This window comes from Capra hircus, chromosome 1, assembly GCF_001704415.2.
Source record: "Capra hircus breed San Clemente chromosome 1, ASM170441v1, whole genome shotgun sequence".
Taxonomy (NCBI): Eukaryota; Metazoa; Chordata; class Mammalia; order Artiodactyla; family Bovidae; genus Capra; species Capra hircus.
In genome coordinates this window covers 56,978,080-57,044,681 of record NC_030808.1, presented here as the reverse complement: position 1 = coordinate 57,044,681, position 66,602 = coordinate 56,978,080, and the positions used below count along the sequence as shown (strand labels likewise).

Sequence of the window (66,602 nt, the reverse complement as noted above, 5' to 3'; positions counted from 1 at the left end):
CATAAATGGATTTATTATTTTGGAATACCTTCTATCCCAACATAATTTGTTGAGAGTTTTTACCATGTACTTAATTTGTTGAGAGTTTTTACCATGAAAGGATGCTAAATTCTGTCAGATGTTTTTCTGCATATATTGAGATGGTCATGTGATTTTTATCCTTCATTTTGTTAATGCAATGTAGCATATTTATTGATTTGTATATGTTGAGCCATCGTTGCATCCTCGGAATAAATCCCACTTGATCATGGCATCTGGTCCCATCACTTCATGGGAAATAGATGAGGAAACAGTGGAAACAGTGTCAGACTTTATTTTGGGGGGCTCCAAAATCACTGCAGATGGTGATTGCAGCCATGAAATTAAAAGACACTTACTCCTTGGAAGAAAAGTTATGACCAACCTAGACAGCATATTCAAAAGCAGAGACATTACTTTGCCAACTAAGGTCTGTCTAGTCAAGGCTATGGTTTTTCCAGTGGTCATGTATGGATGTGAGAGTTGGGCTGTGAAGAAGGCTGAGCGCCGAAGAATTGATGCTTTTGAACTGTGGTGTTGGGGAAGACTCTTGAGAGTCCCTTGGACTGCAAGGAGATCCAACCAGTCCATTCTGAAGGAGATCAGCCCTGGGATTTCTTTGGAAGGAATGATGCTAAAGCTGAAACTCCAGTACTTTGGCCACCTCATGTGAAGAGTTGACTCAATGGAAAAGACTCTGATGCTGGGAGGGATTGGGGGCAGGAGGAGAAGGGGATGACAGAGGATGAGATGGCTGGATGGCATCACTGACTCGATGGATGTGAGTCTGAGTGAACTCCAGGAGTTGGTGATGGACAGGGAGGCCTGGCGTGCTGCGATTCATGGGGTCGCAAAGAGTCGGACATGACTGAGCTACTGAACTGACTGACTGATCATGGTGTATGATTCCTTTATTGTACTGTTGAAATTGGTTTGCTGGTATTTTGTTGAGGATTTTTGCATCTTGCACTAAGAATTCTTGTCATGTTCTCTTCTGGTTCTGATATTAGGATATTGCTGGCCTTGTAAGTTTGAAAATGTTTGTTCTTCAAATTTTTGTAAGATTTTGACAAGGATTAGTATTAATTTTTCTTTAAATGTTTGGTAGAATTCACTAATGAAACTATCATCGTGGATTTGTCTTTGTTGGAAGATTTTGATTACTGATTCCATTTTCTTATCATTCTGTTCAGAATTTCTCTTCATGATTCAATGTTGGTAGTTTGTGTGTTTCTAGTAATTCATCTGTTTCTTCTAGTGTCTCTATTTGTTGGCATATATTATTCATAGTAGTTTTCTATGATCCTTAGTGTTCCTGTGTTATCAGTTGTAATGTCTATTTCTGATTTTGTGTCTTCTCAAGTTTCTCTGGTCTTTGCTATTGTCTTTCTAGTCTCTGTTTCTCCTGCTCTGATGTTTGTTATTTCCTTCCTTTTGCTAAATTTGAACTTAGTTCTTCTTTTTCTAGTTCCTTCAGGTATAAAATTAGGTTGTTTATTTGTATTCTTTCTTTTTTTTATGTAGCCATTTATCACTAAAAAATTTCTTCTTCATGTTGCCTTTCCTGCATCCATAGTTTTTAGCATGCTATGTTTTCATTTTTGTTTGTCTGAAGATACTTTTAAACTTTTCTTCTTGTTTTCTCTTTAACCCAATCACCATTCAAGAGAGTGTTGTTTAGTTTTCACTTATTTGTGAATTTTCCAGATGCCTTGCCTGTTGTTGATCTAGTTTTATCCCAAGTGATTATAAAAATTACTTGGAATTGTTTGAGTTTTATTCAATTTGTTGACTTTGTTTTGTGACCCAACAAGATCTCTCTTGGGCAGTGTGTTCCATACACTCATTGAGAAGGATGTGTATTCTTCTGCTGTTGTATAGAAGGTCCTGTATATGAACTTTCATTGATCTAGAGTGTTCACGTCAGCTGTTTCTTTATTGATTTTCTGGATAGATGTTCTACTCACAGGTGTAAGCAGGATGCTAAAGTCCCCTACTGTTGTTATACTGCTGTCAGATGCAAGGGTTTATTTCTGGGCTTTCTATCTTGTCCCATTGGTCTGTGTCTCTGTTCTTCTGCCAGTACCATATTGTCTTGATGACTATAGCTTTGTGGTATAATCTGAAGTCAGGAAGGTTGATTCCTCCAGCTCCGTTCTTCTTTCTCAGGACTGCTTTGGCTATTCAGGGTCTTTTGTGTTGCCATATGAATTGTGAAATTTTTTATTCTAATGCTGTGAAAAACGCCATTGGTAATTTGATAGGGATCACAAAGAAGCTGTAGATTGCATTTGGTAGTATAGTCATTTTCACAATATTGATTCTTCCTATCCAGGAACATGGAATATCGCTCCATCTGTTTATGTCCTCTTTGATTTCTTTCATTAGTGTCTTATAATTTTCTGTGTACAGTTCTTTTGTCTCCTTAGGTAATTTTACTCCTAGATGTTACACTGGAGTGGGTTGCCATTTCCTTCTCCAATGCATGAAAGTGAAAGTGAAGACGCTTAGTCATGTCCTACTCTTAGCGACCCCATGGACCACAGCCTACCAGGCTCATCCATCCATGGGATTCTCCCAGCAAGAGAACTGGAGTGGGTTGCCATTACCTTCTCCATTTATTGCCATATCATTGTTCATAATAGTCTCTTATAATCCTTTGCATTTCTGCATTGTCTGCTGTAACCTCTCCTTTTTCATTTCTAATTTTGTTGATTTGATTCTTCTCTCTTTTGTTCTTGATGAGTCTGGCTAAAGGTTTGTCAGTTTTGTTTATCTTCTCAAAGAATCAGCTTTTAGTTTTATTAATCTTTACTCTTGTTTCTTTCATTGTCTTTTATTTCTGCTGGAATCTTTATGATTTCTTCTACTAATTGGGGTTTTTTTTGTTCTGTTTTCAGTTGTTTTAGGTGTAAAGTTAGGTTATCTATTTTATTTTTTTCTTGTTTCTTGAGGTAGAATTGTATTGCTATAAACTTCCCTTTTAGAACTGCTTTTGCTGCATCCCCTAGGTTTTGAGTTGTCGTGTTTTCATTGTCATTTGTTTTCTAAAATTTCTTATGATTTCCCTTTTGATTTCTTCAGGAATCTGTAGATTATTTAGAAACATGTTGTTTAAACTCCATGTGTTTGTGTTTCTTACTTTTTTTTTTTCATGTAATCAATATCCTGGAGAATGTTCCATGTGCACTTGAGAAGAAGGTGTACTCTTCTGCTTTTGGATGGGATGTCCTGAAGATATCAATGAGATCCATCTCACCTAATGTATCATTTAAGACTTGTGTTTCCTTATTAATTTTGTTTTGATGATCTGTCCATTGATGTGAGTGGGGTGTTAAATTCTCTTACTATTATTGTGTAACTGTCAGTTTCTCCTTTTATGTCTGTTAGTGTTTGTCTTACATGTTGATGTGCTGCTATGCTGGGTGCATAGATTTTTAGAATTGTTATGTCTTCCCCTTGGATTGACCCCTTGATCATTATGTAGTGTCCTTCCTTATCGCTTTATTTTAAGGTTTATTTTGTCTGATATGAGGATTGCTACTCCAGCTTTCTTTTACTTCCCATTTGCATGGAATATATTTTTCCATTCTCTCACTTTTAGTCTATATGTGTCCTTAGGTCTGAGGTGGGTTTCTTGTAGACATACCTGGCATGGTATATGGGTCTTGTTTTTGTATCTATTCCGCCAGTCTGTGTCTTTTGGAGCATTTAATCCATTTACATTTGAAGTAATTATTGATATATATGTTCCTATTGTTATTTTCTTAATTGTTTGGGGTTGATCTTGTAGACCTTTTTTCTTCTCTTCTCTTGTGTTCCTTGACTATATAAATCCATTTAACATTTGTTGTAAAGCTGGTTGTTGGTACTGAATTCTCTTAACTTTTGCTTGTCTGAAAAGCTTTTTATTTATCCATCAATTGTGAATGAGATCCTTGCCAGGTACAGTAATCTTGATTATAGATTTTCCCCTCTCATTACTTTAAATATATCCTGCCATTCCTTCTGGCCTGCAGAGTTTCTGCTGAAAGATCAGCTGTTAAACATATGGGGTTTCCTTTGTATATTACTGGTTGCTTCTCCTTTGCTGCTTTTAATACTCTTTCTTTGTGTTTAGTCTTTGTTAGTTTGATTAGTATGTGTCTTGGCATGTTTCTCCTTGGGTTTACCCTGTATGAGATTCTTTATGCCTCCTGGACTTGATTGACTATTTCCTTTTCCATATTGGGGAAATTTTCAACTATAATTTCTACAAAAATTTTCTCATACCCTTTCTTTTTCTCTTCTTCTGGGACCCCTATAATTCGAATGTTGGTACATTTGATGTGGTCCCAGAAGTCTCTGAGACTGTCCTCAGTTCTTTTCATTCTTTTTACTTTATTCTGCCCTTCAGAAGTAATTTCTACCATTTTATCTTCCAGCTCACTGATTCGTCCTTCTACTTCAGGTGCTATTGATTCCTTCTAGAGTGTTTTCAACTTCAGTAATTGTGCTGTCTCTGTATGTTTCTTCTTTAATTCTTCTAGGTCTTTGTTAATTGATTCTTGCAGTTTCTCCATTTTGTTTTCAGGGGTTTTGATCATCTTTACTATCATTATTCTGAATTCTTTTCCGAGTAGTTTGCCTATTTCTTCTTCATTTATTTGGACTTTTGTGTTTCTAGTTTGTACTTCATTTGTGTAGTATTTCTCTGTCTTTTCACTATTATTTTTTTTTGAACTTATTGTGTTTGAGGTCTCCTTTTCCCAGGCTTCAAGGAAAGTTGAATTCTTTCCTTGAAGAAGGTTGAATTCCTTCTTCCTTTTGGTTTCTGCCCTCCTAAGGTTGGTCCAGTGGTTTGTGTGAGCTTGTGATGAGATTTGTGCAAAATTTTTGTTTGTTTGTTTGTTATTCCTCTGATGGGTAAGGCTGAGTGAGGCAATAATCCTGTCTGCTGATGATTGGGTTTGTATTTTTGTTTTGTTTGTTGTTTAGATGAGGCGTCCTGCACAGGGTGCTACTGGTGGTTGGGTGTTGCTGGGTCCTATATTCAAGTGGTTTCCTTTGTGTGAGTTATCACTATTTGATACTCCCTAGTTCTCTGGAAGTCTAGGGTCTTGGAGTCAGTGCTCCCACTCCAAAGCTCAGGGCTCGATCTCTGGTCAGGAATGAAGATTGCACAAGTGGTGTGTTATGGCATTAAGTGAGATTAAAACAAATATCCAAAATGAGAAACCAAAGATGAACTTCAGACAAATGGTAGTTACAAAATCAGGCAAATAATACTTAAAATAATGGAATATACACATATACGTATACAGCCATGAGCAAAGTCAAAACAGTCCAACAAAAATAAAAGTACAATAGATTAACCTGGCAAAAAAAGGAAGCCAAAAATTATATCTACCAGTTAAGAACAAAACTAACTAAAGCACAAACTGGAAAACAAAACTAAATCAAGGTGCCAATTGGGGAATAAAGCAGTGAAAATAAAAGTAATAATTATGTTGAGAGGAAAGGAAAGAAAGAATAGATATGCAAAATTAAATAGAAGTAAAGAAGATTTATATGCATTAAAGATTAACTACAAGGGGGAAAGAACAGTAGGAAAAGCAAACAAAGGAATAAATGTAGAAAAAATAATCGGTTTAAAAAACTTAAAAAAGAGAAAAGAAAAAAAAAATGGAAAACTCCACAGAACTGCAAAAGCCCAACACAGAGGCAGAGGTTTGTAGCAATTAAAAAAGTGATAACAAAAAGCTTAATTGGATTTCATAGTGCCAATAAAATCAACAACTACAACAGAGGGTGAAGAAAAAGGGGGGGAAAATTCAAAAGAATCTACAGAACAAGTCAAAAAATAAGAATAATAAATGTTTTTTGAGTCACTGCTATCAGAGTCCTTTCCCTCGCTGAGAGTCACAGTCCACCTTACCTCCCTTGGATACCCTCAAACACTTTGCTGATCTCTGGACCTGCTTTGGGGGCAACTCAGATTATAACCTGAGTCCTACTCCTATGTGTTCTTGCCTTCAATGTCCACAGCTCTCAGAGCTAGTGGATTTTCCTTTGTGGGAGCTCTCGATGACCTTTTATATATTCCATAGACCAAGAGTCTGCCTAGTTGATCATATGGATTTAATCTGCAGCTTGTACAGATGTTTGGAAGGTTTTGGGTCTTCTTCCTTAGCCACACTGCCCTTGGGTTTCAATTATGGTTTTATTTCCACCACTACATGTGCGTTGTCCACTGGGGTTTGCTCCTGAGGCTACCCTGCAGGACTTGGGTCTGCTTCTGTGAGGGCCAGGTGTGGAGGTGGAGCAGCTGGTTGGGTTTCAGGGGTTCTGGCAGCCCTGGGTACTCAGGAGTTGGTGGCTAGGGCAGCAGGAAATATAATGCTCTAGAAGGGTATGGCAACCAGTATTGGCCAGTACGCTCTGGTATAGCCTGGAGAACCCCCTCCCTAACAGAGAAGCCTGGCAGGCCACTGTCTACAGAGTAACAAAAGTCAGACACTCCTGAAGTGACCCTGTATGCACAGGTGCAAGACTTTTTTTTGCCTGTGGCAGCTCTGCCCCAGTGAGAGTTGAGAGCGTGAAGGTGGCCCAGCTGCTTGGCTTGTGGGTACCCTGGTGGCACCAAGTGTGCAGGAACACAGACTGCCTCTGCCACAGAAGTTATGACCCTATCAGAGTCTTTTTGAGCCTCTTGTGTAGCTGGTGGTCAGGAGGCCTCTTTGGCCAGTCTTTCTCCATAGCTCTGCTGGTTCAGGCACTTAGAGTGCTCCCTTGCCTGGGATCCTTCTCTGTTGTTTGGTGTGTCAGGCACTTAAAGGGGCACCCTGGGTGGGGTCCTACTCTGTAATTCAGTGCATCAGGCACTTGATGGGCCAGCCTCTGTTGTTCAGCTGCGGATGCTGGCTGTGTGGAGAGAGAGAGGCTATGGTGATGGCTCCATCCCCTTCACATGACTCAGCAGTATTGCCTTGCTTCCATGGCTGCCTGACTTTTCTCCAGTGGCATTTCCCACCACAATCTCCTCCTTCACATCCTTTCAATCCGTTTCTCCACAGTCAACAGTGACCCTTGCCCTGGGATTGCTCAATAATCCCTAAACTCCGGCTCCCAGCTGCTGTGCCTTCCAGGGGACCAGCATTCCTGTCTAGGATATGTATGGCTACTGCAAGGTCTGTCTGAGTCTCATTCCATTTAGGCTGCCACAGATCTGCTGTTTCACTCTCAGCCTTAAATGTTTCTCCTCTGACTCAGACAATTGCCCTGATGTGGGGATCGGACTCCTGCTTCGGTTCCCCCACCCGCTGAAGACACGTCCAGTCCTACTAACACTCCTGTTTTTCTCCCTAGTTCCTTCATCCTACCAAGTTTTGTCTAGTTCTATGTATTCTTTTCCTCTGGTCAGGTACTCCTGTCTGCTCTCAGCTGGTATTCTGCATGCACTTCTGTGTCTGAAGGTGTATTCCTGATGTATCCTTGGAGAGAGATGTACTGCACATCCACCTACTCCTCCGCCAACTTGTTCTTTCCCAGGAATTGACATCTTAATAAGATTAAATCTTCTACTCCATGAATATGGGTCGCTCAGTCATGTCCGACTCTTTGTGACCATATGGACTGCAGCTCACCAGGGTCTTCTGTCCGTGGAGTTTTCCAGGCAAGAATACTGGAGTTCGGTTGCTGTTTCCTCCAGGAGATCGTCCTGACCCAGGGATTGAGCCTTGTCTCTTGCATTGGCAGGTGGATTCTTTATCACTGAGCCACCTGGGAAGTTCATGAATGTGGTATAGCTCATTTATTTAGGTCTTCTTTTATTTATTTCAGCAGTATTTTGTAACTTCCAGTGTAATATTTTGAATACTTGAAACTTACTAATGAATATTTTGGGTTTTACACTATTCTGAAGGGTATTCTGTTATTTGATTCCTGCTAGTATAATAAAAATATATTTTTTCATATTAATGATTATGTAACCTTATTATCATTTAAGTAAATGTTTTACAAAAAAAAAAAAGGTTGTTTTGTAAGTTCCTTAGGATTTTCCATGTGAACAGTTATGTCATTTGCATATACAGATAGTTCTGCTTTTTAAACTAAATTTATGCTTTTCTTCTTTTGTTTTATTACAATGATTAGGACCTTCAGTACAATGCTGGATTGAAGTGACATAACTGTGCATCTTTTCCTTTCTCCTGATCTTGTGGCAAAAGCATTTGATACTTATCATTGGTTGTGTTAGCTATAGGGTATATGTCACCTTTGGGGAGACAGTTCTCCATGAGTGTCCTGTGGGTACACATCTTGCAGGCAGATGTACTAAGCACTCTTTTGTTCTGGACTACTTTTTCAAGGATATTTGTATAGCAAAAAAGGTTTGGATATATAGTGTCTCCCTCCAGATCAGATGTTTACTGTCCAGTATGATAATGTCTCCCTCTGGGGCAAATGCTGGGCACAGTTGCTTACAACGCATTGCAAGAGATTTGGGTTCACTAAACAGTGCGAAGAGTTGACTCACTGGAAAAGACTCTGATGCTGGGAGGGATTGGGGGCAGAAGGAGAAGGGGATGACAGAGGATGAGATGGCTGGATGGCATCACTGACTCGATGGACATGAGTCTGAGTGATCTCCAGGAGTTGATGATGGACAGGGAGGCCTGGCGTGCTGCGATTCATGGGGTCGCAAAAAGTCGGACACGGACACGACTGAGCCACTGAACTGAACTGAACTGAAACAGTGTTTCTCTTCTGCAACGCAAGCCACTGTGTGTGCAGGTGGTTTCTAGCCCTTTTGTGTCACCCTGTGAAACTGGGGTTTGAGAAAGTAGCACAAGAAAATGATAATATGGCAGGTACTACTGTTGTTAATGAGAAATGAACTATCCTTTACAGTGGAGCTAGATTCGTGTCTGCTGCTAGCATCCATGACAGGCTGACTTGGTTAACTTGTAAGTAGAGTGGAATCTTAACTGTTTATAATTCTTGGCAATGACCTTAATCAAATTGTGGAAAGTCCCTTCTATTCATGACTTTAATGAGGTTTTTTTTTTTTTTTTTTTAAAGATCTGATTCTCAGGACTTCCCTGGTGGTTCAGTGGTTAAGACTCTGCTTCCACTGCATGGGGTTTGGGTTTGATCCCTGGTTGGGGAACTAAGATTCAACATGCCATCCTGTGGTGCAGCCAAAAAAAAACAAGTAAAAATCTAATTATCAGGACTCTCAAGTTGCAAATCCTTAAATATAATAAATTTAGAACTTGTGGCATGAGTGGCTGCCATGCCTGTTGCCATTCTGAATGATGATTATCAGTGTACCACCAGTACACTAACTTTAAAAAATTCAAATAACTTACTCTTTGTGACATTGAAGGAACTCTGAAAATAAAAAATTGTATATATGTACTCCAAGTAAGGCTTGCCTTCTCCTTAAAAAAACTCAGACTTTTAAAATCATGAATGAGTGTTGAATTTTATTAAATGCTTTATTTTTACCCATTGAAATTATTGAATACTTGCCCCTCCCTCTTTTTTGTGAATTACATTGATTTTTGAATGTTAAACTAACCTTAATACACACTATTTGGTTATAATGTATTATCCATTTTATATGTAGCTGAATTTGATTTGCTAATATTTTGTGGATATTTTACACCTATGTTCATGAGATATATTGGTCTGTAATCTTTCCCTTTCCCTTCTCTCCTTCCTTTCATTCAGTCTCTCTGTGTGTCTGTCTTTCTTCTTTCTCTATATTTTGTAATATTTTTGTGAGGTTTTGATATTTTGGACACACTGACCTCACAAAACTAGTTGGGAAAACTTCATCTATAAACTGACCAGATTTATGTAAGATTATGATAAAATTTATGTAAGACTTTGGGATTCCCAGGTGGTAATAGTGGTGAAGAACCCACTTGCCAATGCAGGAGACTTAAGAGACATGGGTTCAATCCCTGGGTCAGGAAGATCCCCTGGAGGAGGGAATGGCAATCCACTCCAGCATTCTTGCCTGGATCGTGAAGTGTTGAATGTGACTGCAGCAGTTTAACAGCAGCAGCATCTAAGATTCTATATTCCTTAAATATATGATAGACTACGCTAGTGCAGTCACCTGGATCTATAGTCTTTCTGAGAAAATTTTGATAATAGATATAATTTCTTTAATGGATGTAGGGAGGCCTATTAAAATGTCTGTCTTTTTGTGTTTGTTGGTGTTATTTTTCAAAGAATTTGTCCATTCATCTAAGATGTCAAATTTGTATAAAGTTATCCATTATATTTTTATTGTCTTTTTAATGTTTGTGAGGTCTGTGGAAATACTTTATTTCTTACACTGAAAATTCTTTCTAGCTAGAACTTTATCAATTTTGTTGATCTTTTCAAAGAACTTACTTTTGAGTTTGATAACTTTCCTTGTTGCTTGCTTGTTTTATTTCAAGGTATTTATACCTTCTCTCTATTATTTATTTTGCTTTTCTTTTGTTAGTTCTTTGAGCTCTAAACTTAACCCATTATTTCTGACTTTTCTTCTTTGCTGAAATCAGCATTCAGAACTATAAATTTTTGTCTAAGCACTGAGTTAGCTTCATTTACATACTTTAATATTCACTATCATTCTATTCAAAATAGTTTCTAGTTTTTCTTATTTGTTTCTTCTTTGACCCATAGGCTATTGAGAAGTCTGTTGTTTAATTTCTAAATTAGAGAATTTTTCTAAATATCTTACTATTGATTTATAATTTAATTCAGTTGTCAAAGCAGACTCTATGATTTCAGTCATTTTAAATTGATTGAAACTTGTTTTTCTAGCATTGGTCTACTTTAAAGAACAAACCATGTGCACTTGACTTGAAAGAATACCTATTCTATGGTTGCAAGATATGTTTTGTATAAAAATCAATTAGATCAAAGTGATTGATAGTGTTATTCAGATCTGTCTTTACTAACAATTGCAAGTATATAGCAAATATGTTAGTCACTTCAGGCTATGTAGCATGTATGAATAAGAAGGAAGGAGGAGAAAAGCACCTTTTATCTATGAGTTTGATATTTTAGAACTTGACTTTATTGTAATTTTATATTAAAGCTTTCTCTGTATAGTTACTAATTATAGGAGCTACTGGTTGGGATAATTATGGTTAATTACCCATATGTGCTAATAGAAAAAATGAAAGGTCCATGTTAAGGACCAGTGGGAGGAAAAATAGCTAAAAGTAGGAAGGATTAGATTTATGATAGTTTGAGACATGGTAGGGGCTCCCCTGACAGCTCAGCTGGTAAAGAATCTGCCTGCAATGCAGGCGGATTGAACCACAGATCAGTTCCTGGGTTGGGAAGATCCCCTGGAGAAAGGCATAGGCTACCTACTCCAGTATTCTTGTGCTTCCCTTGTGGCTCAGCTGGTAAAGAATCCTCCTGCAATGCTGGAGACCTGGGTTTGAATATTCATTGGAAGGACTGATATTGAAGCTGAAACTCCAATACTTTGGCCACCTGATGCGAAGAACTGACTCATGGAAAAGACCCTGATGCTGGGAAAGATTGAAGGCAGGAGGAGAAGGGAACGACAGAGATGAGATGGTTGGATGGCATCACCGACTCAATGGACATGAGTTTGAGTAAACTCCAGGAGTTGGTGATGGATAGGGAGGCCTGGTATGCTGCAGTCCATGGGGTTGCAAAGAGTCAGACATAGCTGAGCGACTGAACTGAACTGAACTGAACTGAGACATGGTATGTTGTATTATGGCAAGTTTGCTATGCAGTCCCTTTCTATTGAAGAAAAGGAATCCACCATCACTGAGTTTACTCTACTTGCAAAACATTGTGCAATAAACTTAACACATGTATGAGGTAGATATAATCATCACTATTTTCCAAGTAACATAACTAAGAAAGATTAATTGTCAGGTTTATGAGGTTAGCACAGCAGAAGACAATGCTTTGTGTCCATCAATATTTATAATGTTTTCCTGCCTAAACTTGAAAAGTTTGCTTCCCATCTCCCTTGTAATTAAGTGGAGCTGAGTAATAGTTATTATCAATGAGCTATAGCAGTAAAAAGTCCCTCAAAATTCTTCAGTGTTTCCCCTCCCCTGGTACTGAGAGATTAAACTATGAATGGAGAATGCCTGAACTGTTGAGTCACCACTGAAAATATGGTACCCTGTAGTTGCACCAAGCAGATATTTGAGAAGTTAGAAGAAAATTTTGTTAAACACTGAGAACTGGAAGTTGTTAGTGTATAAAAAATCTATCCTGAATAAAGTAGAGGGAGCTGGAGTTTGAATACAGGTTTATTAAATTGAAAGCCATGTTTTTTTTTTTAAATACCTCTGCTATTTCCCCAAAGGTCCAGAAATCAGGGTAGATATAGAAAGAGTGAGGGTTGCACTGTAAAGAAAGCTGAGTGGTGCAGAATTGACGCTTTTTAACTGTGGTGTTGGAGAAGACTCTTGAGAGTCCCTTGAACTGCAAGGAGATCCAACCAGTCCATCCTAAAGGAAATCAGTCCTGAATATTCACTGGAAGGACTGATGCTGAAGCTGAAACTCCAATACTTTGGCCACCTGATGCAAGAAACTGACTCATTGGAAAAGACCCTGATGCTGGGAAAGATTGAAGGCAGGAGGAGAAGGGGATGACAGAGGATAAGATAGTTGGATGGCATCACTGACTCAATGCACATGAGTGTGAGTAGACTCCAGGAGTTGGTGATGGGCAGGGAGACCTGGCGTGCTGCAGTCCACGGGGTCGCAAAGACTCGGACACAACTGAGTGACTGAACTGAACTGATAGACATCTTTCATTAGCCAGAGGGGTTGGGATGGATGTGTATATTAAGAACCTAGTAAGCACTAGTTAACTATTTTTTGGAAACAGAAGTTGGGCTTTGGGGGGCTTCCTTGTTGGCTTAAACAGTAAAGAATCCACCTGCAATGTGAGAGACCTGGGTTTGATCCCTGGGTTGGGAAGATCCCCTGCAGAAGGGCATGGCAACCCACTCCCGTATTCTTGCCTGGGAAATCTCCATGGACAGAGGAGTCTGGTGGGCTACAGTCAATAGGGTCACAAAGAGTCGGACGCAACTGAGCCGCTAAGCACACATACTGGTGGTCCAGTGGTTAAGAATCCACCTTGAAATGCAGGGTACACAGATTCAATGCCTTGTCAGGGAACTAAGATCCCACATGCCGTAGAGCAACTAAGCCCAGTGCCACAACTTGAGACACTGCACATTGCAACAACGGAGGCCCATGTGCCACAACTGCTGTGCTCATGCGGCATGGCCAGAGAGTCACACATCACAGTGAAAGATCCTGTATGATACAATCAAGATCCCAGATGCTGCAACTAAGATGCAGCCAAATACATATTAAGAAAAAAGAAATTGGATTTCTTAATCTGCTCTATGTACTTCTAATTACTGACCACACATCAACTGTACACTGAAAAAAAATTCATTCTTGCATAGGTTTTTGTTTTCAATACAAGTCACCTGACCTGAGTAGATAAAACTGTTGTTAATGGCTGTTATTGGATCCCTGAACAGTGGTTTGCAACATTTTGATTGTAAATATATATGTGCACTTTTAAAAGTCTATACACTAAAGAGCTGTGGTATACAATATGGTAGCCACTAGCCACAGGGGACTATTTAATTTTAAGTGAATTAAAATTAAACAAATTAGATATTCAGTTCATTAGTTTGCACTAACCACATTTCAAAAGCTTGATAGTTCATTTCTGGCCAGGTAGGCCAGAAGGACAATGCCAATATGGGGCATTTTCATCATCCTAGAAAGTTCAGGAGGACAATGATACTGTAGAACTTTTGTCAGTTATCAAAGGAGTCTGTGATTGCAAAAAGGGTAAAAACGATTGAGTTAGTACAGGCAGTTGCCTCATGTATAAAAATAGCTTTGTCCTTGAGAGATGGGCTGTGTTAATGATGATTCTAAGGTATGAACTATAAACTCCAGAAACATAATCTCCTGACCCCTTCAGGTTGTGGTAAAGGAAATTAGAAGCCTTCTATGTGAGGGGATCTCAGTCACCTTTTTCTGATGTTTGCATGGGAGAAATCAAGTAAGGGTATTATATTAGTGTGCTTGGGCTGCCAAAACAAAATACCACAGACTGTGTGTCTTAACAGAAATTTAGTTTCTCACAGTCCACGATTGAGATGCTGGAAAATCTGTTTGTAGTGAGGACTCTCTTCTTGCTTGCAGGTGGCCGCCTTCTCACTGTGTCCACACAAGGCCTGTCCTCTCTGGGGTGCAGAGACTGGTGGGGAGAGAAGGAAATCTTTTCCTCTTCTTATCAGGCCACCAGCCTTATCTCCTTATGGTTTCTCTGAAACTTTATTGCCTTCATATAGGTTCTATCTCCAAACATAGTCACATTGGGATTAGGGCTTTCACATGAATTTGGAAGGCAGGGGAATAGCAGGGGGAGGTGAAGGCAGACAGAGTTTAGCCCAAATAGGCATTTTCTATTGTGAAATGAATCACAATGCCTGTAGTAAATGGCAAGAAACAGGCTTGGGTTTTTTTTTTTTTTTTTAATTTATTTGGCTGCATCAGATCTTAGTTGTGGCATGTGGGATCTAGTTCTCCTTCCCTTGCATGGGGAGCCCAGAGCTTTGCCACTGGACTACCAGGGAAGTCCCAGAAAACGGGTAATTTCTTCACAGAATAAGTGCTAGGGGGACAGTGAATAAAGAAAAGTTTAGTAGTGTTAGCCTGAGGTATGGAGGGCTTTTGAAGGAAATGAGTCTTTCTCGTTCATTTATTTATTTGAGAAAGAGTTATTGGACATCTCCACTATGCCTCATGTTATGTTAGCATTTGATAAACATATATGATAAGCATACATGAACACATATGATGACCATAGATGATGAACAGGAATATGGTAAATGTCATTGACCATCTCAAGTCAGCTGGCGGATGTGGGAATGAGCACAGTCAGATGTGTGCAGGATGCCAGTAGCCTGGAATCCTGAGCTAGTGAGTCATGGATCCTGTTGTGTAAGCTGGGACCTTTGTTTCAGGGTTAATATCTTTGTTTTAAATTTCCTGTGTTTTCTGTGTGCCACAATTAGAGATGATTCGAGATTAGCTCAGAAGAGTTTTGCAGAAAATGAGGCCCCCTGGAGACTTGCTTTTTTTCTGATTAGCCCTCCAGCCTCAACACACAGCAATACACCTCAAAATATTAGAGTCCGTGGTGAGGGGAGGCTCCCAGGAAAAGAAGGCCTTTCTCAGTTGGGCAAGGAAGAGAGTCTGGGCAAAAATGATAATTTAGTCAGGGCCTTTCAGTGTGAACTAATACTTAAGGACCACACATTCTAGACTTTAGGGCAAATTTAATTCCCTTGTTGGTGAGGGACAGGGAAGCCTGGTGTGCTGCAGTCCATGGGGTCATGACTTGGCAACTGAATAACAACTTTACAAACAAGGGAATGTAAGCCCAGTGAAATTAAAAAAGCTTGCCTACACAGAGTGCTATTGACAGAGCCCAGAATAGCATCCTGGCTCAGTTCCTCTTAGTGCTACTCAGGTGGGCTGGTGTTTATTTTATTTTCACAATGTGTAAGTACAGAAATTTTAAGTAAAGAAATTGAAAGCCCACAGAAAGTTCCACAGCAATTTGGCATTGCCACAACGTCCAAGCACTGGATCATTTTTCTATTAATTAACTTTTATTGATTTTACAAAAGATGGCAACACATTGGAAAGAAGAAAATTGGTCTTTCACCACAATTAGTGTGCCAACTCTCAGACAGTACCTGGTAGAGTGGTTAGGTTGATTTAATCCATGTCTGGGGGCAGCCTAAGCACTGGGAGACCCTGGCATATCCAAGAGAACAGCTCTGGGTCCCTGCTCTGCTCCATCCTGCTCTCCATCCATTTCCTCCTGCCACAACAAATGTCAGTCTCTCCCCAGGGCTCGTTGCTGATTCCCTTCTCTTCTTTCTTTCCACTCCCTTGAGCCCTCATTTCCTCTCTCTGGGTTGTATTTATAGACCTGTCTCCTAAAACTCTACTTCCTGCCTCAGGCCCTCTCTGTGACTCCAGTCTCTCATTTTCATTGTCCTGTTTCTCTTCATCAACTTACTTCAAGTTTATAAAGCACAAAATTCTCTTCTCCCTAGCTCAAACACTCAGTCTCAGACCCTCAGTTATCCTTTCTCCCTTCCACTTTCTCAGCCCCCTATCTAATCATTCATCATCGTTCATCAAAAACATATTTTAATTTTTCCTTCAAAATAATTTTGGCACCTCCCTCTTCTTTCACCCCTTCCGCCACCATGGCAGTTCAGTTCTTTAATGGCTGAGATCTCCTTGCTGGTCTCTCTGCTTCCACGTGCCCTTCTTTTGAACATATTCTTCAGGCACTCCTAAAATGCTCTTTTAGTTGGTAGAACTTTTCCCGTTTAAAAACCTTCAATGACCAACTGTAAGATAAATTCCAAACCTTTACTCAATGATAAAGGCCACGTCTAATTTCCTGGTCCCAATCCATGTTTCCAGTCTTGCTTCTCACTCCTCCATCACATACCATCTGCTGCCAGACAAGTGGAATTTCCTAAAGGGTTTTAAGACATTCACTTCGTTTTATCTGTTGCATTTCTGTTCAAGTTATTTCTTCAGGTTACCATGTTCTCCCTCTAATTTCTGCCCACTAAATACTACTCATCCTTTAAAACCCAGCTCAGATCTTACTCTTCTCAGCATTGTCAGAACTGATATTTCTGCCTATTGAACTAAAGAATTTTGGTTGTGCCTCCATTGTGGCACTTATTTCATATTATTTTGCATTATAGTTATTTGTGCACATGTAAAATCTTTCCTAGATTATCTGCTCCATGGGAATGGAGTTCACATATTTTATACATGTAGCTGGTAGGTTCAGAGAAGGCAATGGCACCCCACTCGAGTACTCTTGCCTGGAAAATCCCATGGACGGAGGAGCCTGGTAGGCTGCAGTCCATGGGGTCGCTAAGAGTCAGACATGACTGAGCGACTTCACTTTCACTTTTCACTTTCATGCATCGGAGAAGGAAATGGCAACCCACTCCAGTGTTCTTGCCTGGAGAATCCCAGAGATGGGGGAGCCTGGTGGGCTGCAGTCTCTGGGGTCGCACAGAGTCGGACACGACTAAAGTGACTTAGCAGCAGCAGCAGCAGCTGGTGTGTTGAATAACATTGACACATGGATTATAATCAAAATATAACTTTATTTTTATCTTTCACCATTCCTTCAAACTTTATTAAGTAGCAGCAATCTACCCCTTACTTTGAGTAGAGTTCCAGCTGACCCATAGCTGTTCTGCTCTTTCTTAAGTAATAGACTGTCCTAGAATCATTTTTGCAGTCAGTCATAATTCAATAATCACTATGCTCAATCTCACATGGAAGGAAAAACCTTTGAAGTGACACTAAGCTTCCTCTCTTGGCTTTGCTAGGATAGACATGCTCTTTTTTCTCTTCCTGTCTACTTCATTGATCACATTCGATTGATTTTAACATATTGCAGTTACCCATTTATTTGCTTATGTATCTTATCTTTGGCCAATTGGAGGCTCTTCAAGTTGGCTCTGAATCCAAGGCCTTGTCCTAGCTTTGAAGAGGGAGAAAGGAGACACCAGCCAGGGAATGTCAGTGGCCTCCAGAAGCTAAAAAGTCAAGGAAATGGATTCTCTTCAAGAGCTTTCAGCTGCAGCCTGCTGTCACCTTGATTTTAGCCCCATATGACACATTTTGGAATTTTGACCTCCAGAACTGTAAGATACTGTGTTATTTTAAGCCACTGTGTTTGTGGGAGTTTGTTACAGGAGCAGTACGAAACTAATGTTATATGCACCAGCTTCCTCAGTCCGTATGTTTTGTGTTTGCTCTCAGAGTTTCTGGAGGTGGGGATTAAGTGCCTTATCTACAGCGGTAATTGTCTTGAAAACAAACCATATATTTGCTTCCTTCCCATTCCTGTCTAATTTTTTCACTCTCATATTGTGTTGGAAACACTTCTGAAAAAACTGCTTACACTCAAGTCCTTGAACTGAGATTTGCTTCTGGGAAAACAATCTAAAACAGAAGTTGAGATGGTTTTGGTGAGAGACTGATACAGTACTTGTTTAAATTCTTCAGTTTGGACTGAAGAAGAGAGTTCTGTATTTATGAGAAATTTTTATGAAAAAAAAATTCTTATGAGAAATTTATCATAAAATTTGCTTATGAGAAGTTTCCAAGGTGCAGGAATGGAGGAGCCTTGGGAAGTGAGTGGAAGCCTTAGACTCAGGTGACAAAACATAGTCACTGCCTTTTCCCCCTCTTCTTTGTATGCCTTCATTGTGTATTTCTGCAGTACTTGAAGTTAGACAGACACCAGGGACTATAAATCTGAGTTGGAATTTTAAGGCAGATACAGTAGATTGGTTCACTGTACACCAGAGTTTCTCAACAGTGGTACCATTGATATACTGAGCTGGATAGTTCCTTTTTTTTTTTTTGGCTGCGCTGGGTCTTTGTTGTTGTTCATGCTTTTCTCTAGTTGTGGTAAGCGGGGGTTATTCCAGTCAAAGTGTACAGTGGCTTCTCTTGTTGCAGAGCACATGTTCTAGGCATGCGGGCTCAGTAGTTGTGGCACAAAGGCTTAGTCACCTCATGGCACATGGAATCTTCTGGGACCAGGGATCAAACCCATGTCCCCTGAATTGGTAGGTAGATTCTTAGCCCCTGGACCACCAGAGAAGTTCCTGGATAATTCTTTATTTGCAGTCTGTAAGGCTCGGAGAACCGCACTCTGAAAGGAATACTCAGGGACAGCCTCTAGTGGACTGACAAAGTTTATTATCCAGCTGCGCAGTTTTATGGTCTCAGGGAACAGAGCATAAAGCAGACTTGCACGTAGCCTTTCTCGAAAAACATCAAAGCATTCAAGCATAAAATACAGTTCCCACCACCCAAGACATAACATAGCTTTGGTGAAACTCTAAAGGGAGTCTTATCATGAAACAACAGTCCTTGCTCCCAGAAACAGGTGGTCAGAAGGAAGCCTTCGAACGCCTCAAGGCCGGGCGTATAACCCTTCGTTATCCGTTCCCAGCCTCAGGCCCTCGGTGAATGCTCATAACCCTTTGTTATGCTCGTTCCAGCTTCCAACCTTCATCATGAGTGGAGCAAATACACTTTCAGTATTTGCTCAAAGCCTTCCAGCTCCTCCACACAGTCCGTCCTGCACATTGTAAGATATTGACCAGCATCCTTAGCCTTCACCCTCTAAATGTTATTTTCACTCCCACCTCAGTTGTGACAAACAAAAGTATCTCCAGACATTATCCACTATCCTGAAGGGATGAAATCACCCTGCAGTGAAAACCATTCCTCATGGAACTCCAACTCCTTTGCCTCCTGCCTTCTGGGACCCCAGAGGCAGAAAGTATGATCACATTCCCTGGACTCTCTTTAGACAGGATTCTGTGTGTGAGACTCAGAACATGGCCGCGAACATACATCAAAGAGCAGCAGACAAGTGATTTTTCTGACAAGCACAGTCATTGAGGTGTTTGTTTTGTTTTGTTTCTAGAACAGTAGTGATGATGGCCTACTCTCAGGCCTCATGTGTGTTGAGTGCGGTGGCAGCAGTGTGATTTTGTTATAACAATCCATACTTTGCCCACCTGATGCGAAGAGATGACTCATTGGAAAGACCCTGATGCTGATAAAGATTGAAGGCAAAAGGAGAAAGGGGGCAACAGAGAATGAGATGGTTGAACGACATCACTATCTCAATGGATATGAGTCTGAGCAAACTCCAGGAGATAGTGAAGGACAGGTAATCCTGGTGAGCTGCAGTTCATGGGGTCACAGAGAGTCAGACACTACTTCAGTTGTGACTGAACTACAACTGGATAACTGGATATTTCTCTTCGCTCTATTTCTCCTCATTATGTAACATCTACGTTGGTTTCTTGGCACTTGAAGAAATTTGAAATGAATTCTTTTCTGGTTCAACTGGATACAGATGATTCTGTTATCTGAAATGCAGTCATTTTCCAGGACTGTGTGCAGAAAGCATCACAATGTAAACTGGCTTTGGTTTCATGAGAAAGGTAGGGAAACAATACTAAGAATTTAGACTTTGAAGACTGGAAAGCTTGTGAACCTAGTTATATGACGTTCAACAGTCCTTAGATGGCAGAACTCATGCTGACCAAGCTTGTTACATTAACCAATATGTTAGGGAAAATTCAAAATGTTAATGTATATGTGCTGGTTATTGCTGCTTTCATCAAAGTCTGGCAAGATACAGATCAACTCAAACTATAGGCGAAAGGAAATAGAACTTGGCTAAAAGAGGCCATAGGCTTGTTGCCTGCAATCTAAGTAGGTTAAGTCTTCAGTAATTTGGAATCTTGCAGAGTTAACAAAATTCAACTCTGGTGTTTAACCAAATGAGTTGAAAACTTATGTCCACACAAAAACCTCCACATAGATGTTTACAGCAGTTTTATTCATAATTGCCAAAACTTGAAAGTAGCCAAGATATCCTTCAATTGAATGGATAAATAAAATGGGATGGATAAAAAACAATGGAATATTATTCAACATTAAATAGAAATGAGCTATCAAGCCATGGAAAAACCATAACGGAAACTTAAAAGTATTTTATACTTTTAAGTGAAAGAAGCCAACTTGAAAGGGCAGCTGTATGATTCCAATTCTATAATATTTTGGAAAGAGTAAATCTGTAGCCACAGTGTTTGCTGGGGGTTAGACGGGAGGAAGAGATGAATAAGCAGAGCACAGTGAGTTTAGGAGAGTGAAGCTACTCTGTATGATACTATAATAGTGGTTAAATGTCATTACGCATTTGTCAGAACCCGCAGAAGGTACAACACCAGAGTGAACCATAATATAAACTGTGGACTCTGTGTGATAATGATCTGTTGATTTTTGTTCATCTGTTGTAACAAACCTTCTACTCTGGGGCAGGATATTGATGGTGGGAGAGGTTGTGCTTGTGTAGGGGAAGCGAGTATATAGGAACTCTTTTTTCTGCCCAATTTTGCTGTGAACCCTAAAAATGCTCTAAAAAAACAAAGTCTATTAAAAAAAACAACTGTTTTCTTACTCCAACAGTAAAGACTAATGTTTAACCCTAGAAAGAAATGAGTTTCAGATCTCAAGTTTTTTCAGGCAAGTCCCTTAAGAGTTGTTTGTCTGATAATGGGAGCTAGTTTATTAATAAAGATCAGACTAAGCATTATCTTCCCATTTAATCCTCTTTAAAACAGGTGTAAGATAGCTCTCATTAACAGAGCTGGAGGGTGGACAAAGGATGGTGGCCAGTAAGTCTTCTGGCTTAAAAATTCACAACAACACGCGCTCAGCTGTGGTCATAAAGGAAAAAGGACTGGTGTGTTAGAAGCCATGATGCACAGTCCAGACACCCTTTAGGACTGAAAGACAACTCTTCAGCTGCTGGGAGTGTTCTCAGCTGTCAGTCTTATCTGGGAAATTACTGAAGAGAAGTATCAATACTTCACTAAAGGACACACCACCCTTCCTGAAGACAGCCTGCATCCAATGACTTGTCAACACAAGTACATACAGTCCCAGTCCTCTCAGCCAAACTTGAAACTTCTCTAAGGGACCAGTCCAGTTCCAGATGTTCCCCTTGTTGGCTGAAGTCTTTCCTGAGACTGTATCATAGCCTCATTATCCCTCTGCTTAATACTTCTGTCTTCTCTGTCCTTCCATTCAGTGATCCCTAGAGCACTCTTTACTAAATTTCCTGCATGCTCATCTCAGCCTGCGACTGCTGTCCAAGAAACTTAACCTTCAAACACTAGGAAGAGACTTCAGAGCCCAAGGGTTAGGGCAATTGGAAGCACAAATGTAGGAACTTGTCCAGTGTTGCAGCAGGACATTATTGCTCTTATCAGTAGCTACCTTTATTTCCTTTATACCCTTTTCTGCATAGAAATGTGTGTTATCTTTTTCCTACAAGCTGAAAATAAATCATATCAACATTTTTACTTTTGAAGTATCTTTCTATATAATATGGAACACTGAGGCACCGTAGTCTAGAAAATATATGGAGAAATATGTTATTTGTATCACAATGGACAAAACATTAACTAATTAGAATTTATTATTGTCATATAATAATTTAAACTATGGGTACTATGTTTATTCTTCACTTGGGGACTCCAGTTGTTCTAAAAGCAGGCCTCCTTTATGTTGTTATATCATTGCAAATAACACTTTACTCAATAATCAAAAATGCTTATGAATTTTTAAAAAAATACTATCATAGAAATGTAGGGAGCATATGGCTTAACTTTTAGTTCATAAGTCATAGAACCATGAGAAGCTACATGCAAATCTGATGCAGAGAATATGTGTCCTCCAAATAGCTCAACTTTGGACAAACTAGTAAGGTAAGATGTTGATATTGTCTCTTTTGGAGAGGGATGTGTGTTCAAGGATGTGTAAGTGCTTGAAGCTTTGGGCCTTTTTAGTAATGGAATCTAGAAATTTAGTTGTGTATATTTTTCCTGCCTAAATGGAAGATTTTATTTCCAAGTCTTCCTTGCAGGAAAATGTGGTTATATGACTAAGTCATGTTCAGAGTGTTGTTAAGTGCAAGCTTGGTATTGGATTACCAGAAAATCTCCCTAAAGCATCTCAGTCACCCCCAAGGTCTGCTCCCCTTGTCCTCTACCTCTTTCTTTGAACCTATAACTCAGACACGATGCCTGGAGCTGAGCCCGCTCATCTTAGATCTTGGCCCAAGAAGATGGATGTCACAGTTAAGATAATGAAGCAAGAAAAACCAGGATACAGGGGTGCTGATTAATGAGGAGCCACAGTATCAGCCCCGTCCCACCTACCTCCATACTTCTTTTGCATGTAAAAGAAACAATGTTCTATTTTATTAAAACCATTACTACTTTGGACTTTTCCTCTATACATAGTGAAAATCGCTCAGTCATGTCTGACTCTTTGCGACCCCATGGACTGTATAGTCCACGGGATTCTCCAGGCCAGAATACTGGAGTGAGTAGCCTCTCCCTTCTCCAGGGGATCTTCCCAACCCAGGAATTGAACCTAGGTCTCGCGCATTGCAGGTGGATTCTTTACCAGCTGAGCCACCAGGGAAGCACATAGCTGAATTCTAGCTACACTGATATGGAACTCAAGTGATGTAATCCTAGAATAGCCCTTTGACCCATGCCATCACTTTTCCTAGAGAAGGTTAGGGAAGTGCTGCCTAGTGGTCTCCATAGTTACCAGGTGCACGAAGCTTCACAGGAGATGAGCTAGGCTTGAGAATTTCTAGCTTCTTATGGTTCAGCCTCACCCACACTATTTCTAAAAGAAATTCCATGAAAGTTTTAAAAATGTAGCAAGTTTCCTTTTGTATTAGGATAGAAGATTTACTGGACATTAACATTTTGACCTTTGCTGGGAATTTGCATGATGGAGAACAAAACATTATTCTTTACTATTCTACTGCCACTGTAATAGCACAGACTGGCTTAAAACAGCACGAATGTATTCTTTTACAGTTCTAGAGAATCAGATATCCAAAGTGAGTCTTGCAAGACTAAAATCAAGATGTCGTCAGAGCTGGTTTCTTCTGGTGGCCCCAGAGAGAAGAATCCGCTCCTGTCTCTTCCAGCTTCTAGAGGCTGCTGGCATTCCTAGGCTTGTGGCCATATCACTTCAATCTCTGCTTCTGTTGTCACATTTCCTTCTCTTCCAACCCCGACTCCTTCTGTTTCTCTCTTATAAGGATAATTGTGATCACATCAGGCCTTCCTGACCAATCCAGGATAATTTCTCTCAAGACCCTTAATTTAATCAAATCTGTGAATTAGCTTTTGCCATATAAGGTAGCAGGGGTCAAAGGGCTTAGGATGCAGACACATTTGAGAGGCTGACCACATTTATCTGGGCATCTTGATTAGAAATCATCCAGGAAAGATTTTTTCTTAATTTAAAAGCAGTATAAATTGTTACATATGGTTACTGTTAGATAGGGTTGCCTTTAAAAAAAGGTGCCTTCAGTAAATTTAAAACTACTATTAAAATGATTAATGGCAAAAACAATTTGCTGAAAATATAATAGGCAAGGTGATAAGAGTTGATATATGCAGCATATGCACTATAAAAAATTTTAAATAGTAAGAAAACTACTGATTCCATTATTTTGATAAACAGTTAATTGTACAAGAATAACAATTCACAAATGATAAAAATATTAAGCATAAAAGTCCAAAATAAATGGAAAGGTTTACTTTTTAAATTATGATGATAATAATAAGATATTACTAATGGTAAGGATACAGTTAACCAAATCTGGATGCTTTCATATCTTGCCTCTAGAAATGTACACTGGCCTTTCTTTATGTTGCACAGGGTTTCAAGAATGCTAAAAATGCTCTACTCAGTAATACTGCATTTGGGAAATCATCCAAAAAGCAGCAGAGCAAAAATGCTTATCTTTATGTGAAAAATTAAGAAAACTTAAACATTCTGCAATAGGAAAATGACTAAATAAATACTGCTATAATTATAAGATGAAATATTACTTAGCTAATTTAGATGTATGCTACTGGGGAGTATTTTTTCCTAAATCACTTGGAGAAATGCCTAAGGTAAGGGCATAGAAAGCAGTCCTACAGGGCAACTGAGCAGCAGCTACAAGTCAGCTCAGAAGTTGGGAGAACATGCTTTTCCTGGACCTGGCCTTTCTGAGTTTCCTTTCAAACCATCATGGGAGAACATTTAAATATATAATTATTTACGTTTATTAGCACTGACTCCAGTTAGCATGAAAAGGATAACCAGGCCTCAAATCTAGTCAGTTACCACTGATACCATTTATATGAGTCTACGAAATGCAGAATGAAATGCTATACTTCTGAACTGATTGGTGAATGGCAATTAGTTTCTGCCCTGACTTTGAGTCCTCCCTGCATTTCTGGTCCCTTGCGAACCTTCCTTTAGACCTCTCATTTGGGGATCTCTTCATTACTAAGCAACTGAAATGTCTGGCACAATTGGACATCCAGGAAGCTGCTGGATATATAACTATATAATTTCAGATGTGCTGCAGTCCACGGGATTGCAAAGGCTCAGACACAACTTAGCAACTGAACAACATGTAACTTCAAGACAAATTTCTCCCAAATTCTTTCTTTGACTTATTCCAAAATAAAGCTAACTTCATTTTGCTTTGCTATGAAATACTACTTACTTCATTTGCATGTTCTTTTTCTCATAAAGCCATGTAAATAAGGAGAGGATTCTAGTGCTACAACAAATGCAAGTGAGGCACATGCTGCTGCTGCTGCTGCTAAGTCGCTTCAGTCGTGTCCGACTCTGTGTAACCCCAGAGACTGCAGCCCACCAGTCTCCCCCGTCCCTGGGATTCTCCAGGCAACAACACTGGAGTGGGGTGCCATCGCCTTCTCCCGAAGCATGTGCAGTGCTGCTCTGAAAAAGACTTCCACTTTATTTGGTCTGATTCCCACTGTGCTCTTAGCTACTTTCACTTTTATACTTAAAGGGATGTGAATTTTTCAAGTTTCTGCCTGCTTTATATGCCTGTGTATTTTGGTGTTGTTTTTTTTTTTTTTACTATTATTCCCATTGATTGGCTGATCTTCACAATTTCTCCCAAATTGACTAACTTAATACTGTGATTTCTACTAACTAGCTTTCATGTCTTCCCACTTTCTACAAAATAGATTCCCCTTATGAAGAATATTACCCATTGAACAGGCATGTAGAAAAGCAAAATAAAAAGTTGTATATTCAACATTGTCATAAGTGTGCAAAACTGATGCGTTAGACTGGGTGATCCAAAAAGCAGGCTCCTTGAAATAGGCAAGGATTAGATTAGGGGAAATCCCTACGAGGAAAAAAAAAAAAAAAAAAAGCCAGGGAGAACTATTAGATTACAAAGTGTGATCCTGAGTGAAAGCAGGAAGCAGGTTGCATGGAACCATGCTTGAGTGCTGCCTACTGCGAGGGAGGTTTGGCAAGATTCTAGGGGGGGGTCTTTAAGCTAAAGTAGATCATTAAAATGATGCTGGGAAAGATTGAAGGCAGGAGGAGAATGGGATGACAGAGGACGAGATGGTTGGATGGCACTACTGACTTAATGGACATGAATGAGTTTGAGCAGGCTCTGGGAGACGGTAAAGGACAGGGAAGCCTGGTGTGCTGCAGTCCACGGGGTCGCAAAGAGACAGACATGACTAAGCGACTGAACAGCAAAATGGTACAGATGAACCTAGTTCCAGAGCAGGAAGAGAGACACAGATGTAGAGAATGGACACGTGGAAACAGGCGGAAAGGGAGTGTTGATGAATTGGGAGATTCGATTTGACATAAATATACTACCATGTGTAAAATAGATAGCTAGTGGGAACCTGCTGTACAGCATAGGGAACTCAGCTCAGTGCTCTGTGACAACCTAGAGGGGTAGGATGGAGGCAAGGTGGGAGGGAGGTCCAAGAAGTGGATATATGTATACATATAGCTGATTGACTTTATTGTACAGCAGAAACTAATACAACATGTAAAGCAATAATACTCCCATAATAATAATAATAAACAGTCCTGTGTCTTTCAGAAATGCACCTGCCTTGGTGTTTCTGTTGTACTCAGTCACTGGCTAGGAAACAGAACCTCGTGGCACAAACAGGGTGATCAATCTCAGCGTGAAGAACCTGGGGCTTTTGGTCAATTACAACCCTTGTATTTGTAAATCTACAGGGTATGCCACCTGTCTTTTCCATGTAAACCCGAATAAGTTCATGGCTTCAGACCCTAACATTTTGCTGAGATCTGAAGCTGCAGGCACATCAGAGCATGTGCACACCCACAAAAGCAGAAGATGAAACAATTTGCAGAGCGATGATGCATGTATAAACTGGCTCATGACAAAAACAACGAGATAAACATACAGAATGGCATAAAAATAGAAGCACATACAAATATAGTACGCACAGGTGCCTAAGGAGAAGTCTCCTCTCTCTGCGCCCATGCTTCAAGGATACAACCAAACAAGACATAAGCAGTCTATACAACTCATCTGAGTGGGAGGAAAGACAGGAAAACACAATTACCAGGATCCTAGTTTTGTGCTCCTGTGGCTATCATAAGTGGTTTCATGTTTGTTAAACTTAAAATATATGTTACTATTTTTGTCTCTTCTTGAATACTTCATGACAAGGTTCCAGGTAAGTCTAATGATTCCTGCTTTACAGAGGAAATAATCGGACTCAAAGAGATAACAGATTCAGAATTAAGTAAGTTGTCAAAGGACACATATCTAGTAAATAGCAGAACCAGAATACATTTTAAGTCTACCAATACAGAAGCAAAGGGAACAGGGTGTTTGGGCATATCGCATGTATATATACTTTTTGATCGCAAGGAATTTTTTTCCCCCAAAGCATCTTCAAACTTTTGCATTCAAGGGTATTTTATACTGGTTTTTAATTTTTTTATTAACCCTATCCACCTCACAGTATGAGACTGATTCTCTCACCAAACGGATACTTTAAAGAGCCAAGAGGAGGAGCTCGATATCAAGTCAACATCTTTGCCCATCTCAGGAGTGGTGGCAATAACTGTGATCCTTTTCTGTATTCCACTGTCAGTAAGTGACCCCTGCCTTATTTACCCATCCAGCCCTCCAGTCATGCTGTGAATACACAACTGCTCAAGAAAATTAGAGATACCAAGGGAAATTTTCATGCAAAGATGGGCTCAATAAAGGACAGAAATGGTATGGACCTAACAGAAGCAGAAGATATTAAGAAGACGTGGCAAGAATACACAGAACAACTGTACAAAAAAGATCTTCACGCCCTGGATAATCACGATGGTGTGATCACTCATCTAGAGCCAGACATCCTGGAATGTGAAGTCAAGAGAAAGCTTAGAAAGCATCACTACGAACAAAGCTAGTGGAGGTGATGGAATTCCAGTTGAGCTATTTCAAATCTTGAAAGATGATGCTGTGAAAGTGCTGCACTCAATATGCCAACAAATTTGGAAAACTCAGAAGTGGCCACAGGACTGGAAAAGGTCAGTTTTCATTCCAATCCCAAAGAAAGGCAATGCCAAAGAACGCTCAAACTACCACACAATTGCACTCATCTCACATGCTAGTAAAGTAATGCTCAAAATTCTCCAAGCCAGGCTCCAGCAATACGTGAACTATGAACTTCCTGATGTTCAAGCTGGTTTTAGAAAAGGCAGAGGAACCAGAGATTAAATTGCCAACATCCACTGGATCATGGAAAAAGCAAGACAGTTCCAGAAAAACATCTGTTTCTGCTTTATTGACTATGCCAAAGCCTTTGACTGTGTGGATCACAATAAACTGTGGAAAATTCTGAGAGAGATGGGAGTACCAGACCACCTGACCTGCCTCTTGAGAAATCTGTATGCAGGCCAGGAAGCAACAGTTAGAACTGGACATGGAACATCAGACTGGTTCCAAAGAGGAAAAGGAGTACGTCAAGGCTGTATATTGTCACCCTGCTTATTTAACTTCTATGCAGAGTACATCATGAGAAACGCTGGACTGGAAGAAACACAAGCTGGAATCAAGATTGCCCGTAGAAATATCAATAACCTCAGATATGCAGATGACACCACCCTTATGGCAGAAAGTGAAGAGGAACTAAAAAGCCTCTTGATGAAAGTAAAAGAGGAGAGTGAAAAAGTTGGCTTAAATCTCAACATTCAGAAAACGAAGATCATGGCATCCGGTCCCATCACTTCATGGAAAATAGATGGGGAAACAGTGGAAACTGTGTCAGACTTTATTTTGGGGGGCTCCAAAACCACTGCAGATGGTGACTGCAGCCATGAAATTAAAAGACGCTTATTCCTTGGAAGAAAAGTTATGACCAACCTAGATCGCATATTCAAAAGCAGAGACATTACTTTGCCAACTAAGGTCCATCTAGTCAAGGCTATGGTTTTTCCAGTGGTCATGTATGGATGTGAGAGTTGGACTGTGAAGAAGGCTGAGTGCTGAAGAATTGATGCTTCTGAACTGTGGTGTTGGAGAAGACTCTTGAGAGCCCCTTGGACTGCAAAGAGATCCAACCAGTCCATTCTGAAGGAGATCAATCCTGGGATTTCTTTGGAAGGAATGATGCTAAAGCTGAAACTCCAGTACTTTGGCCACCTCATGCCAAAGAGTTGACTCACTGGAAAAGACTCTGATGCTGGGAGGGATTGGAGGCAGGAGGAGAAGGGGACGACAGAGGATGAGATGGCTGGATGGCATCACTGACTCGATGGACATGAGTCTGAGTGAACTCCGGGAGTTGGTGATGGACAGGGAGGCCTGGTGTGCTGTGATTCATGGCGTTGCAAAGAGTCAGACACGACTGAGCGACTGAAATGAACTGAACTGAACTGATACTTTGACCTCTTCCAGGCCTTTGGAGGATACAGCTCTTTCCCTGAGGAAGAGGCCCAATGGCTAGACCCTTTTTACATCTCCTGTTCTCAAGCCTGTAGATCTTTTTGCCCTTCATTCCTGTGGCCTCTTTATGAAGCTGATCCATCCTTGTAAATTTTCTGGAATTCAGATCTTCTTTAAGCTGTTACATTTCTTCTGCTCAAATCAAAGCTTTGCTATGACTTTTCAGTCCCATTCTCAGTGCAACGATGACTGCTGTTAGCAAATTAGCTGTTTCAATTTGTTCCACCATTTTATTAATACAGGGCTTCCTGATATTCATGTTATCCAAATGAACACTCATCTTTGGTTCAGAAATAATTATTGATACAAGTTACTGATCACTTTGCATACATTACCACAGTTAGCCAACATAACAGATATTACCATCTGTGTTCTAAGAACAGAAAACAGAGATGTAGAACAGATTTAGTTCTCTGGAAGTAGACATCAAAATAGACTACAGATCAACATCTGTGAACGAAAGGTGGTGGAAGGGAGATCAGGCAGAGAAAGACGTCAGACTGTGAGCCTGACATAATCTTAGCTGTGTCAGCTGGGAGCTCTGAGTCAGGTATTGGCCATCAGCATTTCATTTGGAGTCAATATGGCTGGCCCCAAATAGATATCTTTAAAAAAATAATTAGGTGTTATAAAATTTTTTTCCAAATTTTATCTAATTAGCATAGACATTTTTATATGAAAAAAAATCTTCAGAATAGGGAATCATGAAGGTTTTAGCTGAGATAAACAACATTTTTAGAACTTCTTTCTGATTTGGGATAATATCCTGAGATCCTTGGCAGTGTGGCTTATATCTTTTGACTCCTAGGACAATTTTAAAGGCACAGTGAGCTTATCTCAGCTGCTATAGGTCATTTGTATTCCACCTTGAGCATGGGAAAGAAAGCTGTGTAAATATTACATAAATATTTTGCAGGATGTTTACTCCAGTAATGGAAGTATTAAGAAGCTACATGTAGTTGCTCTGGGTTACAGTGTGGTGGTTGAAATGCCTGAATATTTAAGTCTCAACAGTAAAGGCTGATATGAGGAAAGTACAGTGCTGGTTGACGGAGCTCTTTAAAATCAGGAAAAGTTATTTTTCATCTTTGTGCCTCCAACCATTCAGTGTCTGTTTGAATCAGTGAATACATGATAACTGTCCTTTAACCTCAGTGCTGGTGGTTTAGCCACTAAGTCATGTCAGACTCTTTGTGACCCCTGTTGTCCACCAGGTTCCTCTGTCCATGGGATTCCCCAGGAGAGAATCCTGGAATGTGTTGCCATTCCATTCTCCAGGGGATCTTCCCAACCCAGGAACTGAACCTGCGTCTCTTGCATGGCAGGCAGAGTCTTTACTGTCTGAGCCACCAGGGAAGCTCTTAATTTAACCTTTAACCTTGAGTACTTAAAGTCATGAAATTTGGCCTTGGAAGAAAATCACCAGTCTCTCAGACAAAGACTTACAAAATCAACTTTTGTCAATGACCACGTATGTCACAAATCTAGATTTCTCACTTGGAATCTCAAATGAGTGAATTTAACTATCTTCTATTATTGGAAGCGGAGGTGACGAAAATGGTTCCACATTGATCCTGAGCTATCTCATCTTGAACTTTTCATTTCTTCCTTTATTGTTTCTATTCTATGTAATTCAGATGGTAACCATAAGAATGTTGAAGAATGCTGAAAATGGAAGTTTCCTGCAGTTGATATTCAAGATGTTATTTAGCTTAAAACTTGAATATTTAGAGAAAACATGTAGCCAGTACTAATGATGATCTTATCCCATTGATATTTATCTACAGACTGAAGACAGTTGCCTTTCCTTCCTTTGTTGAGGCAGGGTTTCTTATAACTCATTTTCTCCATAACCTCAGATGAATCTCCACTGGCCTAATGACAGGAAGCATTCTCATCTTTTTATGACATGATATTTGGAAGATAAATCTAAAATCTCTAACATAAAAGAAGTTTTGTAATCACAAACTGTGAAAAGGTGGGGAAATATATGCTTATTATAGGTAGTTTTTACCATGAATTTTCTGACCTTGGTTTGATTAAAATCTCAACCTAAATATTTCACCAATATAAATTTCTTTAGAATTTAATTGTTCATTTCACTGAACTTGGAATGAGAAAAACCCCAACGTGGGCAAAAAGGCTGACACAAAAGGAGTATTTAAGGACTGAGCTGCTTTACGGATCAAAGCATTTGAAACTGAACGGCCAATTTGACAAGAAGCAAAAACCACAGAACAGAGTCCCACCTAGTCTTTGTTTTGTTTCACAAAATATTTGGGCTCTTCTTACTGTCCTCTCCCACCTCCTCTCTCTGTTTATTTTATAGATGTCATTGAGGTAGATAACCTGATCCAACTCTGAAAGATTCAGGGGAGGAAGGGAAGCTTTCTACCTGAACATCCCTGATATAAACAGGAAATGAAGACATCACTCACTGTGCTTGGAACGGGGAAATTGTTCTGGGGCTTCTTCCTAATTCCTCATGTAAGCATTTGGAGTATCAATGGTAAGACACCGACTTCTTATATATTTCTGGGGGGATGTTAGAAGCAATGTTCTCCCTTGCTGATCTTAGTAGGATGTGTTTGTGCCTAGTGGATAATGGTAGATGAAACCAAGTAGCTGGATTTGCTCACTGAAGACATGGTAGAAAGAACATAGACCAAATTAGAAAACAGTGTTTAAGTCAGAGTTTGGCTGGTTTTCTTAAAAACATATTCTGATGGTAAGAACAGAGAATTGGGCAATGCTATAAATAGTTCAGTATACATTTATCACTATACTAGCAAAATTGTTCTGGATGTCATGCTGTTGGTGAATAAATAGCTTCTTCTTTTCAAACTGAGACTAGAGGAGTGTTGGTTAGGTTAGGTGTTGGATAACTGGGATTATACATGACTCCATGGTTACTCTGGAATGGTGGTTTAGTCGCTAAGCCATGTCTGACTCTTGCAACCTCATGTACAGTAGCTTGCCAGGCTCCTCTGTCCATGGGGTTCTCCAGGCAAGAATACTGGAGTGGGTTGCCGTTTCCTTTTCCAGAGGATCTCCCAGACCTGGGAATCGAACCTGGGTCTCCTGTGTTGCAGGCATGTGGCTAAATAAAATCTCCTTATTTGCTTCATGGGGCATGTGCCTTGAGAATACTGAATGAGACAATGCTGAAAAATATGGGATCAGTGCATTCTGTCGCTGCTTTTATTATATTGTAGGTTAAAGGTGTCATGTGATATAGAAAACAGCTTAAATTCTGCATTCATGTTTGGCCACTTTTGCAAAAATTTTATACAAGTGAAAAAGTGATGAGTTCACTTGCTCCTTTACTTTGTCAGAGATGCCCATATATTTTAAAGAGGGAGGGGCCATGAAAGACAACAGAAGTTTCTAATTCCCTGGTTGTAAATAGCCTGCCTTATCCCCGCAAGCACATACTCTTATAAGTTTCAAATCAGAAAACACGGTCACTGAAATCCTTTAACATGTCATCTTCAGTTCTGAAATTGTGTTTTGAAATTTGTCTTCATGATACCAGGATGGCACACAAACAGCTGCAAAATTAAAAAGTACCCTTTTCTTAAGCGTTTTTGTTTGTAAGTATTTCATATTAAGGGGCTTCCCAGGTGTGCAGTGGGAAAGAATCCACCTGCAATGCAGGAGACTCAGGTTCAATCCCTGGGTCAAGAAGATTCTCTAGAGGAAGAAATGGCAACCCACTCCAGTATTCTTGCCTGGAGAATCCCATGAACAGAGGAGCCTGGTGGGCTACAGTCCACGTGGTCGCAAAAGTCAGACACAACCAAGCACAACAACAACAAAGCTGGTATTGTGCTGATGAAATGTGTAGATGGCCAGCTGTATTTTTCACTTTAGTTACAACTGAGGTTAAATATTATTAAAGAGAAATCATACCAGTTTGAAGAGTGTGCAGTGCTGTGTCACACAGGAGTACAGTTCAACTCTTCTCCTCCTTTCAGTGTGTGTCAGAACTGGGTTCATTGACTGGCTCTGCCACTTTCTGCCTGACCTTGGTTTAGTTTCTTATCCTCTCTTATCCTTAGTTTCCTCACTTGTAAAATAGAGATAATAATAATTTACCTAAATTATGGGGCTATTGTGAAGACTACAGATACAATAGGTAAAGTGCACAGCATAGTAAACTCACATAATAAAAGTTTGATAAGAGTTGGACACAACTTAGTGACTAAACTACAAACATTAATGTTATTTTTGCTAATATTCTTTATACCAAACAATCCACAGAATATTCAAATAAATGGGAAACAAATTTTAACATTATCATTTAAAATAGTTGAGGTTTTGAAGCTAAAAATAGAATTAATAAATGAAGTATATTTTACAATATGTTTAGCCCAAAGTGGAAGGAAATGGCAACCCACTCCAATGTTCTTGCCTGGAGAATCCCAGGGACGGCAGAGTCTGTGGGGTCGCACAGAGTCAGACACGACTGAAGCGACTTAGCAGCAGCAGAGTGACTAGAATTATTTGAACGATAAAACAGAAAGCCTTGAACAAAGAATTAGCCAGATAGCTTATATATGTTTTTGGATTGCAGCATTACTTGAATTAAATTAGGGGTATATGTTGTTGAGGGGTTTCCCAGGTGGCACTAGACTCAATGGACATGAATTTGAGCAAACTCAGGGAGACAGTGAAGGATAGGGAAGCCTGGCGTGCTGCAGTCCATGGGGTCACAAAGAGTAGGACACTACTCAGTGACTGAACAACAACATAGGTTGGTGAGATTTGTACTCCTGACAGCTGATGACTCTATTCCTTTAAACCTCATTTATTTTAACCTTTATATCTTAGGGATTTCCTGTGATATAGTTACTGAATTCTTTACACAGGGCACAAAGTTTCAAAGTCTTTAAGAATAGTTTTAAAATAATGTTTCCTTTCCACTTCAAAGCAATGTGAGGTATGTGTATATCTTCTTAGGAATGTGGCTGCATCAATAATAAGGTTGTGAAAAAGGTAATGTTCTCTACAAACTTCCTGTTGAAGGTCCTCCTTCATAATGAAATAATTCTTGCTTGCATTTTATGTTTCTCAAAAAAATTTAGGGGGAGCTTTGTCCCTTTGTATCTGGCGTATGATTTCTGTCTGTATGGAAGTAATAGAAGTGTTAGCACATATACATGGATGGATGGGTTGATTATGCTGGTAAGAACAAGGCTCCGAGTGGAATGCTCTTGTCAGTAGGCTGCCCCATCCTCAGTGAGTGACTCCAGCTGAGAGGCCCTGGACCACTTGATGCTCAACTTATTCAATCTGAACATCAGCCAAGGATTCCAGCATCAAGCATCCAGGAGCACTGCAGTTAATGTCTGGCTATTGTGTAGACTATACATGTTCTGAATAAAGGCAGGAGGAAATCTTGAATCCGTACTCCACCTTCCTCCCACATTGTGTTTCTCCAGTATGAGTAGGCCATATCCTTGGGTCAGAGCAGAAACGCTGGAGCAAAATCTCTCATTCCTTCATATTCTGGTTTTGTAACACAGTGTCTTTATCAGGATTATTTATCTGGATATGCTTATTTGTTCCTCTTGAAATACACATGTTTTATGCCAGAAATGGAGCTCAACCTTCTGCCAAATGCCTGTATATTGTTATCACAAAAGCGCCTGCTATAAGATATGAGTAATTTATATGTAAATATCTGGGAATACATTCTGCAGTTACAGGATTTCCTGGATTAAGGTTTGAAAAGACTAATTCCTGTGTTGATCACAGCCTTGAATAGACTTTAATTAATTATTACTGAACTTTTAATTATTACTTCCTCTGTCCCACTATCAAAATTTCCGCTATTGTAATATTGAAGTCAGTTTATCTTACTTCTCTGGGACTTTCCGACTTAATTTCCATCATTTGTGAGTTTCACCTTTACTTACATTTTAGAGTTGTTGAAAGAAAAATATTCACAGGCATTTGTAACCAGGTTCAAAGATAAAACCAATCTTTTGCTTTTTTTCTTGGAAAGGCAATGGTAGAGCAGGTAAGATCATTCCAGATTACTAGATTACTCTCCCATCTCTGCCATTTACTGCTTCTCTGGTTATAACCTCTCTGGTTCTCTTTCTTCATCTAAATGACGGGGACAACTATGATATTGAACTTATAGGGATGTTGTTAGTAGTAAGTGAATTAATTCTGTAAAACTCTTAAAATAGTACCTGAAGTTTAGTAGCTAAAATTACACAGTAAGTGCTGTGTAAGTTTACTGATAATGGTTTAGTTTTCTTTTTCCCCCCATTTCGTACAAAACTTTATTAGCTTGATAGTCTCCTTAAAGCAGTATTGGGAGATCATCTCTCATTTGAGGTTTACAAAAAGTTGTCTATAAACAACTCTTTTTTTACTAAAAAATATTATTTATTTATTTGGCTGAGCTGGCTCTTAGTTGCAGCTTGTGGGGTCTTTTTCTTTTTAGTTGTGGCTTGTGTGATCTGGAGCTTCTCAGGTGGTGCTATGGTAAATAATCTGCCTGCCAATGCAGGAGATGCAGGTTTGATCCTTGGGTCAGGAAGATCCCCTGGAAAAGGGAAATCCCATGGGTAGGAGAGAGGAGCCGGTGGGCTACAGTCCATGGGGGTCTCAGTCAGATAGCACTGAGCAACTGAGCACACACATGTGCGATCTAGTTCCCTGACTAGGAATTGAACTTAGGCCCCCTGCTTTGGGAGGATGGAGTCTTAGCTTCTGGACCATCGGAGAAGTCACTATAAACAACTCGATATCATTATCTCCTTCGTTATGGACTCTGATTTCCATGGTTCTCAACAGAAGAAATTACTTGTTTGCCTGTGTACACATGCAGGGGAATCGTGTTAATATGCTTAGAATCTAAATATGTACAATATGAAGTTCACACTGAACACAGATAAGAAAAGTGATAGAGGGGCCATCTAGACAGTCATGGGGAAACATTAGGTTTGTCTGGTGGAGCTCTCTAACTTCTTTTCTCATTCCTGATAACCACATTTATCTTATAAGCATAACATGGAACTTAAATATATCACAAACAACCCATTGTCCAGAAGTGACTATGAGGAGGGCTGGGACATTTAGATTCTAGCTGGGTGGTGATTATCCCATTTCTTTTTCTTCTGTGATATTAGGAGAATTAATATTGGAGGGCCATTGGCAGTTTCTGCCCACAATGATAATGCTAAGTATCTTCTAGGGCTTTGAAGATACCAATGAATCTCAGTATAATCTCTGTAGTATAATATCTTAGGAAGGTGAGGAAGTATCTGTAAAAGAAGTAGAGATGGACTTTCCTTGTGTCCTTCCAACAGCACAAAATGGAAGGACGGTTACTCTAAACATCATGCATAGCCACTCAAACACCAAAGGCAGTATTTAGAAACGCTGGTTTCTTATAAAATGCCAAAGGTTCTCTTGAATGCTACTGTTCATGGCTTCTAAGGGATGCTCTAGGCTTTTCCTGTCCTGCTTTTTTTCCCTAAGGTCACTGTGAGCAAGGTGGAAGGCCTAGCATCTCTGAAGGACTGGCCCAGCTTTGCTAGAGTCTTCCCTGCCCAGAACTATCCTCTAAATTGTCAATTAGAATCATTTTTCTGTAGGGTCTATTGAACTGGCTAGACACTTTTGCTATTCCAGAGAGGTGATTACACACTGGCTAACACGCTCTCCACCAGTTACTCATCCTCATCATATAGGACAGGCAGAACTCTGCAAGACTGGAGTGAATCCTCTGGCCTGGGGAGACAAAGACACGACCGGTAGGGAAGAGTCACAGGGGGGTCATTTGTCACTTGGTGGGAAAGTAATGAAGAAGTACTCAGAGAAAGCATGAGAAAGCACCCAGAACAAAGATTTTTTTACTTCCTAGTTTTGACCAAGACTGGCCTTCCTCTTTAGTATAATTCTGAAGAATTTCATATCTCATATAGACAATAAAGAATCTGCCTGCAATACAGGAGACCTGAGTTTGATCCCTGGTTTGGGAAGATTCCCCTGGAGGAGGAAATGGCTACCCACTCCAGTATTCTTGCCTGGAGAATTCCATGGACAGGGGTAGCCTGGCAAGCTACAGTCTGTGGGGTCACAAAGTGTCGGACATGACTGAGTGACTAACATACACATAAAAGGACGTTTTTCTACAGAATAGAACCCTTTTTCTATCTCTATAATTTTTGTTTGGCTGGTGAATATACAGATCACTGCTGATCCCCAAAAGCAGCTGGAAGTGAGTGTTCAGAGCAGAGGCACTTGGGGCAGGCACTGTGGATTTCCACCTGGACTCTGCTGCCCACAGGCCTTGTGCCCTTGGACAATTACTCAACTGCCGTGTCACTTCTGTAAATTCATCCTATCCAAAATATAGTAATGCCTGGTATTTATTATTATGTATTGTGAACCAGCCACAGTGCCAACAACTTTCCTGTGTGTTCCCATGTGCTTTCACAACTACGCTTCTAGATAAGAGTTTGTGCCTTGGAGTTAGCCAGGCCTGGGTTCAAGTCCCAGTCCTGGCTCTGACTCCCGCCAGCTGGGGATCTTAAGTAAGTGGCTTAACTTCTCTATACTTGGTTTCTCCCACTTAAGATAAAGATAATAATAATAATAACTACCTTATAAAATTGCTTTGAGGATCAAAAGAAACTATGTAGGGTACGTAATAAGAACTCAAAAATATTAGCATATCCCTGTTTTCCTTCTGTTGGGAGCACGTAGGATGGGTTCATAGTACTTTGATAATGTGAAATATGATGCAATTGTGGGCAAGTGGCAGTGAAGAGGAGGCAGTGATTCTGAAGGCTGATTTTCCAAATGTGACAAGCTATCTGACCTGGTGATCACTGAAGTTCTCCGCTTGTCCTAGTCTTTAATATCTCAGGGAAAGGAAATGGTGCAGGCACTTTGTATACTTTGCTGTTTGACAAAAGCTGTGGCAAATACTAGAATGACTGTATCAAGTCAAAAAAAATTTCAGAGTTATGGGAAACTAGATAAAACCAAGAGCTATATGGCTTAAAATCTTAGATTACTCAATACTACTGAATCAAAGAGATAGACTTCAAACTATTCTCCAAAGTAATCACATCACATTATGAGAAATTGTAGCCCTAGAAGAAATTGTTTCAAAATGTGCTCTATAAATACCACATGAAGCAAACTTAAAGTTTTCACATACCATTTTAAGAAGAATATAGTAATAGAAAATGAGTGTGAAAATTCTCTCTATTCATTTCATGGTCTTTGTTTTTTAAGTAAAGGGAATAAATATGAATTCATACCATATGTATTCTTGGGGCGAAGTTCATTCTTTCCAGCTCCATTTTTGCTAAAGGAATTTTATATCTTATAAGTCTGTGTGTGGCTATGTGTGGTGTATTTGTGTTTAGACAAGGATGGATTGCCTCTCCCTAAGGCAACCAGTATCAGACAATATGCACAGAAAAGGGAAAAAACCTTGAACTATTTTTTCATACTATTTCTATGTTTGTGACCTCTATTATATTACATCTTGTTTGTCAGGTAAAAATGTGTGAATCCTTCATCTCACCATAAGGACTGAGATCAGCAAACCTTCATTGCATCCCTGAAATCAAGCCGCAGGGTTTTCCATTAACAAAGATCATCCTTTAAAACAGAGTTTCTGATTTTAACAATGGATGTGTACACCCTTATTCAAATTTCCCCAGATATTCCCAGCACTTCTGGAAATATCTGACTTGTGGTATGGGTGTGTTTACCACAGAGTTAAAATAATAAGTTTAATCAACACTACATAATACAACATTAAATTAGTGGTTTCTGCATGCAATGGAATTCCCCTACCCTCATCTCAAGTCACCACATTTCTGATTTTGTGAGCCAGCTTGTGATGGGAAGTAGGTCATGTGGGCTTCCTGATGCTGTACATGAGATTCCTTGAGGCTGTCTGGGTGGATGTCCTTCCAGGATCTTTGATGAGTGATTACACGGCAGCTGTTGCTATGTGTGGACTGGCCTTGCCTATGCCCTAAGTCCTGGAGGAGGAAATGGCAATCCACTCCAGTATCCTTGCCTGGGAAATCTCATGGACAGAGGAGCCCGGTGGGCTGCAGTCCATGGGGTTGCAAAAGAGTTGAACTTAACCACTAAACAACAACAACATGCTTAAGTCACTGTGTCATGGGACGCCCTAAACCACACCAGTTTGCAAAGGAGAGGCACATGTTTCCCTTCCTAATTAGTACCCATCTCTCTGCTCTACCCCTCTGCACTCTAAAGCAGGAAAGATCACACTACCAGCATCCTCTGAAGGCCTGTTTCTTCCTGAGTCAGAAGACTAATCTTCTGAGGCCTCCCCATCACATATCTGAAGTTTTTGTTAGTTGTTTTTCTACCATAGTACCTTCTGATAGAAGCTAAAATCCTGGTTCATGTAAGAGAAAATTATTGGCATATTATGTCATGGGCTTCCCAGGTGATGCTAGTGGTAAAGAACCTGCTTGCCAATGCAGGAGACATAAGAGACTTGAGTTTGATCCCTGGGTTGAGAAGATTCCCTGGAGAAGGGCATGGGAACCCACTTCAGTAATCTTGGCTGGAGAATCCCATGGACAGAGGAGCCTGGCCTGCTACAGTCCATAGAGTCGCAAAGAGTCGGACACAACTGAAGTGACTTAGCACGTACACATACTTGTCACAGTCATTTTAGCTTTTAAAAAATTATTTATGTACATATTTATGGTCAACTCAAACAATCTTAGGTCAAACTAAGGCACTCAGGCTTCATTACTGTCATTCATTTATTTCAGTGAATGTAACTATTTTGAACTTTCAATAAATGTAAGAATTTTTCAATAGAGAGGTTAAAATCTGTTGGGGTTTTCCTCATGGCAATAGTTATAATCAAGGTATATCATCTTTAAAAATAAGAAATAACTATTTCATTTAAGATTCATAACTATAAACCTCTTTTTTTCTTAGTTGTTATTAAGTTTTACAAATTACTTACTCTCTTCAGCTCCTTATGGTATTTACACCTGTGGCTAGGCTTGCTCAGCTGGAAGATATTGGGCCATCCAGTTTTTTGTGGTTGGCATGCCTTTCTGATTGGTTGATCTGGGTATCTGGATGACCACGGAGTGTCATTTCTTAAATATTTTGAGTATCACCCCAAATGGACATAAATCAGGCCTTTCTACACTACATACTTATAAGATCTAGTTTTTCTTTCGTGCTTAGGTTATAACCACTAAAGGGTATGTTGAGATGCATATATCCTTCACCTTGACATTTTGAGTCCACATCACAAAGGACTCAGGGCTTCCCTGGTAGCTCAGATGGTAGAGAATCTGTCTGCAATGCAGAAGACCTGGGTTGGGAAGATAGCCTGGAGAAGGGAATGGCAACCCACTCCAGTATTCTTGCCTGAAGAATTCCCTGGTGGGCTACGGTCCATGAGGCTGCAGAGTTGGACATGACTGAGGGACTAAGCACACATACTCTAAGGAGTCAGCTGTGTCTGTTCTGTGTCCTTAGGGCACAGACAGCATAGGAATTGTGAGCAGGGGATTTTTCTCTTCATGAAGCTCTCTCTGTTCAGTCTCAGGGTACATCATGCTTCTCACTTTCATACTTTTTCTAAGGCCATCTCCTTTTGCTATCCCTGGGAAGCAGAAGATCTCCTTTTGCCATCCCTGGAAAGATGGGAAGATCAGAAGACTGAAGCATAAACACATATTTAACTATAATATAGTAATGCATGTCACGCAAAATAGCATGGGGCATTTTGTGTGGCATCAAGTGGATGTGGGTTGCTAGAGTGTATTGTGGAAGAAGGGGGGATAAGGTTGCATAAATAAGCAGGGAATAAATGCCATTTGATGAAGGATGGACATTTTTCAGTAGGCACTGAAGACTCTATAGGGTTTCAGGCAAAAAAAAATCATGCAATTGACTTTTAATTTTAAGAATATAAACTGTGACAGTACTATGGAGAATGAATTTGGTTGGGGAAGGGGAAAAAGGTCAAGTTTGGAATGCAGAAGGCTAGTTGTTAAGCTGTGACAATAATCCTCATGAAGTAGAATGAGACCCAAATTAAGGCAGTGGCATGAAAACAAATTCAAAAGATATTTTGGATGCTGAATTAACTTAATTTGGTGGCTGAAGGAATGGGGCAGGAGACAAGGATGGCACCCAGGCTCTAGCCATGTGATTAGGTAGACAGTGATATTATACTGCGATAATAGAAAGGGCATCAGAACTGCCCTGGGGTGAAAATTGGAGGCTGAGAAGATTCAACCTCCTCCTTGAAGTTTTCTGTGATAGTCCAGACAGACAGAAAGGCTTTCTCCCTCTAAGAGATCTGAAAACTCTGAGAGATTATATCTTGTCAAGATTTAAAGAAAAAAAAATCATATTGGAAAACTGAAGAGCCAAGTGAGGCTCTTAGCACTGGAAACTGTTCCATTACTAAATAAACATGAACAGTGTGATGTCCACACTCCTCCTGGGATGTGGGCAGTAAGGGTGTACATTATCTGTACAGAGTTTTAAAACAAACAACCAAAGTCAGTCTACTTTTAATGACCACATACCAGCAATTCTGAACAATATCAGTAATAAAATGTTTCCTCCCCACCCAAATATTTTGGTCTAAGTTCTAAATAAACACTATGGTTACTCCTGAGTTTTAATAATTTATATGTAAGTTTCAAATGAGTACATTTTTCAGTACTTTCCCTTTGATAAATATTGCATCTACATGAAAGTTAACTTAGAGAACATCCCTGTTAGAGAGGTGGCCCTGCTCACAAATTCAGCTATATATGGGCTTTCCTGGTGGCTCAGTAGAAAAGACCCCATCTGCAATGCAGAAGGTGCAGGAGCTATGGGGTTCAATCTCTGGGTTGGAAAGATCCCCTAGAGCAGGGCATAGCAACCCTGTAAGAACCCCAGTATTCTTGCCTGGAGTAGCCCATGAACAGAGGAGCCTGGTGGGCTACAGTCCATGGAGCCGCAAAGAGTCGGACGTGCCTGAATCGACTTAGCATGCATACAGGCATTCACTTCAGGAGTAAATTTATAATGTTCAGAACTCCTTGAGCTTACTTTAGGCATAGTTTGTGTCTCAAACCCCTGTGGTACTACATATTTCTGCATTTAAACAGTAGATTTTAAATAAGCAATAATATCACAGTGATTAGAGAGACAAGGAAACACAATGTAAAGTTTCATTTCGTTTGTTCCATGTAAATATTTTGAATATTTGTTTAAAATTCAAAACAGTGAAACAAAACACAGACTGTGAGGTGCAATATTTGTTCATGCATGCACTAAAGTTTATATCTGAAATGTTTTATTGATTGATATCTTTATAATTGAAACGCTTTATTGGCTAATAGCTATATAGTTGTAGATTTATATTTTATAATCTTTAAAGTGTTGTTTTAAAATTAAAGAATGAATCAAGAAAACAAAACTTTATGATAGTAGTAGTGGTACAGTATAGTAATTGTTTATATTATATTTTTTATGAACTTTAGTTTTAATTACTGGAAAATTACTTATATAAACCACAATATCAGGCTGCAACTAAAGGATTCAAGTTCACACTGTTTCAGTTCAGTTCAGTTCAGTCGCTTAGTTGTGTCTGACTCTTTGTGACCCCATGAATTGCAGCATGCCAGGCCTCACACTATTTAGATACATATAAAAGTATTAAATAAATACCTATGCACTTTTCCTTTTTTTGCATTCTCTTTTTCAGATATTTTAAAACTTTCATTTTTTTTTTAATAAATTTTTTAGCCATGTGGTATGTGGGATCTTAGTTCCCCTACTGGAATCAAACTCGTGCCCCCTGCATTGGAAATACAGAGTCTTAACCACTGGACTGCCAGGGAAGTCCCTGCATTGCTTTATATATGAAGTTTAATGACACACACACAAAAAAGCCAGTTTCTTTTCTGGCCATTATATTATTTGTTTCATTTCATGATTATTTCTGAATACATAAAGAAAAGGTTGTTTAAAATGATGCACTCTGGGCATCAAGTATACTAGGTATACCCTAGCCATGGAATACATATTCTGTAATAATGCAGTAGCAGTTTTCATGAGAATTTTTAAAAGGAGAGGCTTCCTAAACCTATAGTGACATAAAAAGGGATACTTCATCCTATAAGAGCCTGGAGATAGTAGAGGTTTCATCATTCACTGCATGCATTTATTTTAATTATTTTTAGCATTGAAAATGTCCCACCCATTAGATATAAATATTTGAGGAAACAGCAGAAACAACAATAACTAATATTGACTGATAAATCCAGCCAAAAGCAACTGTGATCGGCATTCTTTTCCAGAAGATGTTTGGCAAGACAAACCCCTTGGGAAGAGCTTTGGATATCCTGAGTGTCATAAAATGATTATGTGCTGTGTTATGCTTAGTTGCTCAGTCGTATCCAACTCTTTGTGACCCCATGGACTGTAGCCCACCAGGCTTTTCTGTCCATGGTGAGTCTCCAGGCAAGAATCCTGGGGTGGGTTGCCATGCCCTTCTCCAGGAGATCTTCCCAACCCAGGGATAGAACCAGGTGTCCCACATTGCCGGCAGATTCTTTACCGTCTGAGCCACCAGGGAAGCCCATAAAATGGTTGTGCATATTAATAGTTCGGGAAAAGCAGCAAGAAAATGTCAACATGCTTGTCAGATGGAAAATTAGAATTGTATCATTTACCTCAGTGCATTATTCCTGACTGCAAACATCCATTTTAGTTTCAGGCAGGTAGACAGTGTTAACATCTTCTTTCTAGAGAGAATACCCTTGATGACTTTTAATGCCTGTTCACAAGTCTCCATCCGTTCTTTCCTCCACTCAAGAAAAATTCCTATGCTACTCAGTGTGACAGCCAATGATCTTCATCCTTCTGATAACATACAAGAACCAGAGTGATGTTTCTATTATCCCATTGCAGGTCATTGATATGGTTTGGGCTAACAGCTAGCTCATCTCCACTCGTAATCCACTTTATGCACTCCTCCCAAGCCCGCAGTCATGGAATCCTGGAACTAGTCAGGATGTTCAACAGTGCTACTAGCATTGGGTGATAGCCCAGTAGCTAAATGGAAGGGTGATTATTGTTGCTGTTTAGTTGCCAAGTTGTGTCTGGCTCTTTGCAACCCCATGGACTGTAGCCCTCCAGGCTCCTCAGTCCATGGGATTTCCCAGGCAAGAATACTGGGTTGCCATTTCCTTCTCAAGGGGATTTTCCTGACCCAGGAATCAAAATCTTGTCTGCAGCTTGCTAGGTAGATTCTTTACCACCAAGCCATCTGGGAGGCCCAAATGGAAAGGTAACATTGTAATAGAATGAGAGACCTAGATGTCTTAGAGACTTAACATCAGTAACACACTGAGAGAAGTGAAGTTGAATATATGTGTGTAGGAGAGGTTGACTTCCTATTTTTTGTTGTTGTTGTAAAATCTTTTCATCTGCTTTATTTATTTATTTTTGCCATAGTATGTGGCATTTGGGGTCCTAGTTCCCTGACCAGGGATCGAACCCCTGCCCTCTGAAGTGGAAGCATGGACTCTTTAACCACTGCATCAGAGAAGTCCCCTTTCATCTTATTTTTTAAAGAATTGAGGGCCAGTGAGGCTGGGTGGCTATCAATATCACACAGTCTGTTAGCATTTGAACAACCAGGTTTAATTGAATATTCTCATTTTTAGCTATTTATATGAACTTTATAAATACTCCAAAAGAATCAGGCTCTGTGTTTTCTCATGATAGATAAACAACATTTAAACTTCTCTCCCCATACCCCAGTGCTTATTCCATTTACTCTGAAACAACTAGTGATCTACATATCAGTCTTTTCAGAAAACCATGATCCAAGAGTGTATCAGTTCCCTGAATCTGCCATGAGATACCTGGATAGTGTACTTTTTTCCCTTCAACTTCCTCAGACTTAAAATACTTCCCCTGTCCTGTTCACTGCTCTGATTATCAAAAAGCTACTCACTCACTAAGGTTCATCTCAAATATAAACTTTCCATTCAGTTTTACCCCTATAGTCACAGTCGAAATTAATCCTCTGCACACCCAAGCAAGGTCTGCACCCTTTTATAGTGTTATTTCATTCTCTCATCTGTCAAGCCTAATTCCCATTAGAAGGCAAGCCCCTTCAAGGGAGGTACCTTGTCTTATTTATTTCTATACCCCCTAATAACTAGCATACAAGGTCCCGCTGAGCCTTCCTTTCAGTTCAGTTAAACTTGAAGAGTGGTAGTTAGTAAATTTATTCCAGAAAAGTGTCTTTGATGGCTAATCTTACCTCACCAATTAAATGATACATTCTTTGAAGTTAAAAAGCTCTTTACCTATAACTTTTGTTTTTCACGATGCTGGCACAGAGTTGCAGGCTTCATAGACTATGATCGACTTACCCAAGAAAATGAAAACAGAAATTAGAAGGCTGAAGTAGTTTATTAACTTCAGGGAGGGGAACGGACTTCTTAAAAGATGGGTTTCACTGGACCTTTCTGCTTTTGACCTCTTCCCTATTTTTGTTGCAGTTCCAACCACTTCCAGGCATAATGTTTTTAAACACTTTCTTTTGGTGAATGATTTTACCCTTCTTCCTCAATTTTTCAATAACCTCATAACCTGACTTTGAATTTGCGTAATTTTTTCTGAATTTTTGGAAACCAAAAGTATTTAAGTGACCAAAATCAGATTGATTATATTCTTTGCAGCCAGGAATGGAGAAGTTCTATACAGTCAACAGAAACAAGACCAGGAACTGACAGTGGCTCAGATCATCAACTCCTTATTGCCAAATTCAGACTTAAATTGAAGAAAGTAGGGAAAACCGCTAGACCATTCAGGTATGACCTAAATCAAATCCCTTATGATTATACAGTGGAAGTGAGAAATAGATTTAAGGGCCTAGATCTGATAGATGGAGTGCCTGATGAACTATGGAATGAGGTGCGTGACACTGTACAGGAGACAGGGATCAAGACCATCCCCGTGGAAAAGAAATGCAAAAAAGCAAAATGGCTGCCTGGGGAGGCCTTACAAATAGCTGTGAAAAGAAGAGAAACGAAAAGCAAAGGAGATAAGGAAAGATATAAGCATCTGAATACAGAGTTCCAAAGAATAGCAAGAAGAGATAAGAAAGCCTTCTTCAGTGATCAATGCAAAGAAATAGAGGAAAAGAACAGAATGGGAAAGACTAGAGATCTCTTCAAGAAAGTTAGAGATACCAAGGGAACATTTCATGCAAAGATGGGCTCAATAAAGGACAGAAATGGTATGGACCTAACAGAAGCAGAAGATATTAAGAAGAGGTGGCAAGAATACACAGAACAACTGTACAAAAAAGATCTCCATGACCTGGATAATCACGATGGTGTGATCACTCATCTAGAGCCAGACATCTTGGAATGTGAAGTCAAGTGGGCCTTAGAAAGCATCACTACGAACAAAGCTAGTGGAGGTGATGGAATCCCAGTGGACCTATTTCAAATCCTGAAAGATGATGCTGTGAAAGTGCTGCACTCAATATGCCAACAAATTTGGAAAACTCAGCAGTGGCCACAGGACTGGAAAAGGTCAGTTTTCATTCCAATCCCAAAGAAAGGCAATGCCAAAGAATGCTCAAACTACTGTACAATTGCACTCATCTCACATGCTAGTAAAGTAATGCTCAAAATTCTCCAAGCCAGGCTTCAGCAATACGTGAACTGTGAACTTCCTGATGTTCAAGCTGGTTTTAGAAAAGGCAGAGGAACCAGAGATCAAATTGCCAACATCCGCTGGATCATGGAAAGAGCAAGAGAGTTCCAGAAAAACATCCATTTCTGCTTTATTGACTATGCCAAAGCCTTTGATTGTGTGGATCACAATAAACTGTGGAAAATTCTGAGAGAGATGGGAATACCAGACCACCTGACCTGCCTCTTGAGAAATCTGTATGCAGGCCAGGAAGCAGCAGTTAGAACTGGACATGGAACAACAGACTGGTTCCAAAGAGGAAAAGGATTACGTCAAGGCTGTATATTGTCACCCTGCTTATTTAACTTATATGCAGAGTACATCATGAGAAATGCTGGACTGGAAGAAACACAAGCTGGAATCAAGATTGCCCGTAGAAATATCAATAACCTCAGATATGCAGATGACACCACCCTTATGGCAGAAAGTGAAGAGGAACTAAAAAGCCTCTTGATGAAAGTGAAAGTGGAGAGTGAAAAAATTGGCTTAAAGCTCAACATTCAGAAAACAAAGATCATGGCATCCGGTCCCATCACTTCATGGGAAATAGATGGGGAAACAGTGGAAACGTGTCAGATTTTATTTTTGGGGGCTCCAAAATCACTGCAGATGGTGGCTGCAGCCATAAAATTAAAAGACGCTTACTCCTTGGAAGAAAAGTTATGAGCAACCGAGATAGCAATTCAAAAGCAGAGACATTACTTTTCTGACTAAAGTCTGTCTAGTCAAGGCTATGGTTTTTCCAGTAGTCATATATGGATGTGAGAGTTGGACTATGAAGAAGGCTGAGCGCCGAAGAATTGATGCTTTTGAACTGTGGTGTTGGAGAAGACTCTTGAGAGTCCCTTGGACTGCAAGGAGATCCAACCAGTCCATTCTGAAGGAGATCAACCCTGGGATTTCTTTGGAAGGAATGATGCTAAAGCTGAAACTCCAGTACTTTGGCCACGTCATGCGAAGAGTTGACTCATTGGAAAAGACTCTGATGCTGGGAGGGATTGGGGGCAGGAGGAGGAGGGGACGACAGAGGATGAGATGGCTGGATGGCACCACTGACTCGATGGACGTGAATCTGAGTGAACTCCGGGAGTTGGTGATGAACAGGGAGGCCTGGTGTGCTGTGATTCATGGGATCACAAAAAGTCGGACACGACTGAGTGACTGAACTGAACTGAACTGTCTATGGTCTCAGAGCAATTGTAAATATCTAAATATTCAAGGTTTTCTAAATGTTCTGTGGAGGCCACTTGTCTCAATCTGATTCTTGAAAATCCGAACAGTTTACAATTAACTTTGAACAGTGTTTTTGAGATGTAAGCATAAATTACAGTGAGAGATTTATTAAATGATAGGAAATAGCTAAAAATGAGAATATTTATGCTGTCCAGAATATGGAAATAAAGTGGAACATTATGCTAGGTAAAGTGATACATGGAATGCAGGACCATTGTTTGCCCCCCAGCTCAACGCCTGGCTAGTCCTCAACCTTCTTTATCTTTAAAAAAGAGTTTTGATTATAATCTCAGTTATACTTATATAACTGTAAGCTATGATACTATGAATCTATTAAAGTCTGTGAACCTAATAATTTGCAATCACTGAAGGAAATTAATAAAGAGGATGGGTGGAATATGTTCCTGAAGCAAAAGTCACTTAGTCGTGTCCGACTCTTTGCAACCCCATGGACCATACAGTTCATGGAGTTCACAAGGGCCAGAATACTGGAGTGGGTAGCTGTTCCCTTTTCCAGGGAATCTTCCTCCCAACCCAGGATCGAAACCAGGTCTCCTGCACTGCAGGCATATTCTTTACCAGCTGAGCCACAAGCTGAGGAACTGTACAAAATGGGGAAAGACAGAGCCAAAAAAGAACTATAAGGGTGTAGGAAAAGAACTCAGAGAGAAAACACTCTTACGACTTTACTGGAAAAAAAATAAGATAAAAGATATGAATCGCTACATAGCGCCTAGGCACCTTGGCCTCTTTTAGTTATTTTGTTTCACCACCATACAGTGTTGGGCCCATAGTAGAATATTTCATGATTTATATGCACTCATGAGGTAACTGACAAAAAGATTAAGCAGTTGTCATGAACTGGTGCAATTTCTCATGCTCCTTTTATGCATAAGTCTTTAAAAGCACCATGTTGTTGTTCAGTAGCTAAGTCGTTTTCGACTCTTTGCCACTCCATGGACTGCAGCATGCCAGGCTTCCCTGTCCTTCACTGCCTCCCAGAGTTTGCTCAAATTCATGTCCATTGAGTCTGTGATGCTATCTAACCATCTCATCCTCTGCTGGCCTCTTTTCCTTTTGCCTTCAATCTTTGCCAGGCCCAGGATCTTTTTCAGTGAGTCAGCTCTTCAGATCAGATGGCCAAAGTATTGGCGCTTCAGCTTCAGCATCAGTCCTTTCAATGAATATTCAGGGTTGATTTCCTTTAGGATTGATGGGTTTGATCTCCTTGCAGTCCAAGGGCCTTCTCCAGCACAATTTGAAAGCATCAATTCTTCAGTGCTCAGCCTTCTTTATGATCCAACTCTCACATCCATACATGACTACTGGAAAAATCATAGCTTTGACTATATGAACTTTTGTTGGCACAGTGATGTCTCTGCTTTTTAATATGCTGTCTAGGCTTGTCATAGCTTTCCTTCCTAGGAGCAAGTGTCTTAATTTCATGGCGGAAAGTTGCCATCAGCAGTGATTTTGGAGCCCAAGAAAATAAAATCTGTCACTACTTCTATTTTTTCCCCATCTACTTGCTACAAAGTGGTGGGACCAGATGCCATGATCTTAGGTTTTTTAATGATGAGTTTTAAGCCAACTTTTCCCCTCTCCTTTTTCACCCTTATCAAGAGGCTTTTTAGTGCCTCTTCACTTTCTGCATTATAGTAGTATCATCTGCATGTCTGAGACAGGCAAGGTGGTCTGGTATTCCCATCTTTTTGAGGATTTTCCAGTTTGTTGTGATCCACACTGTCAAAAAACATGATATTCTCCAGCAATTAATAGATGGATGCTGCTGCTGCTGCTGCTGCTAAATCACTTCAGTCGTGTCCGACTCTGTGTGACCCCATAGATGGCAGCCCACCAGGCTCCCCGTCCCTGGGATTCTCCAGGCAAGAACACTGGAGTGGGTTGCCATTTCCTTCTCCAGTGCATGAAAGTGAAAAGTGAAAGTGAAGTTGCTCAGTCGTGTCCAACCCTCAGCGATCCCATGGACTGCAGCCTTCCAGGCTCCTCCATCCATGGGATTTTTCCAGGCAGGAGTACTGGGGTGGGGTGCCATTGCCTTCTCTGTAATAGATGGATACTTCCACATAAATGTACATTCTAAACAATTGAATTTGCCCCTTTGGAAGCCAAAACATTTTTTGAAGTAACCATTTCTGATGAAATTCTTTGTAAAACAGACTGAACACTTCTTTGTTTCTAAAATTGGATGGTATTAATATTAAACATAAAATTTTATTGTTGATTCAATGTTATCATTATAAATAAGTTATTAATCTGTATTATATAACATAATTATGCTCTGGGTTAAATAGGAAATAATAATGGAATTGTAAGAATTGTGAATAAAAATAAGATAAATTTTGAATCTTGTAATATTTATTTTGTTTGCTTGGAGAGAATTTCTTTTTCACATATCTTGGCTATAAATTATATTTCAGATGCTGAGGTAACCAGGTATAACCTTTCCTGATAGTTAAGGGTAACAGAACTTATTCAATAACATAGAGAATTAAAACATTTTTTCTTAGCTTCAGATTTTATGTGCAACTGACTATTACTAACAGAAGGCTCAAAGAAGATAATAGAAAAATCTGTTTCCAGAAAAATTTGCTCTTCCCACCAAAACAAAAGAAAATATATTTCTTCTATGTCAGGTCAGTAGGCAGAAATTCCAGAAGAGGTGGACAACTGCTCTTCCTCCCACTTAGGAAAACATAAAAAATTCAATTATTTCAAAACATCCTCTCTTCAGAAATTTATCTTGTACTGCATCTATCTTGTACATGCAATACAAGATAAAGGAATGGAAAATTTTCAAGGAATGTGTCATTAAAGCCATTGAAACACAAGTTTTAAAAAATGTAATGCCAACTATCATAGGGAAATATTTGTCTATAAAAATTTCTTCTCCCCCAGTTATTGAACTATACCTGAGTTAGTAATAGAAAATTACTAATTACTACTCAAGAAACAACAGCAGAGTAGTGGATAATGAATTATAGAGTAATGGACTCTAGTATGAGTTTAAATCTTGATTATTTTAATTATTAGAATATAACTTTAGGTAAGGTCTTTATTACCTCAGTTTCCTTATGCAGAAAACAAGATTCATAATAATACAATATATTATTTTGTTGTGAGGATTAAATGACTAAAATATGTAGTATGTTTTAAACAGCCTCTGGAATATAAGTAACAAGAAGTTATTATTATTTGCTACTATTGGAATAGCTTCCCTTGTGGCTCAGCTGGTAAAGAATATGCCTGCAATGCAGGAGACCTGGGTTCAATCCCTGGGTTGGGAAGATCCCCTGGAGAAGGAAAAGGGTACCCACTCCAGTATTCTGGCCTAGAGAATTCCATGGAGATTTCCATTACTGAGTGACTCTCACATTGGAGTAGCTACATGATAATAAAATAAACCTAATTAGAATAAAATATAATTTTATAATAATAAACTGTTAACATTTTAGAAATTGAGGAAATCATTGAACAATTGAGAAAATTGCTTAATTTTTTTTAACAAATATTTATTATGTATCTACTATGTGTCACAGCAGACACTCTGCTAGTAAGGGTTAATATACTGTAAAATGTTATCTGAGAAAATTATAAAATCATGTGTAATAAATCTTTCACAGAAACTGTTGAGGTGGCAAATATTTAGTCCTTCCAAAACAGAATTGATTTTAATTTTGCTTTTTTCTTCCAGGAGACAAGTCATGTGATATAAGACTTTACATTAAGAAATATTCCATGTATGTTGTATCATCAGGGGACCCATTTGAACTGGAATGCCCTATGAAATATTGTGCTAATAGACCTGCTGTGACCTGGTGCAAGCTTGAAGGAAACAATTGTTTACATCTTGGTGACAGACTTCAGGGGTCTATGGGTTGGGAAGAAAGGAAGCTTATTTCAGTTTTTATTTTGCATTTTAATCAAGTGCTTGCTAGTGACAGTGGGTCATACCGCTGTTTTGTGAACTCTTCATCTGGATTCATTGAAAGCCACTCAGTTACCATTAATGTGACAGGTGAGTTCTAGATATCAAGACTATCTAATTTTTTTTTTGGTCATGTTTTAAGAAAAAGAGGGCTCAGATTCTCAAGTGGTTATGTTAGACATTGAACTCATGTTAAATCATAAATTGTGATGTGTGGTCACATACGTGTCTGTGTGTTTTGGAATGAGACAGTGAAGAGTAGAGAAAAATATATAATAAAATTTTTGGTCTTGCCTCTAGGGGACATAACATTTATTTGATAAGTCTAAAATTTTATCACAGAATCATGAGAAAAATTGCAGTGAATATCAAATTTAATAGTAGACAGCTTTTTACTTTTTGCCCTTTAAATTTTTTTCTTATATTTATCAGTTCTTGACTTTTTGATAATAAATCCTTGACCTTATGTTTGTGTTGCTCAGACAATTACACCCTTGTTAATAGTTCACAGCTTGCACAGAGGGCAATCAGCACACAAACAATCTGACTCCTTGATGAGTTTTGAGAATAGTCATGGGTTTCGCTGCCTCCCAATCCCTCCTCAGAGGCCCTCAATAGGCTCAACAACAGAGAAAGGACAGGTTATGTTGGGCCAAACTGTGTTGAATAAAACATGAAAAACAAATAGAGAAAAGCAGAAGACAGTAAAACATAGTTGGTCTATGAAAATTCCACAGCTAATATCATTGGGCTTCCCACATAACTCAGTTGGTAAAGCATCTGCTTGCAATATAGGAGACCTGGGTTCAATTCTTGGGTCGGGAGGTTCCCCTGGAGAAGCAAATGGCAACCCACTCCAATATTCTTGCCTGGAGAATCTCAAGGACAAAGGAGCCCAATATCATACTCAATGATAAAAAATTGAAAGCTTTCCCCTCAAGAACAGGAACAAGACAAAGATGTCTACTTTTGCCATTTCTATTCAGTATTGAACTGGAGGTTCTAGCCAGAGCAAGTAGGTAAGAAAAATAAAAGACATCTATTAATAACTTGGAAAGGAAGAAGTGAAACTATCTCTTTTCACAGATGACAGGATTTTAAATATTAGAAAATCCTTAAAAATCTGCACAAACCATTATACTAGATCCAATAAATGAATTCAACAAATTTGTATTATGAACACAGACAGTGACAGTTTTACTTCTTCCTTTCCAATCTGAATTCCTTTTATTTCTGTTCCTGTCTGATTGCTATGGTTAGGACTTCCAGTAGTGCATTAGATAAAATTGGTGAGAATCGGCATCCTTGTCTTGTGTCTGATCTTAGAGGAAATGTTTTTAGCTTTCCTCAAATTGATTACAATGTTAGCTGTGGGCTTGTCATATATAGCCTTTATTGTGTTGAGGTGTATTTCCTCTGTACCCACTTTGCAGACAGTTTTTATCATGAGTGAACACTGAATTTTATAAAAGCTTTCCCGGTACCTATTGAAATGAGCATATGGTTTTTATTCTTCAATTTGTTAATCTGGTATATCATAGTGACTGATTTGCAGATATTGAACCATCCTTGCATCCGTGGGATAAATCCCACTTGGTCATGGTATATGATCCTTTTAGTGTATTATTGGTTTCTGTTTGCTATTATTTTTGTGAGGATTTTTCCATCTATGTTTATCATTAATGTTTGCCTGTAGTTTTCTCTTTTTTTATGATATCTTTGTTTTCTTTGCACCAGGATCATTCACCATGATTTTTACATGTATGTCCATCAGGAATATTGCCCTAAAATACTCTTTTCTTGTAGTTTTTGTGATTTTCTATCAGGATATTACTAGCCTGGTAAAATAAGTCCAGAAGCTTTTCTTCCTCTTCAATTTTTGGGAATAGTTTGAGAAGGATAGAGATTAAGTCAGAGCTGAAATTAAGATCTACATTGTCTCCCTTGAGGCCCTAACTTCAGAGGGAAGGGAGGCAGCATTCCCTCCTAAACTTTATGTCCCGAGGGGATGACTGGAGAATAGTGTGAATGGTGAAGTAGTGAGAGGGGACATCTACGAGCAGTGTAGGAGACATGAAGGGCATTTTGAGTTCCTTCTCAAGATTTCTATTCTAATTTCCTACTCTCTCACCTTCTTATCATTCCCTTTTTATCACATTGATGATTCGTGCTCCTGAGCCCAGTAGAAATTCTCCAAGACTGTGCTTTGACTTTCTACTCTTGTCTGTCAACAGCCTTCCACTCTGTAATTGGTTCCCTCCTGGAGCTTCATGATCAGCTCAGACCTTCACTATCTTCCTTCTAAAGATTCCAATTAGTTGTATGAACTACTTGTCTTTTAATTATCCCCTCTTTTGGTTCATTTCAGCCAAAAATCTTCCTGACATACTTAGGCTTCTTTCATAATGCCATTCTTTAGTTGAGTCCCCTGCAGAGCGTTCTCAGTGCTTACACTATTGGGCTGACACCAATCTGCCTCCACCTATCAAAATTCTACCCCTCCTGTCAAGCCCGACTCATTTTCTAATTCTATATGAAGTTGTCTATGTTTATCCTAGAGAAAGTGACTTCTCTTTCCTAGTAATTTTTGTGTTATTTAAGGTCTTTGCCTCTCATTTATCACAGATTTCCTTGTACCATAGATATGTAGGGAAATGTCTTTTATCCCATGAGGGGTTATGATACACTGGCAAGCAGGAACTATGTCATATTTCTTTGGATCATCCTTGCTTCCTTTACAATAGTCAAATGACTCATTTAGAAATTGTCTTTGAATTGGGTGTGGATTTTCCTTTTGTGAAGTGATTAAGACAAACATAGCAAGAAGAGTGTCAAAGAAAAATTATTTTCTTTCTGTATCAGGGAGTACTCAATGAACTGAGCATGATGTAAGGAGAAAAATATACTCTGAAATTATATTTCAGGACCATGTTTTCGGTAAATAAATTTTGGAGCTATGATATAAAATCTTTCATTTTTTCCCTTGAAGTATCTTTCTTATGGAGTATTGGAACTTTTCCTGTTTTTGTGCCTGACTCTGCTTTGCTTTTTATGTTCAAGTTAAAAATCAGTGAGTTGCCTGGTGGCTCAGATGGTAGAGTCTGCCTAAAATGCAGGAGACCCAGTTCGATCCCTGGGTCGATTAGCCCTTGTGAAAGCAGGATTGTGACAGAGTCCAGGTTTGGATGCTTATCCAATTGTTATCCAGGAAAGCGATTATCTCCCAGAAGAAAGAAAAGCAGTTTGCAAAGTCTCGGGAGGAAAGTCAACAGAACAGTCTCTGAAACATACACTGGCCTGCAACTCTGTTCTCTCCAATCTGCCTTTGGTCAATCACTCCCTGATTAGGAGCTTCACAAAGGCAGATGGTGATGATTTTAGCAGGAGAGTGGGGGTGCAGGAGTGGGCAGAAGGTGAGAAGCACTATCTTTTCTTCAGAATTAGTTCCCACCACATCATCAAAAGCCTTCTTTCCTCATAGCATTCATTCTATACTCCCCTGGAGCACCTGCTGAATGTATATCTTGTTATTCCAAGTGCCAAAAGAAGTCCTATAGGCTGAATTGGTTCCTTATACTTATGGAGGTGGAAAGAGGGAGTCAAAGCAGACAGAGAAAGGTTCGGTTGTATTTATACAGTCTCTCTTTAAAAAAAAAAAGTTTTATTTTGTATTGGGGTATAGCTGATTAACAATATTGTGATAGTTTCAGGTGAACAGCAAAGGGACTCAGCTATACATATACACGTATCCACTCTCCCTCAAACTCCCCTCCCATCCAGGCTGCCACATAACATTGAGCAGAGTTCCACGTACTATACACATTTTGGTTTTCCGTTTTAAGTGTAGCAGTGTTTTATAGTCTTTCTTTAAGACTCAAAATAAACCCAGGGACTTTTGTCCATGAACTTGAAGTGATGATCTACACATTTTCCAAACTGCCTTTCAGCTGAATTATTGAATTCTCTGTTAGTATGTAAATACAGATGTCTTCCCAGAGACTACCTCTGATTTTGGACAAAACTGAGTAGAACATTCGTTGTTTTCACAACCAATTTCATTTCTTTATCTTGTTTTTCTGTTTCAGAACGGACTCAAAATAATTCAGAGCATCCTCTTATAAGTAAGTATCAAACTTGCCAAATAAAATCAAGGAAATAGATTGTTATGTGGTTGGAAAGTAATACAGGTTCCATCTTCTTCATTGAGTGGATTTGTTTGTACTAAGTTATCTGTTGTGGGAAATAGTCCTGTGCTCCTATCCATTCCCCTCCCCCAGACAGCTAAATTTGTCCCTGTTTGTAATAAGCTGGCTGCTCGCCCAAACTAAATAGCAGCTGCCACATGAACAAGACAGTATTTGTTACCACTCAATTACCAAACTACTTCATGCCCAGATCCAGTAGCTCCTGACCACATCTACCCCAAAACCAAGCATATGAGGGAGGAATGTATAACTAGGTTAATATATCTAAAAATAAAGCCTTCCTGAACAAACAAAATTGAGCACAAGTACAAAGTTAAAAGATTTATGATGAATTCTGATATTTTCTATTTTGTTATCTTTCATTTTTTGGCTTCATTTGTTATCTGTTAAGTTGTCGCACGACCCACTAGTAAGTTACAACCTATCATGGAAAAACAGGGCCTTAATGCACATTGTGTGTGTCTGTGTGTGTTAGTCGCTCAGTTGTGTCCAACTCTTTGCAACCCCATGGATTGTAGCCCACCAGGCTCCTCTGCCCATGGGATTCTCCAGACAAGAGTACGGAGTGGGTTGCCATTTCCTTCTCCATAACGCACATTAACATTGATCAATAATAATGGGAACCAGTTGTATGCCCATAGAAGCATATCTGGAGATACCAAAGATATTTGAAGTTAATAAAAGTATTTGTAAATATCAGGGTTAATGAGACAACTCAAAGCATTAAAGGAACTTCAATTTTGTTTCAAAAACATGTTGGCTTGAGTCCCAGTAACTGCCATTTACTAGCTGTTGGATTTCTGGCAAGTCTTGGGACAATTACTCTTCTCAGAACAAGTGACTGGATTAAAAAATATATATACTCCTTACTTTTCTTCTCCTCTGTTTGTTGTTTTCTGTTTACTTTTCTTAAGTGATCATTTTGAAAATTGAACAAGACATTGTAAATGAAAGGGCATGGTGAAATACTTTCTGAGAGCTGTTATGGATAGTGTTTTACAGGCGATTAGCCCTAGCAGAATTGAAAGATAAATTATAGCCACTCACATACACTCAGCATTAAAGCAAGAGGTTGGGGAGAGGACTAAGTCCTGGGGTTCTTGGGAGAAACCTCTTAAAAGAGAAATAGAGGCATCAGCTAGAACTCCATTCAAGTTCTGACAGTTCAGAGGGTGTTACTTCATTTGTCTCATATTTTCTAACCATCTTGAGTATTAACGAACATTTCAGATACAAAGAATGCCTCAAGACCGCTCTCCAAGGAAGAGATGGTAGACCGACAATGGATCCTTTATAGTTTGCTTCCTTTGGGGGCTTTACCTCTGCTTATTACCTGTTTCTACCTATTCTGCTGCCTTAGAAGGCACCGAGGTGAGTTCCGTCTTCTCTCTGCTGCTCTGTGCCACACATTTGAGGTTCATTTACAGTGGCTGATAGATTTTTAGTTAGTTTCAGGTGGTTTTTCCCACAATATTCTACTATAAACCATGGACAGTAATGTCATGGGGAATAACTCATCTTTCCACTGGAAAGCCAAATGGATAAATTCAGATTTCCTCTAGTCTTAAAGAGGCATGCTCACCACAACAAAGGCTTGTGGTGAGGAGGTAATATTGCTGGGACTTATTCATTCTACTTGGGTCCATCATAGGAGGAATTCTTCTAACATTCAGGGTGTTGAAAAGGAGGTTGAAATAATTTCATAGATCAACATATGTGCATTGAATTAGTTTGTTTGGTCCTGTTTTCCACAGTCATATCACATTATGCCAGTCATCCACACCCCAGTCTAAATGAAAACCCAACATCCCCAAAGGAAATTCTTATGTCTGTGCTGACTGTCGCGATCATAAACAGAGGCTTGAACTGAATCCCTACCCAACAATAATGCATTTGAAAAACGTGGTTGACTATGATCAGAGAGGTGATATTTTGAAAACAATTACTTTCTATTTCTGTAAGAATTCACTTAAGATCATTAGCAAACACTTAAACACGTCAGAGAGAAGGATATGACGAATTCTGGTCTAGCTGGGGTCGAAACCAGGTCACTCCTCTCTCTCTTTCCTTTTTCCCCCTCAGTCATCTTGTCTAATTCCTTTTTCCACAGCAGCAGCCACAGTGTAGCTATAGAAACTAAGCTGGACAGAGCAGTCCTTATTGCTGCCACAAGAGAAAGCTTTGTCTGAGCAAAAGTGCTCTTGGTGTTTTGTGGTGAGGACTTCTGGAGCCTGGAACCTTCTCAGGATGCTGAGAGACTCCTCTGTGACTCCAACTCCACTTCTGCATCACCAAGGCTCTTTCAATGCCCCCCCGCCCCCCACCTCCAGTTTCCACCACCTTTCTTGAGGTAGCTGGAGCTTCAGGGAAAAAAGCAAGGATAAATCTTTTGATTTACCACATTCAAAGTGAACTAGGCCAGAGGAGATCCCAGCTGTCTAGGTGACAGGACAGCTGGGAGTGTGGCATTACATACAGGATGTCCCCAGAAAAAAGATTCCCAGGTTTTTAAGGTGCTGGGCTAGGTCCTGTGCCCTCCTCTTGGCTATGCCATAGGCTCTTCTGGAATGGGAAGTGAAGAACCAAAGAACAAAATGGACAGCACGAATTCTCACAAACAGAGGTTTCTGTGTCATGATGGACATAGCAAATAAAGAAGCCCAAACTAATAATAATGCTGTAGATGGTGTACACGTGGGTGAGTTTGTGTGGGGACTGAATTTCAACCTAGCAATCTGATTCTAGAATCCGTATTCTTAAATGACCCTAACTTACAAGGAATTGAGGAAGAATTTTATTTTGCGCTGTTCTTTACCTCTTTTGGTTTTTTATTTTATTTTTCTTTTTGAATTGCAGGGAGACAAAAGAAGCTTTCTAATTCAACAGGAAGGGATACCAACCTGGTATGTTTAATGGTATATAACACAACCTGTGTTATACCATGCTAATATTTATATATTTTAAAAAATTTAATTGAGTCTGTGTAACACCATGTGCCAAGCACTATTCTAAATGCTATATGCATTTACTTACTTTTAAAATGTGTTTATTTTACATTTACTTTAGTTGGTAGCAAAGATTCTTCCAGATTGTTGTTTAGTTGCTAAGTCACGTCCAACTCTTTTGCAACCCCATGGACTATAGCCCACCAGGCTCCTTTCTCCATAGGATTTCCTAGGCAAGAATACTGCAGTGGGTTGTTATTTCCTTCTCCAAGGGATCTTCCAGACCAAGGGATTGAACCTGTGTCTCCTGCATTGGCAGGCAAATTCTTTACCACTGAGCCACCTGGGAAGCTCTTCCTTGAGATTAGCAAATCTCATAAGTGAGTCTTATTAGGCATAGAAGGCAGTGTAGAACCTAAGCAGAAAAGTCAGAGTCTGAACTATACAACATTGACTCTGTTCTCAACCTGTTATGTGACTTCAGTCTATTGATTTCTTCTCACAAAAGTGCCTTAAGTGTTTCCAGAAGGGTTGTTGTTCAGTTACTAAGTCGTGTCCGTCTCTCTGTAGCCCCATGATCTACAGCAGGCCAGGCTTCCCTGCTCTTCACTATCTCCTGCAGGTGGGAGTAAATAAAAGAATGAATCACAAATAACCTCACAAAATCAAGTATGATTTCTTAATGAGTCATACCAGCAGATAAAGAAGTATGACAATAGGTCTAGTTACTATGCAAAATCACTCATAATGCGTGTGTGTTCATTAAGGAGGAGACCTGTTAGACAAAGCAAAAGGTTCTTCAGAAGCAGAGCAGTTTCCCCACAAGTTCTTGGAATATCAGTTTAGACCTTCCCTTTGGCTTCAATGTTCTGTAAAGACTGGAGCTCAAAATAGAATGCAAAATGAAGCAACGTATTTCTGGAAAAATATTTTATGTACCTCTGATTAAAGACAGATAGTCATAAACAAGGTACCACAAAAAGAATTTGTGTGGGTGTTTCCATTAGGCGTATTAATAAAGGTGTATTCAACATCTTAAAATTTCCAGAAATGCCAGAGGCAGATATAACCAATAGTTCTATATATAATATTAAATGGTACTCAGCATTCCCCACCAGGTAGCTTAACATTAAATAAAAGTAAATAAATTCAGATTAAGAACCTTGTGTGAAATTTTTAGTATTATTGTGTTGGGTGCTAATGTTTTGTTTCTTCACATAGGGAAATTTTCTTAAATGTGATTTCCTTTCTTTCTACAGTGAACAACAACAAACTACACTCTGTTACAATGAGCCCTAAAAGCTATGACAGCGTTTAAAACAATGATCTAGGGGCTTCCCTGGTTCCTTAACCAGTCCAGTGGTTAAGATTCCGAACTTCCATTGCAGGGGCCTTGGGTTTTATCCCTGGTCAGGGTACTAATATCAATCATGCTTTGGCAAGGTAAAAAAAAATCTAAATAATTTACTAGGCAAGTAAAGCCCAGGTTGGCCAGAATATAGTTACATTTCTTTCTGTGTAAACTGGATGAATTATTTATGATTTTCAGTTGAACTCAAGAGGGGGTTTTTCTATGTGTATAATTATCAGGGAATTTTGTTTTATGATCTTCATGTATTTCGTAGGAATTCAGAGTTTTGCCCCATTTGAGTTATCAAGCATTTCAGAAAATAATCAAAGAGATACTGTATTAGATCTTTGAGACACAAATTTTGTTAAGAGGGAATTATACGTGAACCAGTGGAATAGAAATCCAAAGTAGAGAAAGGATAATATAAAACATACTTTTAAAAGTCAAAATTTTAATCCTATTCCAGGATGTCCTTAGAGGATATGAAAGTACTTGTTTAGTAAAAATAAATGAATTACATATTTTCTGAAGTGCTTTACAGAATGTGGAGTGCTATACAAATATAGAATAAGACAGCTGCTTCAGTTTTGCCATCTCTACCCACCACACCATGGTGCACCAGCCTTGTGGCACCCACCCACTTTGATCAGGTGCCAGAGAATAGGTTCAGCCACCATGTTTTCTTTTACCTAATTACTCTAACAAAGTTTTCCATGGAAACTAGCCATCTTTTGGGATGGGGGGCAGGTAATTGAGTTGACAAACTACATAGATTGAAAAATACAACAGAGACCTTGTTGATATGTTAAAGATTTATGGCTAGTTATGAGAGGGTAAGAACTCCGGGAGTTGGTGATGGACAGGGAGGCCTGGCGTGCTGCAATTCATGCGGTCGCAAAGAGTCAGACATGACTCAATGACTGAACTGAACAGGCAGGAAGGCCCCGGGTCTCCAAATGGAGGAAATAGGCTGCAAGCATCAGACATTTTTTTATCTCTCTCTTAAGTGGCAGAAGGAAACAAACTAGTGATATACTTTTCCCCCTTCTCTATACAAATTTAAAAAGAGGTTTTTCTTAAAATACTGTGTTGCCATAATGACACCTGGTTCCACTTGAACTGAACTTTTCTCAAATTTTGAGCTAACCAATACATTTTTCTCATGGAAATATTTGTCTTAAGCTATGTTATATGCTATGCATCTACCCCAGACTCTGTCTTCAAGTCAGTTCTCCTAAAGGCTCAGAACTGGCTTGACAAACCAGTATGTTATACTCATACATGTTCTCTTAATCCATGTAAACAAAACCATTTGTATGGTAATCTGCTTTTCTTCAAGATTCAAATCTATCATAATATGGCCCAGGATGACTCCCCTGGTGCCAAGATTATCTCAAAATGCATCTTGTGGGTGAGGAGCCGAGTGCCATTCTCTGAGTTTTGAGACATTCCTTTCTCTCATTAACAGACTGATAGTAACTGTATAACACAGCTGCAGACTAGCAGGCGGGTATTCTTTCTACCCCCTTCTGATGTCTATGTCAGAAGCTCTCTCTATCTCTTTTATACTTTAATAAAACTTTATTACACAAAAGCTCTGAGCCATCAAGCCTCATCTCTGGCCCTGGGCTGAATTCTTCTCCTCCAGAGGCCAAGAATCCTGGTGTCTTTCATGGTTCAGCAACAAACTTTCAGTTATTAGGTCACATGACAGTCTTCTTCTCCAGAGCTCCTCCAGAAACTTCAGTAAGGCTTCTTTGAGACACTTTCCATCTGAGTCAAGAGACAAAGAAGCTTAAATGAATCTTGCTTCTTTCAATCATTCAGCCTCGGTGTTATTTCCTAGGCAGCTAAGCCATCGGAGGGAGGCAGTATACTCAGCATTTAACACTTCATTTGTCAGAACCGAGTTAGACATGTTTGCATGGTGTGTGTGTGTGGGTGTGTGTTAGTTACTTGGTCAAAACTGACTCTTTGAGATCCCATGGACTATAGCCAGCCAAGCTCTTCTGTCCATGGAATTCTCCAGGCAAGAATACTGGAATGGGCTGCCATTCCCTTCTCCAGGGATCAAACCAGGCTCCCTCTGCATTGCAGGCAGTTTCTTTACCACTGAGCCACCAGTATAGAACTCTGTATACATCACAAAGTGGATGACAAAAGAGCAGGTAAGGCATATAGGTTATCAGGTTAGGCATATCAGGTAATGGGCCTGATACCGCAAAGAAATTAGGCCAAACCTCAAGAACATAAATTGACTGGTAATACTGGGATTTAGAAAATTGAAATAACAAGTCTTAGCATTGACGTGGTATCTTCATTTTTTACCAGCTGGATCCCTTGTATAGGTAGAAATAGCTAACAAATAACTGAAAAAAGTTTTTAAAAAAATCAGGTTTCAGTACTTTTAGTTTACATAAGTTCACATCTTTCTTGAAAACTTTAAGATATTTGACTCAATTTGGAAGTGTAAGAATATCCTTGTGGTGGAAATAACAACTGGAATATTTTTACAACTTTTTCTAAGCTTTGTCCACCCACATCAAACTGACAGCAGCTTCCAGTCCCAGGTTTCAAATCATAATAATATATCTTGGTTAATATTTATTCTTCATAGTATTTATTCTTTTTGTCCCTTAGAGAGTAACTGTTCTGCTTTATCTTTAATTGTTTTATCCTAAACTGTGTTAATGCTATACATTATATTACACATCTCCTAATGTTCTGAAGGGATATTTTATGCTTTTCTTATTAATTTGATGTGTGGTTTCCATTTCAAAGAGGGGCCAAAAAGGGTTCTGTGAACTCAAAAATTACTGTAAATAAAAGGGAGCTGAAACCCAGTTCTATGTGACAACCTAGAAGGTTGGGATGGGGTGGGAGATGGGAGGGAGGTTCAAGAGGATTGGGACATATGTTTCCTTATAGCTGACTCATGTTGATGTATGGCAGAAAACTTCACAGTATTGTAAAGCAATTATCCTCCAATTAAAAATAAGTAATTTTTTTTAAGCACAAAATAACTCTTTCAGAAGAACATAGTGGTCTTTAAGCCTTTCACCCTTTAATAAGTGAGAATCTGCTTTAAGGAGTGATGTCAACACCTGCAATAAAGAATAGATTATTTCTCTCCATGTATAAACACTCAATTTAGCCTATACTCATAGTTTCCTAGTGGATACGCACTATCACATCCTTAAGTCGTAATTAGAGAAATCTTTTTTTCTCTCTCTCTTTTAGGTTGATGTCCCCCAATTCTTTAAGAGTGAGCCAACTGAAGTCAACATCACGGAAAGTTCCCAAACATTGCATTTGGAAACTGGAATTTATGATAACGACCCCTGGTTTAGGGTCCGGAGAGAGTCTGGGGTTTATTTTAACCTAAGCCTGGAAGAAAACAAACAGGGCATTGTTTATGCTTCCCTGAAGCATTCGGTCATTGGAATGAACCCAAGACAGGCAACAAATGTGCAAGAAGCACCTACAGAGTATGCAACCATATGTGTGAGGAGTTAAATCTGGTCCTGATCTCCCACCAGTGATCAGCAACTGATCCGTCAGTCAGCACTACTACTGAAGACCAACAGAAAGTCAAACAATGGTCCTTGGCTTGAGAAGTTTCACTTTCAGGAGGTTCACCTTGCTGCTTGGGTCTTAAACATCCACAGGACGAATGACTAAAATTTCTCCCAGAAACTTTTTTGGGAACTTTTTATGTTTATAGCCTTGGGCAGTAAAATCTTTTTTCCAAAGCCAAATGATGTCATTTTTAGACATCATTTTTAGACCCAGCTACATTTAACCTGATACACAAGCTCAATATTTTCTTTGGGACTACAGAGAATGTAGGACAGAAAGGTTTAGATTCTCTAGATCATTTCACTACATACTCTTGTAAAAGAAGTCCCAATTCAGATAACTAAACATAAATACGGTGATGATTGTGTGTTTGTTTCCAGTCTTTCATAATAAGAAAATTTTATCAATCTAATATTGGTATTTCTTAAATGTAAAGGAGAAATAATTTTAAACTTGATGATATAAGAAAAGAATGGAAAGAATAAATGATGCAATAAAGATGTGGAATATACCAACTGGATACAGGGTACATGTTCCCCATGCCTGACAAGCAAATGCTTATATCGATCCTGTTAGATTACTAAGCAAATAGAGGTAGTAAATATAGCAATTAATGTATGATGCATTTGTAAAGTGACTGTGAGTGGGTAACATAGACTAATATATATGAATGTGACATAATGCTACTGAGTTATTACATTGGGACAAAAGTAATTGCAGTTTTGAACTGTGAATTTTGAATCATTATAACTAGGTTCAAAGACATCTTTATTAGTCAGAATAGGAGCCATTACAATCAACACGTTTTTGCCAACAAGAAATAAGTTTGTTTATTCCTGTAGCACAAAATTCATACTTCAGGATTTGACAACTCTTGGAAAGGATTTTCTGCCTACTGCTGGTTGTGGAAGCATTTTCCCTGCAAAATATTGTCCAGATGCTTGAAGAAGTGGTAGTCAGTTGGCGAGAGGTCAGGTGAATATGGCAGATGAAGTGAAATTTCATAGCCCAGTGCATTCAACTTTTGAAATGCTGGGTGTGCGACATGTGCTTAGGCATTGTCATTGAGAAGAATTGGGTCCTTTCTGTTGACCAGTGCTGGCTACAGGAGTTGCAGTTTTCTGTGCATTTCATTGATTTGCTGAACATACTTCCCAGATACAATGGTTTTGCCAGGACTCAGAAATCTGTAGTGGATCAGACCAGCAGCAGGCCACCAAACAGTAACCATGACTTTTTTTTTTTTTGGTGCAAGTTTAGCTTTGGGAAGTGCTTTAGAGCTTCTTCTTCATCCAACCACTGAGCAGGTCATTGCTGGCTGTCATATAAAATCCAGTTTCTGTTGCACGTCACAATCTGATTGAGACAGTTCTCAATCGTTAACATTTTGTTATTGTTGCACAGAGTAAGAGAAGACGACTCTTCAAAATAATGATTTTTTTTTAATTTGCAGCCTGCTTATGAGGCACTGACTTATAGAGCATTGTCACCTTTCCAATTTGCTTCAAATGCCAAGTGACCATAGAATGGTCGACATTGAGTTCTTTGGCAACTTCTCCTGTAGCTGTAAGAGTATCAGCTTCAATGCTTGCTCTCAATTGGTCGTTGTCAACTTCCAACGGCCAGCCACTATACTCATCTTCAAGGCTCTTGTCTCCTTTGCAAAACTTCTTGAATCACCACTGCACTGTACATTTGCTACCAGTTCCTGGGCCAAATGCATTGTTGATATTGTGAGTTGTCTCTGCTGCTTTACGTCCTATTTGAACTCGAATAAAAAGATCTCATGAATTTGCTTTTTGTATAGCATCATTTTTGTAGTCTAACATAAATATAAAATAAATAACAAGTAATAAATCCATAGCAGAAAAACACAAAGAAAGAAATGCACATTAAAATGATGTATAACATAACCATATTTATTTAAGAATATATTCCAATATCAAAGACCAAAGTTCAACAGTGCAAAGCTGCCATTTCTTTTGCACCAACCTATGGATTTCACA

At 39.3% G+C, this 66,602-nt stretch overlaps 1 protein-coding gene across 2 annotated transcripts; it reads left to right on the top strand.

The window, feature by feature from the left end:
• BTLA (B and T lymphocyte associated) lies at positions 31,910–66,371 on the top strand. 2 transcript variants are annotated; one of them, XM_005674919.3, is made up of 5 exons: positions 31,910–32,065; positions 52,283–52,606; positions 57,952–58,092; positions 59,578–59,624; positions 64,258–66,371. In XM_005674919.3, the coding sequence occupies exons 1-5, from the start codon at positions 31,978–31,980 to the stop codon at positions 64,531–64,533; spliced, it is 876 nt and encodes a 291-aa protein (XP_005674976.1). In that variant the 5' UTR covers positions 31,910–31,977; the 3' UTR covers positions 64,534–66,371. The 2 variants fall into 2 exon arrangements, with proteins under 2 accessions (XP_005674976.1, XP_005674977.1); XM_005674920.3 differs by lacking the exon at positions 57,952–58,092.

Coding starts and splice junctions, on each gene's coding strand:
- BTLA (XM_005674919.3), top strand. CDS start 31,978: ATGAAGACATCACTCACTGTGCTTGGAACGGGGAAATTGTTCTGGGGC. Junction 58,093..59,577: donor CTGCCTTAGAAGGCACCGAG/GTGAGTTCCGTC, acceptor TTTGAATTGCAG/GGAGACAAAAGAAGCTTTCT. Junction 59,625..64,257: donor CAGGAAGGGATACCAACCTG/GTATGTTTAATG, acceptor TCTCTCTTTTAG/GTTGATGTCCCCCAATTCTT.